Here is a 72089-nt window from a genome sequence, read left to right on the forward strand (position 1 = left end):
ACGATGTTAATGAACATATTAAGTCGCTGGTTAATATATTATCAATGTTGCACTTGTTAGAGAAAAAAAAGCGAAAATGTACCAGGTCACTTTATTTAGAACGGAAATGTCATCGCTGGAAGTGAATAAACGCGCTATATTTAGGAGCGGTAGAAACAGAATGGCGCAACGCAGGCAGAGCCAGCCTCTCGCTGAACTGCCCAGGAACGTGTGTAATGCATTCAGTCTATGTTCACAGACTAGGCAGTGCAGCTGGGAAACATGAGCGACGCTGTTTATTCAGGTTCCGGGGCTGGGTTGTCATCAGGGTAAATAGAAGAGAGGCGAGCGTGGTTCGTGCGGTTTCAGATCAGCCTGACTGACAGCGATGTGAAATGGGAATGCTAGTTCACACAGGAGCTGGATTACTTCTCATTCTTGCCGCTTTACTGCACTGACCAGATCCTTCGATCTAAAGGCAGGTAAAGTTTCTGCTTTCCGCTAGTGTTAGGAGAGTAAATATTCATGACACCGTCTGTAGTCAACTTAGTATTCTTGTCCTCTGTAGAGTACGATGGGGGTTTTCGATGGCTCTTCTGCAACATGTTGTGTTTTACAAAATTAATCAGAAGCAGGAAAAGAGCGGAGATGGGTGGTAGATGCTTGTGGTAATGGAGGAAGCGAAAGGAAGGGGTTGGCAAATTGTTGGCTAGATCACTGATCAGGAGACAGTTCACCCGAAATTCTCGGACCGGCCAGTGGACTCGCCTTCGGGTTAAGGACTGATAGGCGTAGACCGCTCAAAATCACACGGAAAGAATAGCCTTTAGACTAGGTACGTACACTACATTTTGCAGGGCACCGGCTATCCCCCACAGTCACTCGGTTCACTGTGTTTGATGTGTCTTGTCCATTCAACCACCATTCTGAAGAGAGGAATTAGCTTACTACACAGAACCCAGATGAAACGGGGTATGTGTAGCTACGGGGGGGGGGGGCGGTTTAGGTAAAATGCAGACTGTGAAACAACGGGACCATTATCTGATCTTCAAGGAGGCAGACACGTGTCGGGTCTTCCCTCACTGTCTAGAGGCTAATCCTGCAGGCTCTCTGAGAGGGATAGAATTTACTGGCTACACTGGCGGACGATGCAAAACACTCCTCGTCCCCGTAAACTCGGTGGCCGATGCACTTTGTGTGTGATATTCCTCGGTTTCATCCAGATGTTCTTATCTAACCATCTGTTCTGAATGGAAGCTCTGTCTGAATCAGCCTCGCATTCCCTTCTAACACAAACGTAAGAAACATTAACCATTAGAAGTATTTCTGTTCCTATGTCTACAAGGCACGCGTTGTCCTTAAAGCCGGACAGCGGCAGATGTGCGGGAACCAAAATGTTTACTTCAAACTCTTGGACTTCTACCTGTTTTTCTTTCAAAATCCAGTTCTTACCACCTTGTTTATCTTTTGCGGCTAAGAGAAAAAAAAGTGCGGAGTAAATCTTTCTCAAAATTGTTGTTTTAACAAGTTGCTTTAGTTAACTCGACACACGCGTTTACTTTTATGCTGAATTTGACCTATTCCGACGTTGCCTCCCAGTCCGCCTTTGGGCTGGTAATAACTGTTTCAATTGTTCCAATTTGTCTGGGATAAAAGTATGATCTGAGCCTGTGGAATTCAGCGGGCACCTGGTAAACCGTTTTATCTGTACATTTATGTTCGCTTTGCGAATAACGCCTACATGAAGCTTGTAAACAAGGTGGTGTAGGGACACAAACTATCAGGGCAAACCAATAACAAGGCCATTCTAGCCCTGGCACCCGGCCGTCCCCTCCCTTTGTTCACAGAATGTCATTTCGCCTTCATTTACCTGCCCATTTGAGCCCTTTTATTTTTACAGTAATCTACGATATTTTAAAAATACTTTTTTTTTGCCTTCAGTGAAACAGGATCCGTCTTCCATCCGTTATCCGGAATAGACGGTGGCCCCGGAGCGCGTTTAAAGATGAACACTATCGTTCTTAATAAGTTTGCCAATCAAGTTATTTTCGAAGAAAAGGCAAACGAGGTCGAGAGGAACAGCAGAACGTATATCGAAGTTATGGAAGAGCAGCACCGGGAGCTAATGATGCCGGACAGTCCGTCGAGCAGAAGCCAACGGGGTCTGCGACACAGGAGGTCAGGGTATGACCATTGTTTAAAAATGTAAGGTTTATATTAAATGACCGATTTTAATGAGGTCCACAAATGTTAGACGGAAGGAACAGCAACTGAACAAAAGTAAAGGACACACTTGTAAATGTGTTTGGATAGATTGACAACGGCGGAGTTTGTGTTTTGGTGGAAAGTTCGGCTTCGGTTTAAGTGTTTCCCCTTCCCCGAACGAAGGAACAATGCGTGTGTTGCGTAGGGAAGAAATAGTAAACAGTACGCACTATCTGGCCGTCCTGTTGCGTATTTAGATAACAGTGTAAATGCAATGTTAAATTTTAATTATTTTTCAAACTTATTACTTCAGTATGTTTGAAAATTATCCGAAATAGTGTACTTGGAAATGTGTTTCCGAGTTCCTCATTAGGCTAGTAATAACAATTTTAACAAAAACAGTTGTAATATGTAATAATAATTTAATAATGTAAACTGTTATAATTAGTTGTTTTCTAAATAATTCAGTCTACATAGCAACCACGTTTTACCCTCCATTTAAAACCTCGCGGAAGTGGACATGTAAAATCGTGTTCACGACTCATTGCATAAAACACACAAAGATACAAAATGGAAAAGTTCACCCAGGCGTGACATTTTAACGCCTCGATTTTTTTATATAGCTCGTTTAGATCTTTCACAATGGTTGGCAACGAAACATCTTTCCCTACGAGGTCTTTAAACAATTCAGGCGCAATGAGATACTGTATATAAATACAAATCCTGAAAATCGACTCTATATTATGTTATACGACGCTATATTTTTTTCAATTCCAACGAAAATGCAAATCAAACCCAAATGTCCATTGTCAATCAAAAGAATAATTGACTAAGATAACTTGTAATTTGTTTTTATAGTATAAATCATCTTGTTTTAACTTTAATGTCAACATCAGATAGAATTCCACTACTCCACGTTACTTTTGCAATGGTGAGAACGTGTAAGGTTATAGAGCTATTTCATGACAGCTGCTTTGGGTCACTGTGTGCAGTGCGGAAGTTTAGTTAACGACTGAGTTCAAAGGAATGCGTTCCATCAGATCAACGAACATCACCGGGTCAGATCACAAGGACCAGCAGCAACTGGACATCCAGCCTACAGATTTACAGCGACATCTACAGGTTTCAACCCGAATGCAGCTTCACATTGCCTCCAGCCTCTTCATGCTTCCCACATCTCCCTATTGATCACAAACATGTACTCATGTGCATAGTAAAGCAAGACCGTGCCCACTAATGACCTTATCCCCAACCAGCAATATACGAAAACATGTGTTTATAATCACATTGCTATGGCTTCCGCAGTGCCTTCGTCGCAAGAAAGATTATATTTTAATATACTTAAACAGCAATTATTTTAAGACGTGGTTAAGGTGTGAATGATGCCGTTTATGCTACACAATATGCAAAGAACAATCGCCACACTGAAACAGCTGTTCTGTTACGAAAGTCATTGCTTGACTCATTTACCAAGGCTTATTACCTCAACGCGAATCTCCTCAAACACGTGAAAACACCTCAATTACTTTATCATCATAAATCGCAACCACAAAACCCACGATATTTAGAGACACTAATATCAGCGACCCTAAAACAAATATTAATTGAATATTGATTGATTGAACGCTGATTGAATGTTGATTGTTTCTCTCTCTCTCCCCCCCCCCCCCCCCCCCCGCACATGCTGCCCGATTTGATGAGTATTTGCAGCTTTTCCTGTTTTTATTTTGGACACTGGGCATCTGCAGATTTTCTTCAATTTCATTAAACATTATTTCGCTTTTAGAGAAAACCAATTCAGTGAAATATATATATATATTAGAACGAAAACTTTCGAAAAATACTAAACGCCCTCACGTCTTTGATTCACGTCTATTTTGTAGATTAAAGTGAAAATATATGGTGGCGATGATCTGGATTTTTACTGTTAAATCTACCTACCACGTACCTTCCTCGGGGAATTTGGTTCACGTTTGACGTAAAAAGAGAGAGTTTAGTTAGTATTTTGCTTCAGATATAAAAGTGCTTGGATGGGGCGGCAGATTTTCAGTTTGCTATTTACAGCGTTTGACCCAGTGCCTCATTTTGACAAACAGTGATTGATAGAAGTGCAAACGCTGAAGCTCTGATGCAGATCCGAAGATACTTCAGTAACTCAGCAGGCCACGCTCCTAGGAATTCTGCGGATGATTTCATTAAAAAAAAATGGAGACACGAAACTGCACAGCAGTCTGGAGCAAAAACAAAAGCGATCTGCTAGAAAACTCAGCCGGTCAGGCAGCATCTGTGGGGGGAAATGGAAAGATAGTCGCCGTTTGGGGCAGAGACCCTTCATCTGGATTCATGTGGAAATGACCCGACGGAAGCTGGTCGGCCTTAAGTGTTAACTCTGTTTCTCCCCTTCGGGTACTGCCTGAGCTGCTGATGAGGATTTTAACAGATTCTATTACTCTCACGTGTCGAGCAATTTCTGAAATGTATAGGTTCTTGTGCATAATAATTTGATGGTGTGCAAAACACACGCATAGTGCACTAGACTACAAAGTGTGCTTCTAATTTGCAGCGTTCCAGGTATGTGAATACTGCCCTGGACATAGCGCGGGCATACTCTTAAATGATCTTTGATTTTTGTGTAACAGTTAACTGTGTCCATTTTCAGCGGAGTCATTGCTTTAGTTGCTGTCAGCAGGCTTCTGCTTCTGTTTGATTAACGGTGAATGACCATACCTGACTTGTGTTCTGCATTTGCCTGCAGCTCTCGGCAGAGCGGTGGCAAAGTGAGGCACAAACGACAGGCCCTCCAGGACATGGCTCGACCCCTGAAACAGTGGCTCTACAAGCACCGGGACAACCCCTATCCGACTAAAACGGAGAAAATTCTGCTGGCTCTCGGATCCCAGATGACCCTGGTACAAGTAAGATCATTTTTATTTTCACTGACCGAACACAAGTTCTCTCCGAGTTTTTTTTTTGCCATCTCCTAATATTTCCCCAAGTCACCCATTTTTTCTGCAGAAGAAACACGTTCAAGTTGGCTGCCTTGGTAAGTCTGAATTTACCATGTGCAAACTATATTCCAATAGCCTCAACCCGCCTCCCATTACGCCCTCGTATAGGTAAAAGACAAAGAAGGTTGTAGGTGCTTTGAAAATGGAGTTGTGGGGACGGAGTACAAGCTGCACTGCAGGAAGTGTGAAATACCCAAACTCTTTTCACTCTGTGGCCGTTAACTGTTACACTGCCGTTAGTTTAGGCAGGTATGTTAGGCGGGAGGTGTGGCGATACTTGTGGGCCGCCCCCAGCGCATTGTTTGTTAACGCAGACGACGCCCTTCACTGTATGCTCCGATGTACTTGTGATAAATCCAAGTCGCAATCAAATCGCCCAGTTTAGAGATTCCCATGCTATCCCGTCTAACCAGTGTTATTCTAACCAAGTCATAACGAGCAGAGACAAACAAGAGAAAATCTGCAGGTGCTGGAAATCCAAGCAACACACTCACACACGTACTCACACACTCACACACACAATGCTGGGGGAACTTGGCGACCAGGCAGCATCTATGAAAAAGAGTGCAGTCCAAGTTTCGGGAGGAGATCCTTCCACCCGAAAAGTCGACTGTACTCTTTTCCATCGATGCTGCCTGGCCTGCTGAAGACCAGAGACAACCGGGGTGTTTCCAACATCAGAAGTAATTGTATGATCTTCCACATCAGTTTCACACAAAACGGTAAAGTGAAAAGCTGTGGCTCAGTACATAAAACAGTTCCAACTCCTCAGTAACTCAAGTGGATAAGCAGCTTTAACCTTCTTTGAAAAAGTCCTTGTACTGACGACTCTGAGAAGTTGTTCTAATGCAACACGTACCGGTCAGTATGTATTTCTGCCTTCTGGTTCACGCATTCACAGTACATATTGATTCTTGTACAAAAATATGAATAGAAACTAGAGAGAAAAGTAAACTAACAGGATTTGTGCTCCAATCATTGTGATATGTATTGAATAACTTTTTAAGGACTTGCCTCGTGCTCCGCTATTTTCAAGCCTCCTGATCTGACAATCGCTGTTGTTTGTTGTGAGACAGTATTCAGTGGATAATACGATTTCTCTGCGTTTCATGTGATACCGAGTGAAATGTTTTTAGATCACTTTACCGTTCCGCTCCGTGATTAGATTTATTTTAATAGAGGACATCGTTCTGAAACGATCCCTCTGCAACTTCACAGTGGCCGCGGGGATTACAGCTGAACTGTACTCGCTGAGATAAGTCTTTTTAACGTGTGTTCCCTCAAGTGCGGTTCAGCTGCTGAATACTAGTGGCTACAATGTTGCACTGAAACTACAGTTGTGCCGAAACATTGCTCCAACGTCAAGACTTCGCGCAGACATTTAAAACAAACTCCCAGCAGCCGGTGGGATTTTTTTTCAGGCAACTGAATTAATCAGAATATGAACATTCCTACAAAGTCATGAAACAATACAACTATATAACACAACAAAGCAACAGTGGAATGGGCCACTCGGCCCTTCGCTCCTGTTCTAGCGAGTTCAACGTTGACCCTTTACCTTAGCGCTGTTTTCCTGCACCAACTCAATTTCCCAGTCCGGTTTTACACAAACATGAATCCGTGTTATGCTGCGGGCGTTTTTTTTAAATACCCGTGACTCTGCAACGCTTCATTACAGCAATGGCCAATTACTTTTAAAAGCGCATGTCTAAAACAGCTCTTCAGGAGAGTTAATATTGCTGGTTCAGTTTGGATTGACAATGGTAAGAACCAGTGTTCAGTAGTTTGGATTCCATTCACCCCCCTCTCCTTCAGTCAGCTGCCCCCCCCCATTATTCAAATTACAAGGCGTTGGGTTTCAAACCACATCTTGGGCAGTAATTACGGACCACTTGTCAATCATTTTTATTGTATCATTTGAACATGATTTGTAACCTGCTCTTACATCTCAATTACACCGCTGTGTTTCCCTCACTGACTTACAACTTGAGGCGACTGTTGGTAAGAAAGCGGCACCCGATATGATTAGTTTCTTCCTGATTTGTAGAGCCTTTCATCTCTGACATACCTTTGATGGAAATGCGGCTTCTCTCGAGGCATTTACACACTACAGAAGGTTAAGACAGCATCTCCACAAGGCGTTAGCAAATATTTTGCATCCAGGTTGCACAGCAAATAGCCAAACCTCATTCTTAATAGAATTCTGCATAGTTGTATTTCAGAAATCTATCTGTTACAGGGTCGATCGGATTATCTACCGGCTGACTCGTCTGATATCTTTCTATCCCTAAACAAAAGGCTGTACCTCGGTATGTTGTTCAGCTCATTTCCGTCTCATTCCTGTCATAGAATTACACCTGATACCCCACATCAGTAGTCTCTCACCTGTCTCCTCCTAGTTCACCGCAAATCCCCCCTCCCCCTCTCGCATGGGCCTGCATCTGTCGACTCGGCTGAGAATAAGGGATCGACTCATATATCAGTGTAGGTAAATCATCATAAACCAGAACCAGGCGCCCTAGGGTAAATTGGAAGAGGGTTGATGGTCATTACGTATTCCCGATCATCGACATTTTATTTATTATACAGCTCTGGAAGGGCTTGTAGCAATAAAAACAGTGAAGGCAAATTTCCTGTAACAGCAAGGAATCAAAACAGACAAAGATAAATACGGAAATGCTGTGGGTAATTCCTATAGCTGAAAAAAAGATCTTGGATGAAATCTAATGCTCAGCAATGAAAGACTTATTTAGTAACATTGTAACTGTCGCTCTGGATAGTTGTACCAATTTATCCAGCAATGTTTCACGCATTTCAATCTCTATAATTTGTTCTTTAAACGCTCGAGTTAGAGAATAAAGGAGCATTCTGTCAGAGCACAACTTCTTTGAAATTGGTGGTCTCGGATACTTTCACGCAGTGCTTCCACAATATGCCATTTGTTTTCCCCAATCGTCACCTCAGTTCACAAGCAAACCCGCGGCACACCCGAACAGCGGCTGAGGAGTCCAGCGAGAAACCAAAGTATTGAACCCGAACTAATTAAGACATCTGTTCTAAGCAACGTGTGTTGGTCTTCTAAAACGGGTTTCTCTGAGGGATAATAATCGCTGCCTCTCTTCTCCCCTGCTCTCCCCTCGTCGCTCCATTCTAGGTCTTTTGACAGCCAGTAATTAAAAATCCAAAAAAAAAATCATGATTACGTTTCTTTTAGCTTACTTAGATTTTCTCTGTTCCACTCAGACAGGATATTGCTTCAAATTTTTATTACTTTCAATAATTGTGAAGGCCCAGGATGGATTGCGTGGGTGCCATTTGGATGTATTTTGTTTCACCCCTCTTGGTAAAATCATCTGCCTCTAACTGTGATTAACACAGGTGTGTCTTGTATGAACATTTTTATTAGATTATTCACTTTGTTAGCTTTTTAACTATCAACTATATATTTTTGTTTCGATGCAACATCACTTTGGCTCCATGTTATGCAGTAAGAATTGACCAGGCTGCAATTTAATAAGAGTAAAACATTATGTCAGAAATATAGTTAGTAACTTAATATTTCAGTTTTAACTCAACCATAAAAGGCACCAGTAACTCTCTGATTGTCTTTAATTGTAGCAAATTAACCATTTTAATTTAAAAATTTTTGTTGTGTCCTGGTCCAATTATTTTCAATAAAATTTCAGGTTCTTGTAACTTGTAAAGAAACCTACAGAAACAAATTAATAACAGCTACAACCAAGTCCAGATTTGCTTGGATTTTTTGAGCTCAGAACTTCTTCCAGTTGGCAAGGCAGTACATATTGTTGGCTAGCTGAACTTGCTTGCTCCCCCAGTGACCACAATCAGCATGAAGACTTCCCTGCCACGTTCTACTGTATTATCTGCACAGAGCTCAAAGCAAACTCCGGGTGTAATGAGCAGCCAAGTTTTAAAAAAAAACCTCAGAGCACCAACATATGGTACCATGAAATCTTATCTGTTTCATTCCTCTTGCTTGTTTTAACTGTTTCATTCATGGAACAATAACGTCAAGTGTGGTACATATAAAGTTCCCACACCTAGAGGTCGAGAGGCTAAGAGGTCTTTGTGAAAATGGTTGTTGAGAAGAATGCTGACATTGCACCATACCATTACTGCAGCACAATGATTAATGGGTTGTTTTGTTGCATACGATCTGTTTCAGATGCAAAACTTGTGTTTTAATGAAGCTGCAGTCAAAATGATTGCATTTCTCTTTCTTAAAAATCCAGGAAACAAATTGAGTTAGTGGATGACATTTTTTTTAAACCAAGATTTTTGGAGGACTTGTTGTAAAATAGACATTTGTCTTTTTTAAAAAAGAAACATCCTTCCCTGATAGGTTTCAAACTGGTTTGCAAATGCCAGGCGCCGCCTGAAGAATACGGTTCGACAACCAGATTTGAGCTGGGCGTTACGAATAAAGTTATACAACAAGTACGTACAGGGCAACGCAGAACGACTCAGCATTAGCAGCGATGACACGTGTTCGGAAGGTATGGGAAATCAAAGTAGTCCTTTCAGTTCTATATTCTTTTGCAACATGTCTTGTTATTATTTGGCAATGCCGTATTACAGAATGTTCTGTTCTTTATGGATATAGGGATCAATCTGCAGTCCAACAAGTGCTGTGCACCCTGAAGGGAAACTAAAGAAAATGTGTGGCCAAAGTGCTACATCTCCAATTTAACGTGATGAGCAGTTGAACCCAAGTGAATTTGTAAAGGGGTCTGGGATATTTTTAGCTACTGATCCATCAGTTCCATTTTTTTGACATACAGTTTGTAATAAAAAGTGATATACATAGAAATATCTAAACCAGACTGTTTAATTCAAGGTATTGTATGTAATTAAAACCTTTTAAGAAATCATTTATGAGATCAGTTGCAAACCAAAACAAGTTGTAAGGCCCCAATTCATTTTCCTTTCCCTTATATATAGTGAGAAAGGAGCTGAGAAGAGGCTGCTAAGCAACCCCAGTTAAAAGTATAATAGACCTATGATCAGTATTTACAATTAGCAAAAAAAAATAAAAAAGCTTCCTAAGTCAATCAAAGGAAATAGTGATTTATTTTTCTGTGAAAACAGAAGTGAATATGAAAACTGATTACAGTCAGAATGGTAAGTTAATGATTGATACAGATGATAAGATTTCTAAATTTAAGAGCCACAGTTAAAAATCAGAAAGATGAATGCCTGTATGTAGTCCCATAATTAATATAATGTTTTTCTATGAGAATCCCAACTGCTTTTGGAGACATAATTAAAATCCTGGCAGCAACCTTGGCTTAATATCACTATAACTAGACCAACCCCATCTTGAGACAACTATGATTACACTGTTTTAGCTATTTAGTTACTGTGTTTGCTATCTGGAGCAGGACTCATTATTATGTTCCAAACACTGATATAATTATCAGATAGGGTTATATCATATGCATCTTATTTCCACCATCTCAAATCCTTTCATTTCATGTTAGGTAAGGCTAATTTTCCTCCCTTGCCTTGGTGACCTTTTTAACAATATATTGACTTTCAAAGTGTGAATTGACTGAGCACTTTACAAGTCTTATTAAGGCAGCTGCAGCTGTAATTTTATAACTACAACTTTTTCTCAGAGTAACTTTGCACTGAAAAGAACGGTTGTCAGGCGAGGTAGGTTGCTAGGTTTAGAACTGAATGATCAGATGTACCCAATGCGAAACCATGAAGGCTCCAGTCAGACTTTTGGATTAGAACTTCCACCGAAAGCTAAACGTCCCATGTCAGCAGGTATGCTCACGAGGGCCAACCAGTGCAGTATGTTGACTTTGGAATTGTAATAGCAGTTAATAGTCTGTTTATTCTGAAAGAAGCTGCACATTTTAGCCCATTATTAATAGGCTTTACCTAATCTGAATGGCAACAATAAATGCCTTATTGACTTTTGACGTTATTCTTGAGCCCAGCAGTTCTGGACTTCCACTAAGTGAGTCATTCTTCTATATAAATCTGATAAGGGAAAATGGGTACGTTCATGAATTGTGCAGAGCGTCATAGTGCCACAATCAGCCAGTGATGTGAAATTAGTTGCAATGGAGTGAAAGAGGTTTGGTGGTATTGGTTCAAGAGGATAGAAGGAGGGGCTTGCAGCCAAGATAAATTGGAAGCGTAAGGCAGTATATAGGATAGATTCCGGTGAATGATGACAGTTCAGCACTAAGTCAGCAGGCACTTGAATAGTGAAGGGGAGGAAAGAAAAAAAGCAATAGGGTAGCTGGGTTGACAAAAGAAGAGAAGATGACTTAAAGAAGACAACTTGTGGCAAAGTGGCAAAACTAGGTTATCTTTGCAATTCGAAATAATCTTTGGGTAATCATTATATTTCATTCTGGAAACCAGGGATGCTATAATGCCAGGCAGCAAAGACTAGTCTCGGAGTACATAGATGTCTTGTCAGACGAGAGATGAGGAGGAATTTCTTTAGCCAGAGGGGGTGGATCAGTGGAATCTATTACCACTGATTGCTGCAGAGGACAGGTTATTGTGTATATTTAAAACAGAGGTTGATAGGTTCTTGATTAGTAAGGGCGTCAAAGGTTTCAGGGAAACGGCAGGAGAAAGGGGTTGAGAGGGATAATAAATCAGCCATGATGTTCAGGTAGAGCAGACTTGATGGACTGAGTGGTCTATTTCTGCTCCTGTTACTTATGGTCTTATGATCTTAATTTTTCAGCAGGTTATTGAAATCTTTAATTACACAGAGATGAGATAGGATAGTCACAAAGGAGAAAGGCATCCCAGGTTAGACCAGGCTATCATTCCATTGTTCTAGTTGAAGTGAGGCTGCAAATGAGTGAAGTTCAGAGGGATCTAGGTGCTCTACTGTACAAATCACAATAAGCTAGTAGTCAAGTCAATTAGCCTTCATAGTGAAGAGACTTTACTACAGTTGTCCAAGATGTAGTTCAGGTGATATCTGGAATACCCTGCACATTGTGAGCCCTTACCTAATTTGTATCATCAGAGTCGGTCCCAAGGAAATGTACAAGAGGGCATAATTTTAAGTGTAAGGGGGATTTAAGAGTTAGTTTTTAGTATAGAGTGGTGGGTGTGTGGGATGCCTTGCCAGGGGTGGTGTTCAAGGCAGATACATTTGGAACATTGAAGAAACTCTTAGATAGGCACATGGATAATAGAAAAGTGGAGAGACATGTTGGAGGGAAGGGTTAGATTGACCTGAGATTAGGTTAAAAGGTCAGAGAATGTTGTGGGCCAAAGGGCCTGCACTGTGTTGTAATGTTCTATGTTCCATTTAATTCGTGGTGTGTGAGAGGATTGGTCAATCAAGAGAGACCAGAACACCATAGGATATAGAAACAGAATTAGGCTATCTGGCCCATTGAGTCTGCTCTGCCATTTCATCATGGCTGATCTAATTTTTCTCTCAGTCCCAATCTCCTGGTTTCTCCCCATATCCCTTCATGCCCTGACCAATCAAGAATCTATTAAGTTCTGCCTTAAATATGCATAGAGACTTGGCCTCTACAGCTGTCTGTGACAAAGAATTCCACAGATTCCCCACCATCTGACTGAAGAAATTCCTCCTTATCTTTTTCTAAAAGGACACACCTCTATTCTGAGGTTGTGTCCTCTGGTCTTAGACTCTCCCACCATTGGAAACATCCTCTCCACATCCACTCTATCAAGGCCTTTCACCATTTGATAGGTTTCAATGAGGTCACTCCTCTTTCTACTGAATTCTAGTGAATACAGGCCCAGATCCATCAGATGTTCTTTATATGACAAGCCATTCAGTCCTGGAATAATTTTCATGAACCTCCTTTGAACCCTCTCCAGTTTCAGCACATCCTTTCTAAGATAAGGGGCCCAAACCTGCTCACAATACTCCAAGCGAGGCCTCAGCAGTGCTTCATAAAGTCTCAACATTACATCCTTGCTTTATTTTCTAGTCCTCTTGAAATGAATGCTAACATCACATTTGCCTTCCTCACCACAGACTCAACCTGCAAATTAATCTTTAGGGAATCCTGCACAAGTCCCTTTGCATCTCAGTTTTTTATATTTTCACTCCATTTAGAAAATAGTCAAATAGAGGCTAGAGAGTTTAGGACTGTATTCCTTGGAATAGTGAGTGACCATTTTCAAACATAAGATCTTAAAGGGGCTTGAAATGGTAAGCGTTGAGATGTTTTCACGAGTGGAAGAGCCATGCAGAAGGCAAGAGTTTGAGATGAAGAAGAGAAGGATTCAAAGAAAGGGTCTGGTTATTTAAAACAGAGATGCACAGAAATTTCTTCATTCTGAGTGTAGGGAATCCCGGGAATTCTTTTGCTCAGAAGATGGTGGATGACAAATCATTAGATAAGGTGGAGATAAATAACTATTTTAAAGATCGAGGAAATGAAGTTTATGGGGAATTGGCACAGAAGAGGAGTGAGACCAGAATAGATCAAGCTTGATCATATTGAATGGTGCACCAGGCTTGAGGGACCCAGGGGCCTCAGAATTAGTCGGGTTTAATATCACTGGCATATGTCGTGAAGTTTGTTGTTTTGGGACAGCAGTACATTGCAATACATAATAATAAAAACCATAAATTACAATAAGAAGGACATATAAAACATGATTAAATGTGTAGTGCAAAAAAAGAGGAAAAATACTGAGGTAGTGTCCATGGGTTCATTGTGCATTCAAAGAGTCTGATACCCATTCTTGCTCCTATTTTCTTCTGTTCTTACACATGTTAATAAAGGAAGTCAAATTCAAAACTCTCACAGAAGGACAAATACAATCAATTTTTTCTTCTAATGTCTTTAACAAATACTTAAGTGGCTGCCAACAAATGTGATGCTATTAAATTTCTGCTAGTGATTCTGCATTTTGTAAAGTGTTAATTGACCTTTGGATGGAAACCCAGCAAAATTTGTGGCAGGAGTGGTTGATTTATGATGTGTTACCATCTATCGTTCAGTGAATGTTAATAACAACTTTGAGAAATGTTGATCAAAATCAGAAAGAATCCTGCAGCTGGCTTTGGACCCATGATATCAATAGATTGGATGAGGTAGCTTATTTTATGCCAAAGATTATTTTCTCCAATCACACTGAGGTGTGGCCAGGCTGTTAGTCAGTGTTTGTTGATTGAAACTGGAGAATAGGAGTTGGCAGAAACACAGATCGGCTGGAGCTCTACTTCTGTGTTTTATGTCGTCTACTCTATGAGTCTGTGTGTAACAGCAACAGTGAAGCTTAACTCTGCCATAAACAAGGCGCAATCAGAAATTAAAAATAGGGTACTTTTAGGATATACTTTATGGTTAATGCTAGATACTCATACCTCTGCTGTTCTTAGCCTCTCCCCACTATTACTGTCAATTGCATTGCATAGACAAGTTCATACACAGACCTGCCTACTTGAACAAGGGCTAGGAAGTGCAGTTTATATTATCTCTAAACATATTAATTCTTCTCTGCTTTATTGATCATTGACAATTTTATAAAATGCTTTCCTTAGTCACCTTTCCTTCCACCTATGTTAGCATTGATAAGCTAACAGTGTACAAAATAGAATTAAGGTGCAAAAGGTGCAAGGGGTGTCTAGAGTTATCAACTGGCATTCAGTACCGATATTACAATGGAGATGTCAAAACGCAAACACAGAATATTCAAAAGAAAATTAATATATTTTTATGATTGAAATTGGAATAAATACTTGACGTTGGTAAAATTGTTTCCTAATGGTAACAAAATGCCTATGAATATGTTTTCAACCTTAGCAATATGTTTTTGCTACATTTACCTTGGATGGAAATTAATGATGTCATTATATGTGCATAATTAATGCAAGTAACCTAACAGATACTAAAATATATCTGTTTCAGAATTGCATACAAGTATTTCACACAAAATATTATGGGAATTCTGAGTTAACAATATTTTTCTAGGTCTGGAGAAGAACTTTGCTGATGAGATGAAAGTGGGATCCTGATGGTTATGTTCAGTTTAGATACTGACAGCATAAGTAGAATTAGGAAAGAGAGTTTGCTAAGAGGGTTTGAAGATCAATGAGCAATGATAATAATCCCTCAATTATGCACAAATTAATTTGCACAGGAGATTAAAAGATGGCGGAAGGGATTTTATATCAATGAAGCATGAGTTTTGGGGAAATGTAAGGATAAAATAAAATAGTGTTACAAAACAGGTAAGGTAAAATTTGATCAGATTGAAGTAGGTAGGATGGGGTCAAGAATAAGAAAAGTACATAGAATTAGCTATTGGAATGATAGAGGGAAGTGATCTACCAGCTATATATAAAAACATAATGAACTAGTTGACTTTTAAACATTGAATTAAATGTTTGAATTAATATTCTGTAGTAAGTGACTTACAGAAGATATAGGAAAATTTGGAAAGCAGAGGAAGAGGAGGCTATTGTGATAAAGAATTGGATTAAAGCAACTGAATGGAGGAATTTTTGCTTGGAAAGTCACTTTGGGGAAAGCTAAGAAAGCACTAATGGAGTGAAATCTTTAGGCTCTCTCTGAATATTAGGAGAAAATATATTATGCAGACATGTAGCAGGTCTTTACACTTGCAATAGAGTAGGAAAACCAAATTTACTCTATCAGTTGTGAAGATGAATTTGTATCAAATATTCAATGTAGTTTCTCAAATAGTTATGCCAAGGAAGCCACAAAGGAACAGGGTATTTCAGGTGTAATATTGTGTGTTGAAATCTGATCAATTTGCAATCACGGAGGTTCTGCAGAAGTGCGATCATGAAATGACAGAATATTATATTTAGTTTGGAAGTGATTTAAGCACATCAAAAGCTAGCATTTTAAATCAGATCAAAACAAACTTAGTAGGTATTATTGAAGTTCAAGGTAGTGGAAAACAAGATAAAAAAAACAGAAGCAAAGATTGAAGGAATAATTCATAACTTGCAAAAAGTATCCATTTCCTCAGCAAATAAAACCCTACTAAGAAAGTGGTCTGTTCATAGCTAACAATAGATGTTAAAGACAGCTTGAAATAATAGGAATCCGCTTAGAATGCTGCCAAAGAAAGGGCTGACAGCATGAGAGTAAACTTGAAAGAGACATAAAAACAGATTTTAAAAACTTCCATGGATATTTTTAAAACAACTAGAGATTGGCCAACGTCAGCATTTGTACTTGAGAGCCAGAGACAGCAGAAATTACAATAAAGAGACTACAAATCATGAACGAACACTTTGTTTCTATGTATCTGTAGGAAGTACTGATAATATCTGGAGAAACCAAGGGTTGGTAAGAGAGAGAAATGGAAAGAATTTAATATTAATAAAGAAATACCCAGCAAATCATTTGGATCTGCTAGCCCACATCTGGGAGTTTTAAAAGATGTAGATACAGAACTTCAAAGATTCCCTCAACTTTATAATAGTCAGCACAGCTGGAAGGCAGCAATAATAACCACAAAGGAGAGAGAGAGAGAACGTGAAACTACAAACTATTTTGTCTCAAATCAGTAGAAGCAAGTAGAGTATATTATTTGAACATATTTATATTATTTGTTGCACAAAAGCAACAGATACTAACAAAAAGGAAATGGTATTTGACAAAGCTTTAGCAGCTTTTCAAGTTGTAACTAGAAATATAGATAAGTGAAAGCAATGAATGTGGTGTACTTGATATTTAGACCTATTCTAGTTTCTAAGCAACAAACTAGAAGTTCAGACACAAAATTAGAACTCACGGGATCAGGGGACATGTCAGCATGAGTTTGAGTTTTTGGTAATAAACAAAGATGGACAGTAGAAGTTGTAGTGGTGGGCAGTGACTGGGATGGAGGGGGACATGGGGGATGGTAATGCAAGGATTTATACCTGAGCCATAAACATTTCAGTCTGTCAGTGTATTAGATGAGGGACTGAGTGTTTTCACGTATTCTGAACATACAAAAATAACCAATCATATAATCTTGATAGATAAAACACAATTTTTTTTGTCTCTTCCCAAATGCATTTTAACTCTGATTACCAATGCTCTGCCAATAGAAATAGTTCTGTTTACTTTGTTAGTTATTCTTAATGATGAATCACTTCAGTAATTCTCTCCTTAATCTCCCAAACTCTGAAGAGAACAACTTTCACTTCACTTTGCAGTTTATTAATAAAGTTTCTTATGTTTCATATTAAGAAATGTCTAAAGTGTGTTCAAAGTCTGTGATTTATAAACATCTATAATAACTTCTTTGATTTTGTACTCGGTGGCAATGTTTCTAAAGCTGAGAATTCATACATGAAATGCATTTATTTCTCTTATAAACCCAACAACAGGATTTTTAATGTTGTTTTACACACTTTATCTTATAAATCTCAGATGCAGAACATCCACCAAGGAACCCGGCTGTCGGAGAATTCAACAAACCCGCTCAGGCAGTTGTTAAAAAAGAAAGTCCGATTCTGAAGGCAGTGGGGAGGGCAGGCACAATAATCAGTGAGGATTATGTGTCACCGCCAAAGTACAAGAGTAGCTTGTTACATCGCTATCTGAACGACTCATTGAGGCACGTCATGGCATCAAATGCAGCTATGAAAGCTACCGACAGGAAAAGAAATCATTCTGGATCATTCAGCTCCAATGAATACGAAGAAGAATTAGCATCACCTTCTTCATCTGAAGCAGATGGGAACTTTGTGTATCGCACTGGTAAGGGTTCTGTACTTTGAACATCAATGTTAAAAAAAGATTGTTATTTAAAGCTGGCAACTCTGCATTTGTTACTCGTGAGAAGTTAGTGGTGGTGGACCTTTCTGGAATGTAATCTTTGAATTTTTGTATCAGTTTAACATAAGTAAATCACTTGACACACTTCAGCAGAGGATAGTCATCATATGGCCTGCTCCTGCTCCTATTTCTTATGTTCTTATTCAGTCAACCAGTGTTCTGTCATATACAGGCCAAATTGATTAACAATGTTAAGTTTCCTTCAGAAGATTATATTTGGCAGCATTTTCAGTCTTTAGACAATCCAGATAGCTTCCAGTTACTTTTCTCAACAAGTTTTTATTTTCAAACTAATCTCCATGCACACATAATCCTCAATGGTTTTGTGCAAAGTTTCCAAGCTAACAATTTGAAACTAATTTTTCTCACTATAAAGTTCATGGAGGTTAGCAGTGACACAATCAAAACCAGCCCACTGACAAGCTTCACTGGAGCCTTTAGTCATAAGGAGACTGGCTCAGAGCTTTAATCAACATGACAAATGAAAGGCTCCCCAGCTGTCTTTCTAAAGTGACACTGAAGGATTTTGTGTTTGTCATGCAATGGCAACTGTATTGAGAGACCATCACACCCATGAAATGCATCCTAGTGAGGGTTAGAACTTTTGGACTAGATGTAAGAGAAAGTTGTGGGGTAGGGGTTGGAGGGAGTATTCAGCGTGTTTTTGTTTAATCCTCCATTTTAGCATGCAAAAGTGCACTCAGAGTGTCAGCTGAGACCCAAGGAAGAATACAATCATAGAATGACTGACAGGCCCACTACGGTGCTGTCATGGGTCCAATAACCTGACAAGGATCATTTGAAGAAGAGGTACATTGGCCATTTTGTCAGCTCAGTGATATAACAGTGAACAGAAACTTCCTGATGCAGCCACTCTCTTAACTGGACACATCACCATGAAAATAGAGTTATTCTGCATGATTATAAGACTCGTATTAATGTTGCTCCAGGCTGTCCTCTGCAATATTTGTATTGAAAATACTTTAGACATTCTTAGTAAGGAGCCTAAGTTAAGAACTGACATTTGTTTCATTTTCTAGTCAATGTTTAATTAGTCTGGAGTAAAAATGTAGTCCAGTAGTCAATAATGATAGACTAGAAAACCATGGAGGAAGTACTTGAAGAAGGAAGTTCCTGCCCACAGGAAATGTATGAGTTCCCTTTTAACAGAAGTGGAGTATCGGGCATATAAACGTTTTAATTCATGAACCCAGCCAGACATTATTTATGTTTCCAGGGTACTTATGCAATTTTTTTCCAAATGCTTGCATTCATCATAACTGTGGAATATTGAGGCAAATTACAGCTTAAAGTTTCCTTAAAATAAAAACAGAACCTGTTTATAGCTAAATGAATACAGTAGCTGGAAAATTATTTATTTCTGGTTAAAATACATGAGTGGTTGAAACCTCCATAAAAAGCCAGCACAGTACTGTTGCAACTGTTGACTTTGAGCAGGCTTGATTTATAAGACTGAATGTAATGAATGCCTTTAAATAGGGTTGTAAATACATTTTTAAATTACCATTCATCAAATCTCTATACAAGAAACCTTCATTGTACACTTAAGTAATTAAATGCTCAATGCAAGGCTTTTAGAAAGCACAGAAAACTATAATAAATTATACTTAACTGATGCATAATGTTGACAGAAACAAATATTTGAGCTTATGCCATGACATAAATTGCACCATGGACACAGTATCCAGCAGAGCAGACAACAGTAGTTTCCTTTTTTTCCCTATATCGATGAATGAAATAGCATTTCCTAAATGAATTCTGATTGTAAAATATACTGAACTGATAATCAAACATAGTGGCGGCCTTACTCATACATTTACTGCTTATTTTACTGTACATAGTATTTATTACAAATTACTATAATTTGCACATTGCACATTCGGATGGAGACATAACATTTTTAATCCTCACGTATGTGAAGGATGTAAGAAATAAAGTCAATTCAATTCAATGCACTCTGGTCCATTTTTATCCCCTTATTGAAGACTGCCTGACCATTGTCACGTAACTTGGTTGTGAGAGCTTTCTGTATGTTAACTGGCTGCTGTATGTTTCAACACTGGGATCCCCAGTCATAGTGGGACAACTTGGGGCCTCACAGCACTAGAGATCCAGCTCCAATCCTGACCTGTGTGGAATTTGCACTGGTCTGTCACTGGCTGCTCTGGTTTCCTCCACATCCATGCAGAGTGGCAGGTCAATTGGCTTTTGTAAAGAGTCTCTAATATATTGGTAGAATCTGTGGGGAGTTGAGGAAAATGGGGAGAAAATGAAAACTGGATGTAGAAAGATTGTTTGATTCAATTGTTTGCATTATTTGTGTTATTTTCTTTCTCTTGTGCATTGGGTGCTGGCCTATTTATTCTTTTCTTCAATTGGGTTCTTTCAGGTTTCTTGCTTTGTGGCTACCTATAAGCAAACAAATCTGGAGGTTGCACAATTTATTATTCTTTGATAATAAATGTACTTTGAGTCTTCGACTCTGTGATGATTGGCAAGGACATAGCAGGCCGAAGAGCCTGTCTCCTTGCTGCAGCTTTCCACAGCTCCATCATAACAGTAACTGCACTTCAAACACACTTTATTGGCTGTTAAATGCTTTGGGATGTCAAGAGTATTTTATAATTCTACAGGATACTTTCACTGGATTAAATCAGTACTGTTTTAAATTTGGCATAATACAAATTTAAATTCACCAATCCTTTGGAGAGATGTGCACTAAGGAGTGGGAGCTGGAGATAGAACTACCATACTGTCTCACATTCCTTCCTCTTTGGGTTTCTGCACCTACTCCATTTATGTTTGCCTGTTTTGACATCCGGAATCTTCTAGTGTGGAAATTCTGGGAATGATGGTGTTCACTGTTCTCGCATCGAGTAGTCGGACTCATCCCCAAAAGGCGGAGGGGGGGGGGGGGGAACAACCTTCAAAGCTCATATCTTCCATTAGGATTGAGCTTTCCATGTGTGTCATACATTTCATCTCAAGTGTCTCTACCTAAAATCACAATTACCACCTCAAGGGAGACAAGATACTTAGCCATTTGGGAAAAAATTAATCATTGATAAAGACCAAAATGGAACGTTTCTCTGTGGAGCATGCCAGGATATGATTTAAAGGCTATAAGGTCACTAGGGAGTCCAGGGAAAGCTGCAGGTTTCAGAGAGGTCATAGAGTCATACAGCACAGAAACAGGCCTGTCAGCTCATCCCTAGTCACATTGACCTGCTCCTGGACCGTAAATCTCCAAACCTTTCCCATCCATGTACTTACCCGAGCTTTTCTTAGATGTTCAAATCAAGCCTGCTGGCAGCTCATCCCACCTTTTCACCACCCTCTGAATGGAGAAGTTCCCCCTCATGTTCCCCTTAAACATTTCACCCTTCACCCTTAACCCGTGACCTCTACTTCTAGTCTCAGCGGAAAAAGCCTGCTTGCATTACCCTGTCTATACCCCTTGTTAGTGGTGCAAGTGAGTGCTGCCCCTTCAGCAGTTGCCATCTCAATGAGACATTAAACCAAGGTCTAATACTTCTTGGGTGAATGCAAAAGATCTCATAGCTTGATTTAAATAGAAGTTATGAGTTTTACTCTGTTTTCCAGACCATATTTATTCTTCAAACAACATTATTTAAAACGAAAAATCATTATCGCACTGATGTATGCGAATTGGCTCCTGCATTTTACATATTGGCATAAAGGCTACATCTCTGTAGGTACAACATTGACATAAAGCACATTGGAATGTCTTTTTGATTGAGAAAGATGCTATACATGTCTTTCGTAAATTCTCTATCGGGCAAGATGACAAGCTTTAATGGTTTCATTTGTGTGAAATAGTTTATGTGGTGGTTGTACTCAGCAAGATAACAGAACCAGATGTAGCTGGGGGTATCAACAATCATGATGCCCACTGTATTTAGTGATTCACACCTTTATTGATGCTAAAAGTTAAAATGTGGCTATTAAATAATTATGTGTGATTAATACCAGAAACAAGACAAAAAATATATCATGTATCACAACAGCTTGCAAGGGTAAACTAGTTAATGACATTCTGCAAGTGTCATAAACTTAGTGGCATGAAATTTGACAGTGGTCATGGAGTTCCAAATGCTGTCTGCAGCACAATGTGAGACAAATTGCATTGGATGCTATATTAATACGAAGCTGGCATGTCGATTTGTGGAGTAAGGAGATCATGGCTTTGGAATATTTGAAAAATATGTTGTACTTACTGATGTTAGAAAAAACATAGAAACATAGAAAACCTACAGCACTATACAGGCCCTTTGGCCCACAATGCTGTGCTGAACATGTACTTACTTTAGAAATTACCTAGGGTTACCCATAGCCCTCTATTTTTCTAAGCTCCATGTACCAATCCAGGAGTCTCTTAAAAGACCCTGTCGCATCTGCCTCCACCACTGTCACTGGCAGCCCATTCCACGCACTCACCACTCTCTGCAGAAAAAACTTACCCCTGACATCTCCTCTGTACTTACTTCCAAGCACCTTAAAACTGTGCCCTCTCGTGTTAGCCATTTCAGCCCTGGAGAAAAGCCTCTGACTATCCACATGATAAATGTCTCTCATCATCTTATACACCTCTATCAGGTTACCTCTCATTCTTCACCGCTCCAAGGAGAAAAGAATAGAATAGAATATTCAGTTTATTGTCATTTAGAAACCACAACTGCAATGCAGTTAAAAAGTGAAACAATGTTCCTCCAGAATGATATCACAAAAGCACACGACAAAACAGACCACACTGGAAAACCTACATAATGTTTGGTAATCCCCAAATCCAGAGTCTGGAGAGGCTGCTGCGTATTAATATTGTGCTGCCATCTTAGCGCGTTGCCTGGAAAGGAGCTCCAAACCCACCAGACAAAACAAGTCTACCAAGACACACCAAGTCAGGAGACCAACTCTACTACCCATGTAGCGTTCTCGCTCGGGTGTAACTGAAACGCCAAATTAAACGCCGAGATAAACCATAGTCAATGCGAACAAGGTCGCAGTAAGATTAACCATTTACTGTTCACTCTTCACATTAACATATGGTGAAAACTGTTGATAAAACAATACAAGATTGATACAGTATTTGTTCCCTTCTAGATATCACATTTACATTGCAAATACTTGTAAAAGTAACTATAATTACATTACGTTAAAGTGCAGAGTTTACCTACGCCATTGACTGCTTTAAATACACTTCAATGCAAACTATCCGCAACTCTTTAACTAACGAAAACATAAACATTATCGACCGTCGTTACTTTTAACAGGATCGGCGTTAACATTTTAATACAACATATCGATTATCTATTAACTTACAGCGTTGCTCTCACTGTGATTTCTAACGCTTGCAAACAACTTCTGCTCGGGTCTGCCTCGTGGGAGCCCCCCGCCTTCGCGTTGATCTCAAACCGGTATTTTCCCACAAGACGCGGCGAAACCGTATGTGACGTCATAGCATGCCGATATATTTTACAGGCAATGAATATACTTTAAGCACTTCTAATTCTAACTAGAAAATACTAACAAATGAATTATTAAGCGAAAATATTATAAACTAAATAACTGCCATAAAGGCAACACAACCCAACAAACCAAAAACTAAAGCTACAAGACCTAGACAAAACCACAAAGTTACAACAGTGCAAACAATAGCATAATTGATAAAAAAACAGACCATGGGCACAGTAAAAATAGTCCAAAGATGTTAAAAGACTATAAGTTCGAAAGGAACCACCACACAGTTTCCACAAGTCCCCAGGGTCCTGACAGACTCATCATCCCACGCAGGCAGCAGAAGGGAGTACCCCCGCTATGGACTTACATGGTGCCGCCCGACTCAGCCTCACAGACGCAGCACACACTGAAAGCACTGCTGGTCCCAGCCTCGCAGGTGCAGCACACAGTGAAAGTGCCCCGACCGCAGTGGACTCCGAGTCCGTCAAACCTCCAAGCCTCTGACCATCCCCTCCGGCACAGCCTCTCCAAGTACCATCCTCTGCCGAGCACGCTACGATGTCCCCACCGCTGGCCACCAGCAACGTGACCCCGAGGACTGGGTGCCTGTTCTTCTCAGCAGAGACCCGGACCTCACAACAGCAGCAGCAACGAAGAAGGCCATCCTGGAGATTTCCAGATGTTCCTCCATGCTCCCACATCCGTTTTTCATCAAATTAGGATTGTGCACAGCACCCCGCTTGACAAATAACAGATGTCAACTCCGGAGAGGCCGCTGCAAACTGCATCGCGCCGCCATGTTGAAGCACCAAGAAGGCCCAATTCACTCAACTTATTCTCATAAGGCATGGTCCCTGACCCAGGCAACATCCTTGTAAATCTTCTCTGCACTCTTTCTATAGTTTCCATGTCCTTCATTTAGTGAGGTGACCAGAACTGAGCACAGTACTCCAAGTGGGGTCTGACCAGAGTCCTATAAAGCTGTAACATTACCTCTCGGCTCTTAAACTCAATCCCACAGTTGATGAAGGCCAATGCACCATGTGCTTTCTTAACCACAGAGTCAACCTGTGCAGCAGCTTTGAGTGTCCTATGGACTCGGACCCCAAGATCCCTCTGATCCTCCACACTGCCAAGAGTCTTACCATTAATAATATATTCCGCAATCATATTTGACCTTCCAAAATGAACCACCTCACACTTATCTGGGTTGAATTCCATCTGCCACTTTTCAGCACAGTTTTGCATCCTATCGATGTCCCACTGTGATAGCCCTCCACACTCTCTACAACACCCCCAACCTTTATGTCATCAGCAAATTTACTAACCCATCCCTCCACTTCCTCATCCAGGTCATTTATAAAAATCATGAAGAGTAGAGGTCCCAGAACCAATCCCTGCATCACACCACTGGTCGCTGACCTCCATGCGGAATATGATCTGTCTACAACCAGTCTTTGCCTTCTGCGGGCAAGCCAGTTCTGGATCCACAAAGATGTTCTTCTGCTAAAGAAAATGACTTTGAATTTCATCACTGCTTTTCTGGATTCTTAGCCTATGCTCACAATCCCAGACACAAAGTACACTGCAGATGCTGGGGCCAAAGCAATGAGTACAGTGCTGGAGGAACTCAGCAGGTCGGGCAGCATCCGTGGAAATGAGCAGTCAATGTTTCGGGCTGAGACCCTTTGTTAGGACTAAAGAGGGATGGAGCAGGGGCCCTATAAAGAAGGTGGGGGGAGGGTGGGAAGGCGAAGGCTGGTAGGTGCCAGGTGAAAAACCAGTAACGGGAAAGATCAAGGGTTGGGGGAGGGGATAGGCAGGAAGGGTGAAGAAGGATTGTAAGGGGAAAGCACTATGTGTAGTAGAAGAAGGTGGAATCATGAGAGGGGTGATAGGCAGCTGGAAGAGGAGGAAGAGTGAAACTGGGATGGGGGAAGGGAGGGGGAGGGAATTACTGGAAGTTGGAGAATTCAATGATCAACATTCCCAGTACTGAAAATAAATATACTTGAAGAGGATGGGTGTCAACATGTCTGCCGGATCTATAAGCTGCTTACAGATTGTGATTCTTGTAACATATTTCTTGGAACTTTATCAGATCTTTTTGTTTTTTTTCTTTTTCATTCCCCCCACTTTTCTTCTATTCTGTTGACTTCTTGTCCCTCCTAGTGACTTTTATTCATATGATAGCCTAGACAGTTCTAGTAGATCAATAAATCATGTGACACCCAAGCCTATTTCTATCCTTATGCAAAATCCATTCAGGAAGGGGAAACTTTGACTGGTTTATCACTACCGTCCAAGTACCAGGAGTACTGTAAGGCTTTATCTTTGTTCAGCTAAAAATAGAATTATATTGACGTCAACTCTGGGAAATCACTATCTACATAATTTAAATATTCAACATTTTTAACAAACACATGTTTGGAGAAGGAAACTATTTCTGTTTTCTGCCCATGCTTCCTTGGAGAGGTTAATGCTTAAGCATTATATCACAGGACTACTCTAAATTCTAATTACTTTCGGCCCTTCTTACTTAATCAGATGTGTTATCTTAGACCTTGCATATTTTTTCATTCCAAGTTCTAATTTTAAGAGATGTACCCAAGTCTTGGCTGGAGCTCTAGTTTCCTGGAGGAGGGACAGACGAGGTGCCAACAGAATTTTGCATGCCCAACAGAATTCAATAAAAAAGAATTCAAGGGAGCTATTTTTTTCTTAGAATCTGCTTTTCATTTCAATGTTATAGAGCATTGCTGGACACTGGCTCCAAGGACGACAGCTTGTAGAAAGCTTTACTCAAAATACATAGAAATTCTTTTGATGCCGTGTTCCCTCTAATTTGCATAAAAATCTTGTGCTGTGCAATTTTTTTTGCCCAGTGACAACATGTGCACACTGAATAATTTCTTCAATAAAAACAGTATTAACAAGTCAGTTCTAAAATCTGCAGACAAATCATAGCAAACTCCATTTTGTCAGCACTGTCTGCATTAGAAACCAGAAAAGGAAAAGTGATTGTATACGATCATGAAATATACTTAACATGCCAGCGAGATAGAGGGTGACAACCTTTTGTGCGCTAGTAGCAAAAGATGTGTGTGTGCACGCACTCCTTAGAGGGAAGATTGGTTCTATGTTCTGATTTCATGAGACACGGAGCTCAACACTACTTCCACAAGGCACTTGTTCTTATCTGTTGCAATTGGCTTGTCTGTGTGTCTGTGAGTAGGCAAGTGGGTGGGATGGATTGAAAGGGGTTTGTTTTGCTGTTGTAGTTTTGTTTTATTGCTATTATTGTTGCTTGTGTTCTGTGGAACATTGTTTCGACATGCACATGACTAATAAATCTGACCCTGAATCTGAAGGTGATGGGTACTACCATCCTACAATAAGTAGAATTTATTCCACTAAGACAACCGACTTCTGTTGCTTAATCACACTCCTTTAATTCAACCTATCTGTAGACGTTGTCTGGGATGTAGCTGTTCTTGTTTGTTTGCTTGATTATCCTATACTTTTCCTTAAGCAAATCGTTTAACTGCTTGCAGAATGCAGGTATAGAGGCATGTAATTTTCCTGGACTTAAATGCAGTCTACAGTTTAATCAGTTTATATCCTTGCTGCTCAGAAGATGAGAGTGTGTAAATTCCAAACTTCATTTGGTCTGGTAATCTGCAATTTCAAGCTTTCTGCAATGAAATTCACAGCAAAACACTTGCAATTAAATCATTTATCTATCCAGCAGTCTAATACACCTGGGCTGACAAAGGAAACTGGACAAAGTAGAACAAGAAGTGAAGAACAATATAAAATTTGTAGTGTCTGATTGTGATTCTTGTGAAGCCTTGTTCTGTGTGCGTATTGTTAGGAAGAAGCCCCGACTTTCAGGGTTTTGATGAAATTGAGGCTACGCATGCCTACCTTTTTGAAGGAACAATATTGAAGCCACATCACTCCGATATAAAAAGCAAAATTTTAGGAGAAACAAAACTGAAAATGTTGGTGAAGGTGGGGACAGGGGAGTAGGTCACCAAGTGGAACCAGCTGATAAATTGAGTAAAATGGAATGAATGGTACATAAGACAATGAAAACTATAAAAGGAATTATTATCCCATTAACTTTGGTCTCAGAAAAAATACGTTGCAGAACATTGCTTTGAAGAAGCAAGATCCATACTGCATCTAATGAATAGTTTAGAAATGTGTTCAAATATTAAACTGAGCTGCCACATGATGAGCACAACAGACATGCTGCTTATTGCAAAATGGTCCATTGAAAATTCTGGTACCTAGTAATCTTTACACAATCGAAGTTTTCTTCCTTTGATGTCAATGTAAAACCAGTTTTCTACTGGTTAATCCCCACAATACATTAATTAAATATATTGTTTCTGACTATTACTAAATTTCTTCATTAGTTATTAAAAATGCACGCCAGGTATTCTGACTTTTTACAAGCCCTTCTGAAGTCCATCCATAGTTATTATCAGATTATTTTAGCTGAGCCCAAATTTAGGCACATTATTCAAATGATTATTCACCATTGTATTTTAAAATAACCTATTAACATTTTTTTGCCTGAGTAAGTTCTTTCTTAAAGACATCTATATCTTATTCCTTCTCTTAAAATATGCTGGAGGCCTTTAAGAGATCTCCCTTTTTTTAAACTCCATGAGAAGGCTTTATCCTTGAATATTGATCTTGGATTGTCGACTATCCTTTTCAATCACCCGAATGCTATGGTAGGAATCAATTGCATTGCTTGTTTAATTTTAATAAGAGATAAAAGAGGGGCTGAGGCTAAGCTAAGGTCTTCTTTAGTGTATCCTCCATGGTGATCAAGGTGCACCCCATGGAATCTTCTTCACCAATATTGTGAGCCATCACTTTACTGCCTATGTAATATTTCTCTCTCAACTTTACAGTTAAAAGTTCAATTTAAACATACTCTCAGTGAGGTTCATGTTCTTTGATCTCACTTGAATTTTTCTTACACACTTTTCCTCAGCCTCGCTCTGTCAAAGTCAAAATATAGATGCCTGGCAACATCATCTTTTATCTCCTACTACTGGAGAGAGCAATTCCTCTCACACAGTCCTGACATAATACGCAACCTATAAAGGTAAGAGTTGAATTTATTGAACCTTGACAATGCTGACAAAGCTATTGGCTCATTAAAATATTCATCACTAATGAAATTTATTGAATATCAGAAAAGCACCAAGTCTTTTATTTGTACAGAAGATCAATGTCAATGGTTTAAACAATATTACATCCAGCTAGGACACATGATCTCTCTAAATTTCTTTCACTAATGATAATGATCAAACTGATAGCTGTGCTAAAGATATTGGAGAATCATACTTGGGGCACTGAATTTAAACTGCTTTCTGCCTAGCTAACTACAGCTCATCATGTGTATTAAAAAGATCATTCAGGTGATGTGGTGACTCTTGGTTAGTTGGCAAATGTAGTTTTTAATTGCCCAAAAAAGATTGGGTTGGAAGAAATCAGTGGCATTGCTTTTATACAATTGAAAGCAAACAACAAAACAATCATAATGGTGTTATGAACATGTCAGAACATGTTAAGATAGTATTTTTTGAATTGTTAGTTCAGATTTGTGGATTGCCCATACACTGAAGTAGTTGCTGTGCACCATTTCCACACACATTCTCTACTATTTCTGTTTTCAACCAATGCATTGGTTTTGCATTGGCTGAAAATGGCATTCCTAAGAATTTCCTACCAATTATAAAAAAATTAAAAATAAGATTTAGTAAGCTTGCATTAAAATTTTAGAAATTTATTTCACTCTGATTACATCTATACTGCTGCTGGTTTACATCCAGATGTTATGGGAGATGTGGTCTCAATATATTATAGTAAAACAGTGCTCTGGGAGAATTATTCCCTGTGAATTATTCTCTTCTCCCAGAGAAAATATTACCTTTGGCTTTCTTTTTCTGTTGTAATCCATAGTTCCACCTTATAATGAAGCACCTCTCCTGGCTCTGGTCGCTCATCAAGAACTATGTTCCTTAGGAGAAGTGTTTGGCCATATGGAGAATAAGGGCAAAATTTGATATTTCTCAGCAATTTAAAAATGGAAAACCAAAGATCTTTTGCGAGGGCCTGCATGAATTTCACTGGAATCCTGGACTGCAGAATTGCTCCAGTATTTTTTTTCTTAGCCAAATCATGCATTAATATATATTCTATGTTAGGAATTCCCCTACTAGGCAATTCAGTATCTATTTCGCTTATTTGTTAAATTTCCTCATTTTTGTACCCTTTGGCAGCTGTCCACATGAGCAAAAATCTAAGAACCATTCAGAGAAAAAGAGTAAAGTCAATATTTCTTACTATTCTTACAGGGTATTGCTATTATACTTGGCTTGTCAAGCCACACATGTTAATTTTTCAGATGCAAATCACAGGGAGAAGCTCTCCATTTCTAATTCCCATGGCTAAAAGAATTCTCTATGCACTAAAATTGTCCAAAAGTTTCTTCTTTTTCTGATTTCTACATGATTTCACACTACTTCTGTCAGTCAGTATTTCACTAACCAGCTGATTACTTATTCTGACACATTTAGCAGAGACTGTTAAAATTCACACAGTTAATTTTAAAATTTGCAAAACCTCGTAATTATAATTTCACTTGTCCAGTTAAGTAAAATTTAGTTTTTTTTTAAAAGAAAGGCATGGTTGGGAAATTAACTATCATGGATAGCTTACTCCTATTAATGCAAAAATTTGAAACAATTAAGTACAATTGACCTCACAAGGTTGTTTATCACTGAGGATTTGTTAAGGACTGAATTAAACATTTTATTTTTCTGTTGTTAGATTGTAATTTCTTGATTAGTCATTTTTTCCACTGACAAATGCAATCTGTATCTCATCAGGAGAGAGCACATTGGCAACAGATGTTCTCAGTAGGCAAAGTGCATATTTATTTATTGCTGATGCTAATTATTTATTAGCTAACAATTTTGTAACTCTACTGGACCCTAACTTCCTAAAATTTATAAATTAAAGTTGACATGGTGTAATAGGGTCTTGCTAACAACACATTCTTTCACTGCCAAGTAAATGGGAAGTCACAGTTTATTTACAATCCTGTAACAATGAATGGTCCACAATGAAAAGGAAGTCTTTCAGAGGCAGTCATCTGAACCAATGTGATTATGCCTGGGAAAATAACACATAGTGGGACATGGGGGGGTGGTTAGGGGAGGGGGTTTGTCCAGGACTGTGCCTGCACCTGGAATCCTTGCATGTGTTTTTTTTAACATTGAAGTGACACCTCAGTGGTGAGCATGCCTTAGGTGCTAAGTAGCTGAGGCCTCTGATCCCTGAGCACATCTGATAGGGACAAAAAAAGGAAAGTCTGAGGCAGAGTTCTACCATAGAAAGGCATCGGAAACACTGATGAAAATAATTAAAGAAATAATGAAAAGCAAACAACTTGCAGATCATTAAAATGTAAAATATAATCTGGAGGTTGAAGGCCCATATGTGTGTGTGGGGGGTGGGGGGGAAGAGTGTGTGGTGGGAAAGGAGTTTGTTATATTGTTCCTGCTTGTTTTATGTTGTTCTGAACATTGTGGTTATGCTACATTGGCACGTGAATGTATGGCAATACTTGCAGGCTGCCTCCAGCACAACCTCAGATCGTATTGGTTGTTAACACAAACGACACATTTCATTTGATGTACATGTGGTTAATAAGTAAATCTAAACCTAAAGTTTTGTTTTCAAAAATTATTTACTTATTGTTGTTGCCCATTCTGCAAATTGAGAATGGATGGGGAATCTACTCTTTGCCCTACTGTGATTTGACATACTATCAGAGAGGCCTTTCTTCCAGCCAGCCAAGATCATGTTGGTGGGCTCCACACGATGGACCATCATGATTTAATAAATCCAAGACTCGGACATAGATTTCTGTAAATCCTCTGTTTAGCTTAGTGCAAGTGACTGACCATTAGTAGTTTGCATATTGTCAGGAAGATGTAATCTAAGTATGGAGGCTATTTGCCAGAGGAGAAGATGTGCGCAGATGTATATGTGCATATGTAAATATGCAAAGGAAGCTTTGTGTCCACGTCAGTAACTTCATATCATCTGTGATGTTGTTGCTAGCACCCTGATTCTGAAATATATAATTCTGAAACCTAGTCATAACTCACTCCTGTGTTAAATTTAAATGTATCTGTCGAGCCTCAGTTTTCCCAACATTTTTGAGTGGGTTTGTTTAATGATGATCACATCTCACTACCAGGACTGGATTGGACCCTTTGATCAAAAACTGCCTGGACTTAATTATTGTACTATGTTGACTCAGGCTGTGTTTGGCTTTCATAGCTATTTTTTTTTAAATTGCTATCAATTAAACAGAGATGAAAGTGGTTGGTTGGAAAGTAAGTCTGCACCAGATGACCAATATGACAAACATCCATATTTGTTTGCTGGCAATTTTGAAATATTCATCTAATACAAAGAAGATGTGTCTGTTGAACAGTTTTGTTTGGTGTTGTTTGACAACCTCTGTGTGCTCAAGATTTTCCCCGCCATACTATTTGACATGAATGTGATCTGGATTTGAACTGTATGCAATCACTCATAATAATATATACTACCCTTTGAAAATTTATTGACCTCAAATGACTTATCAAGAGCTGTGGATTTCATTGATGTTTGGCTCCCAAATAAAATAATTGGGGGGGGGGGGGAAATAGCTATTAATTAGTACATTCTTAAAATATGATATTATCCAAGAACTAGCTTGGCTTGGTATGTTCAATTATGTCAAGTGCAAATTATCTAGAAGGAATTTTCCTTATTGTTCTATCCTACTCATTCTATTCTCAATCCTTGACCACTCCATTGTTGTTAAATGGAAAATTATTGCTAATAACTTATGCATAATAAACGCATAGAGTACATTTGATGTGTGTGTGTGTGTGTGTGTGTGTGTGTGTGTGTGTGTGTGTGTGTGTGTGTGTGTGTGTGTATGAGATGTCTATTAAAGTAGATAGCTAGAAAGAGTACAGTGGACCCAGCTGTGGAGATCAGAGCCAGACTGGAAAACATTTTTTTGATGCCAGTGCTGCCTGATCGGGCTAAACAGATAATGACTTTAAAATTGCTGTAATCTGGTTCCACTTATGCATTCTTCTTTTTGTGGTGTTATTAGAATACTGATTTTAAAGCTATTAAAAATAATGCATAAGTGTTCAAGGCCAAGAAGTTGCTTGCAATATTCTTTTTTGTAACTGTTACCAGAACACAGTTGTGGTTGAAGGGAATGTCAAGCACATTAGATATTTGCACATTGATATTCAACAGTTATTTCCAGGCTTTAAGTATTTCTAATTTCTAATATACCAATCAATAATTTGCTGAAAGGACAATTTCTACAGGACCTTTGATGTAAATGACACAACAAATGGATTGTTGTGAGGTGTAATGGCTTGGAACGTTGTTTTCCCCATCTGGAACTTGGTTTGAATTCAGTTCAGACCACTCTTCTCTCTCTCAGGACTGCTAATAACCCTAAGTGGAAAGGTAGCCATTAAACCAACTCCAGAGGATCTAATCTTAGAGCAGACAAACAGCCTTAGTTGGACTCCAGTAAGAATTAAGTTGTCAGTGACACTCAATGCATGGTTGATAGCTCATCTTGAAAACAGAATTAAAACACATTGTTCTGGCAATGTGGAAGGAGATTTATCAGATAGAGCACATCAAGAGTAGTTGATATTAAAATGAACAGAGTAGAGAGAATCAGTTTCTAACTATCATTATTTCTCTTTTGATTTAATTGATACCAAATTCATTAAACAGTAAAATCTCAGTGATTCATGATAATGGTTCACTGACAGTATTACTCATATTGAGTAATAGGAAGGAATTTTAGTTCAGTGTATGTTAGCACTTAGAACTTAAGCCAATTCAATAGCAGCTCATAATATTTTCATCATGGAAAAACTTGCATTATGACCTAAGATAATTAATATATTTGCATAAATGTTCTCTACTATGCTAATTATTTTCAAACAAGAACTATATTACTATTATATGAAAAGATAATACAATACAAAAAAACATATAATTCTAACATGAAATGTATAGCTGAAATCTAATAACGTTAAAAAGAGCAGATGCAACTTGCTCAAATCATATCTGCATTATTAGGAGAGATCACACAATACAGGGTTTATTCCCTAAAATTGATAAAGTTAAGGGGATAATTTGATCAATAGTTGCTTTAATTTCAAAGAATGTATACAGTATGCAACCTGAAATTCTTACTCTTCATAGGCATCCACAAAAACAGATGCGTGCCCCAAAGAAAGAGTGACAGTAAAAGAGTTAGAATCACAAAGCACCCCTACACCATTCTCCCACACACAAGCAGCAGCATAACAATGACCCTCTGCCTCCACTCTTACTTCAGCAAAAAAAATCAGCATCCTCCACCCATCAAGCAAGCAACAGCAAAGCCCCCAAGAAAGACCATGATCTGCAGTACAACAAAAGCAAATTGTTCAGCCCAACGGTTCGACATACCACAGGTTCTCTCTCTCAGAAAGGTGCAGAAAGGCGTCACTCTTACACTGCAAGACATAACATAGATAAACAACTCACTGATTTAGGGTGTTAAAAGTCTGCCGTGTCGAGAATTGGTGGCAAACTCTTCCCCACCCTCAAGAAAAAGAGAGAGAACACGCGATTCACCCAGTACAGAGCCCCTGAGAGGTGATCCGCTGTTCCCGATGTTGTGTTTTCTCTCGTGACGCTTCAGTTGGCCGCACTGGCATAGAATCAGTTCGTCCTCAGGGACGTAAAGCCTTGCAACCTTGAAGACGTGCTCGTCTCCTAGGCTGTATCCTTGGTATATCGAAAAACGGCTGGTCAATGAACTCCGGGAACAGGTTCCACCACCGCAAAGAACCAAAGATTGAGTGTAGCTCCAGGTCAGGTTCCTCGACAAAACCTTGGAAAGGAAAAAGAGACGTTAAAGATAGAAATTAAGCTGCTTCACAGATAAGCTCAAAGCAGTCACCATTGGGTGCCATTGTAACTCCATAGCTCTGTAATTCAAAATTTTATTGGGAACTGATAGAAATAAATAAAGAGAAAAATTTTCTGGTTGGAAAAGCTCAGGTTTAAATCTGAGATTCAAAGGTGTTATGGTATTTAGATTAAAATGGGTATATGGCATTAAATAACAGGACATATTCAAGAGGCTTATTCAATGAGTGAGCAGAGGTGCAAAGTATGGGTTTTACTATTTGCACATATCATGTGTAAATATGATTTAGCCACTAGAGATTGTGCAATAATCACTTTTGGAGAAATCCATTAAGAAATTGGCCTGGGCACTTGTGTAATGTACTGTGCCAGACCTTTTCTCATTGCTCGTTAGCACCTCATGATGTCCGAGATCACAAACCAAATTTTTTTGTCCAATACTTGGATAAAACTGGAGCTTTTGTGTAGCGAGCATCCTAACAGGCTGCATCACTGTGGCAAACAGGAAAGCCCTGCAAAGGGTAGTCAACGCTGCTTAACACATCACCAGCACTAGCCTACCTGCCATAATGGATGTATTTACGGAGAAGTAGCAGGAAAGGGCCAGTGACATCATGAAAGATCCCACCAAGCCTGCTCATGCTCTGTTTGTCCCATTCCCATCAGGGAGGAGGCTACAAAGCATGCATGCCCGGACCACCAGACTCAAAAACTGCTACTTTCCCCAAGCAGTAAGGCTGATCAACACCTTTGCCCACTAACCCACCCCTCCACCCTCCATCACCACTTCTTTATCATTTCCTGTCAGTCACCTTATGTACAGACACTAGTGTCATTTATGGATGTACAGTCAATCCATGTATGTAATCTAACATGTATTTGTATTTATTGTGTTCTTTATCTTATCGTGTTTTTTTTGTGCTGCATCCAATCCGGAGTAACATTTATTTCATTCTCTTTTACACTTGTGGAATTGCGTTAAACAATTTTGATCCTGAATTTTGAACTCACAACATTCTTTGAGCATTCATAAAGAAAACAAGATATTGCATTGAGATGTCCATAAAGTTTCACTTATGACATTATGACACTATTATGACACTAATGACTTATTCAAATCTATCAGTCACTATTTAAAAGGTCAGGATACCTGAAGCCTGATAACTGGTTGTTCCAGTGCTGATTTGCAGCCTTTTAAATTGGGGTGCCACAGTAGTGTAACAGTTAGTGCGATGCTATTATAGCTCGGTGTATCAGAGTTCAGAGTTCAATCCCAGCATCCTCTGTAAAGAGTCTCTGTGAGTCCACCCCGTGAAATACATGGGTTTTCTCCTGGTGCTCTGATATCCTCTCACAGTCCAAAGACATAGTAGGTTAGTAGGTTAATTGGGCAGTCTAAATTGTTCCTGGAATAGGTTAGGGTTAAATTGGGGGTTGACAAGGTTTGCTAGGTGGCAAGGTTTTGAATGGCTGGAATGGCCTATTCCATGCGTAAATAAAATACAGAACAAATTGGAACACTACCAATTGCATTACAGTACTATAAAACTGTGTATTAGTCCCTAATAGTTATTGATGGAGGAATTCATCCAGTGTACGCTACATTGACAGTAAACAAACAAAATCAGCACAGTGCTGATAGTGGACTGTCTTTAGATTATTGCATCCCCAAATTTTCATTTTCATTGTAACATTCAAAATGATTGTTGATACCTTCAAATTCTTCGTAGTTTCTAACTTGCTGAAGTAGTGGAATCATTTCATTCTCACTCCTGGTCGTTTCTGGCATTTCAAAGTCTGAATGCTTGAAACTGTAGTGAGCAAAACAGTCCTCAACTGTTTTCCTGCTTATTACTGGGCAACTCTCGGTGACAAAAATCATTGCTTTTTACACACAAACACGCAACTGATGCTATTTAAAAACTGTTTCCTCTAAGCATGGTGTGATATCTAAAGGCCAGACATGCATATTTCCTATCCCAATTAAGTGGCATAGTGTCCCAAAAAATGAAGCAAGTTTTGGCAATTTGCTCAATTAGTTTTGCTCTTTAAGATTTATCCAAAATAAGCAGCTGCCCTGATTAATCGATGGCCCACTGTGCTTGATCTGAATTGTCACACAGTATTTAACCTACACAGGCACATATTTACTAATGTATGTGCAAGCAATGCTAACTCTTATAATCTTTTGTGGTTGAATGATTGAAGAAGCTAATTCTGTTCCAGATGTTCCTGGGTTTCCTCTGGTTCTTTGACATCAATAACATTTAAGATTAAGTTTCTCTCTATAAGTTAAAGGCTAACTGAAGCCTCTGTTGCAATAAGAGTAATTATGGGATTTAATAAACATGGGATAGAAAGCTTTTTTTCTGAGGTTACTATATTTCATACTGAAATGACCCTCAGAGTGTTGACAAGTGTAATTACATGATACATTACACAAGATCAGACAACGTATTTCATTGGAATAGCAGGAAATATGCTCAGGGCAGTGTACAAATATAAAATCTTCTAGTATACATTTTTCATCAAGGTTCACTGGGTCCACATAGATCATCTTTCAGCGATAGAAAATGGAAGTGTAAATCCTATTTCATCTACTCCATAATGTATGGTTGCTTCAATTGATGTGGATTGGGTTTGGCAATATTTTTTGAGAAGTATGTGGTGTAATTCCTCCGAATCACCCATAACTAATTTAGTAAGCAATCTAAAGCTATTTTGCCTGTGCAAGCAGGAATCTGAAACTTTGCTTTCTATCATTGCAATTTAAAAAGTTATAGCATAAAGTGAACTTTAAGAAATTCACTTCAACTCAAACTAATTGCTTAGGAACTTTTCAAGCGCCATCACGCTAATGATATTAGTGTATTGGAATGTACTACTTGAAAGGATGATGGAAGACAAAGTAGCAGGAACTTGAATGTGAACTTCAAACTTGCAGAGTATTAACAACGATTGGGACTCATTGGAGAGCTCCTTTGAAGAGCCAGCAAAAGCATGATAAGCCAATTGGCCTTCCTATTGCATTCTGTGATTAATGTAAGCAGAAAGCTAATTGGGTCTTTGGCTTGGTAATGTTTTTGCTTAACTGGCTGAAATGCAGAGCTCTATTTTCCTATACAGGCAAAAATGAGTCAGGTTTGTTGGGCAGTATGTCGTCATATAGCAAGACTTCAGGGATCAATTGTTATAAGATTCACATTGTGTTTATGTCATGTTTATATTTAATGCAGGAATATCGCACTGCATTATGTATTATTATGGAGTCACGTTGATAAGTGTGTGCGAGCTATTTAAGTTTTTATAACTTTGTGACCAGTGACATCCCAATGAAAATATGCTTTGGAAAGAAGTGAGATCAGTCCTGGAAAGTCTAGTTCAAATCTCTGTAACTCTCAAAATCATTTGCCTTTAGCGCATTTTGTTTAGTGTAAAAATACCTTCACAAAGCACACCTACAAGGGGTGCTGCCCAAAAAAAAAGCAGGATCCATTATCAAGGACCCCCATCATCGTGGCCATGCTCTCTTCTTGCTGCTGCTATTAGGAAGGAGGTACAGGAGCCAAAACCACATTCAGGAACAGTTATTACCCTTCAACCTTCAGCTTCCTGAACCAGAGTGGATGACTTTACTCACCTCAACTCTGAACATCTATCTATCTATCTATCTATTTATCTATCTGTGTTTTACACGGTTTGGCTTCTTTTGCACGTTGCTTCTTTGTGTGTAGCTTTTCATTGATTCTATTGTATTTCTCTGTTCTACTACAAATGCCTGCAGGAAAATAAATCTCAAGGTAGTGCATGGAGATATATACAGACTTTACAGAATAAATACATTTATTTTGAACTTTGAATATTCTTCATGTGGCATGGACAAGCAGTGAAAATGATCCTATAGAAGAGAAGAATGGGAAGAACAGTCTTAAAATTCAATGTTACCCTTTGCTAGTTCTTTGGAGATTAACAAGGATAAAAGTAGCTTCTATTTGATTGTTTGTGAGGGAAGCACTGTAAGAGGAAGAGAATAACATTCTTCTCTTTCGTTCTCAGAGATGGTGGAACAGGGACTGAACCAATTAACCAGGTTAGTGAACTTCAGAAAATTCTACTTGTATAACTTAAAGCTGCTAATCTGCATACTAAACTTTATTTCTATTTTTCTTAAGTTATCCAAAGCAAAAGGAAGCTTCCAAAGATGAAACCTACTGGAAGGAAATTAACGCTGCCATGGCCTTAACAAATCTGGCACAGGCAAAAGGCAAAATACAAGGAACAACCAGCTGTATCATTCAAAAGTCCTCACATATTTCCGAAATAAAGACTTTGAAAATTACACCGGGTAAACCATTTTAAAAAAAAGTTTACGTGACTTAAGACATTTCAGAAGCAAAAGCATTCAATGTAAGTGTATTAATGAAAGTGCTGCAATCAAATGCTGACTCCTGGCTCTCGAGGCCAGTTTAGAATAAATCTTTTTTTTAATCTAATATTATGTGTATTAATATATGTAGGATTTTGCAGCAGTAAGTCTTTTGTAATTGCACACATTTCTGCTGTTGTTGACCAGCTTATTTTTTTTAAAACATGAACTGACTGTAAATTGTTAAAACAGTACAATTTCTATGAAAGTATTAACTTATTTTATATTACTCAAATTAATCTTTGACATCTCATGTTGATGCTGTCAACGTGAATATAAAGTAATATAAATAATATATCAATAAGCTACAAGTTGCACACTGAAAGCATTTCTATCACAGTGAAATTGTACTTTTGTATAACAAGATCAGTTCCATATTGTAAAGCTCATTTTTGACAAACAAAGCAAAAAGAAAGTCGACAACAGAGGAATGTACATTGTGGTCCTGAAAAAAACATTGGGATTGTAGTGGCATGTCACTTTATTTTGACTGTAACTCTGTTGACATTGCTTTGCCTCAGAGAACACATGTAAAAAGCACATGAGAACTGGGAAGTCATACAGATCTAAACTGTGATCTAATTAGAAGCAGCTACCTTTTGCACTCAGGATTCAGTTGTGCCAAATGATTAGCCAATATTAAGCTGGAATGTTCCATAATTACGATGTACTCAAACAATTGTTTTCCATGATGACAGTATTCCAATTTAAAATATGGAAGATCTAATGTAAGATCTAATGTAAGTTACAACTAGTGAAATGAAAAACTATTATGACCTTCTACATTAGAAACCTAAGCTTGATGAATATAACAACATAAAGAAGTAGAAAGCTGAACATTATAGGCTAACAAGCACAGAGAATTTAAAATACAATCTAATACATTGGATTGGAATTTTTCCAAGGAGATGGCTTGCATATTTACATCCAAATTTCTAGCTGATCTCATTAACTAAGGCTGCAAGGAGATGTGACTCAGAAGAGACCAGTAAAAATAATCAAAGCCCAATGACTGAGTTGAACTCACATCAAATATGTTTTTCAAGTATTAAAATCAGAGTTTCAAGCCAACTATTGGTCATGCACATGTGTAAGAACGTGCAATTGTGGAAGATTTTCAATTTTTAATGTAAATTATGCTGAATTAATTAAAATGCTTTCAAACAAACTGGAATAAAAATGTAATTCTCAGAGAACATAATTTTTTAATCTGATCAAAAAATAGGAATAAAATATTGGTTAAGCTTACTGTTGTGTTAGTCTGGATTTGAACCGCGGTGCAGTTTATTGGGATAAGTTTGTAATTCCTTTAAGGACAAGCAATAATTACATGTATAACTTACTTGTATCCCAATTACCTCAGCCATTTTTTGATTTTTCATGAACTTTTTGTTTTAAATTCCAAGTATGCCTGGGAACAAATGAAGGGGGAATTTGACCCCTCTCTTGGTTGCTACATTGGTCCTTGAAGCATGCCAGTATACTGCCTATTTTGTGGTCAGGTGGGCAGGGTTGTGAACTTGTTAGGGTACAAGATCTGACTTGAAGAAGTCATCTCACATCCCTTCAGCCTGCTTCAGGATATTGACAACTGGTGGAAAATGAAGAGGCTGCATGTGAATTTTTCAGGCTCACTTTCTAATTTAATTAGCAACAGGTCATCTTTCCGATTACATTCCTAGCACTACATTTTTTCTAATATCTGGGTACAAGCATCACCAATAATATCAAAGGAAATAATTTTATATAATATTTCTTAAAATTATTTCCTATTTTTGAAGTGTAAAAAAAATCCAATGTAATATTTTGGGGCCATCCAGTGTAACTTCATTCCAAGCATGCCCTTCTCTTTGTGCAATGAATAATGTATTTTGAGATGATATTTGTAAATATTTTTTTACCTTTTGTGCAAAATGTTAAAATTTGCAAATTGCAATATGCCCTTAAGTGTAAAACAGATAACTGACCTATTATTTTGGCCTGTATAAAAGAAAACAGCTTTAAAATAAAAGCTCTTTATGGTAGTGTCTTTTTTAATATATCACAGTCAACTAAAATATTAGTTTCAATTGTTTGTGTAGTTTCTGAATATATTTAATTGCTCTGTTGTGTTTAATAAGCAGTTTATTGCATATATTGTTATAATTATATAAATTATCAGAACAATAAACTAAATGCATGACAACTATGATTTTTGAATCAATACACTTACCAATTCATTGTATAACTACATATCATCGATGGGTTTAAAATCATTACTCTGCAAAAATTACTTAGTTCCCACAATCCATGATTAATATCAGCCTGTGAAGATTCCCACTCTCCCACTAGAGGTGGAGGGCAGGTAGTGTTGAGGAAGCAGGAAATCTGCAGAAGGACTTAGACAGATTAGGAGAATGGGCAAAGAAGTGGCAGAGGGAATATTGTGCAGGGAAGGGTATGGTCATGCACTTTGATAGAAGGAATAAAAACATCGACTATTTTCTAAACAGGGTAACAGTTCAGAAATCAAAGGTACAAAAGGACTTGGAGTCCTTGTTCAGGATTCACAAAAGGTTAACTTGCAGGTTGAGTGGGTGGCGAGGAAAGCAAATACAATATTAACATTCATTTTGATAGAACTAGAAGAATGCAATCCTGAAGTTTTATAAAGTTTTGGTCAGACTGCACTTACGAGTATTGTGAGCAGCTTTGGATCCTTTACCTAAGGTAAGATGTGCTGGCACTGGAGAGGGTCCAGTGGAAGTTGATGAGAATGATCCCACAAATGAAAGGGTTAACATATGAGGAGCCTTTGAATTTAGAAGAATGAGGGGGATCTCATCGAAACCTATTGAATATTGAAAGGTCTAGATAGAGCGGATATGGAGAGTGTGTTTCCCATAGGGATGGAGACCAGGACAAGAGGTTACAGACTCAGAATACAAGGACGTCCCTTTAGAATAGAAATGAAGAAGAATCTATTGAACTGATGGCCACAGACTGCTGTGGAGGTCAAGTCATTAAGCAGAGGTTAGTATGTTCTTGATTAGTCAGGGTGTCAAAGTTCATAGGGAGAAGGCAGGAGAATAGGGTTGAGAGGGATAATAAATCAGCCATGATGAAATGGTGGAGTGGACAATATGGGCCGAATGGCCCAATTCTGCCCCTATGACTTATTTTTCTATGATCTAAAATATCCTCAGAAAAATAGTTGTGATCTTTAGTCAAAGGAGGCAAATTCTCCATGAAGTTTACCTCCTCATAGGTTCTTAAAGATATAGAGCACTGAAACAGGCTTTTCAGCCCATCATAATAACCATCAAGTACCCATTTGTCTAAGATTACACAAATCTTACTCCAACCTGTTTTCCCATATTCCCTTCAATTTCCACCACACATCTACACACTAGGGGCAAGTTACTAGCAGGTAATTATCCTACCAACTCCCAAACATTTGGGATATGGCAGGAAAGCAGACAACCTGGACAAAATGCATGTGGTTGCAAACTCCACACAAGCTGTACCCAAGGTCCCAAATGAACTTGGGTCTCTGGAGTTGGGAGGCCAGCTGCACTCGTGTTCCTCTCTTTTCCATAATTTCATTCACAACTGCCAGAGTTTCTCTAAAGCCATTGATCAGTCTGAACATACTCCTACAACACCAACACAATATGTTGCTTGCTTCTAATTAACTTCACAATAACTTGCTTCTAATTAAATCGCATATCTGAGTATCATCGTTGAGATTTTGGATATCTGCACACATTGTTCTAATACCCAACAAATTCCCTGCAAAAAAACGATCATGAAATTACCTTTGGAAGAAAGTTATTGAGATTTTCATGCACAATCATGTGTGAAACCTATCCAGCTCCCACAGGACCAGCTTAAGTCTCGGCATCTTTGATAAGTTGCTTAGAATCATAGAAACATACACCACAGAAACAGGTCCTTTCAAGTCATCCAACATGTTCAGGGTGATTGTGATTAACGCTAATCCCATTTGCTGCCTTAAACCCTAATCACTGAATGCTTTTTGTACCAATACTTCTCCAAATGCCTTTTAAACACTGTAATTGTACCTGCCTTTACCACTTCCTTAGGCAGCTCTTTGAGAGGAGCTTCATCCCAAATCAGATGGCAGCTAAGCACTTTGATTTCCTTGGAGAGGAGAGAATCCGAAGATTTAGTAACCTGGCATTCCCATCAGTGAGAGCAAAGTCAGGAGAAAAGTCAATGTGTGTCAGGAGAACCTGGAGAACTGCCGAGATCACTGGTGGCCCATTGGTGGCTTGTCGGTGTGGCAATCCCCACTCACCCTTGCAATATTGAATGAAAAAAATCACATCTTCACAGATATATGTGGGTGAGATATCCACCATTGACATTTATTGTAAGGCCATTATAAAAATCTGAAGTGGAAAGTATCCAAGTGTCTTAGTTCATGATTGGCAGAAAACTAGAATCCAGCTAAAGAAAGTAGTAAGGACTGTTCAGTTATGCAGGACATTGGTGTGACCACGTCAGCAGCACCATGTATAGCATTAATCTCCTTATGTAAAGCAAGGTTATAATGCATTGGAAGCAGTTCAGAGAAGATTCACAAGATGATGAAGTGGTTGGGTTGGCTTATGATGAATCTATGGGCAGGCTAAGCTTGTATTTGCTGGAGTTTAAAAAAACATTTGATTGAAAACATTTATGCAAGATCACAAGGGATTTTGACAGGTTGTACATGAGAGAAAATGTTTCCTCCTGCGGAACAACTCATAACTAATAGCCACTATTTAAAAACAAAGAATCTCATATTAAAGACAAATATTTCAGGACCACAAGTGTTTGAAACTCTTCCTCAAGTAGAGTCTTTGACTATATTCAGTCAATCCATATGGATGAATAGATTGTTTCCAAGGAAGTGGGTGAAAGGTCACTGGAATGCAAATTTGTGGTTCCAGTCAGATCAACTACTATCCTGTTGAATGGCAGAGTATGTTTCTAGAAGTGACGAGCCAGTCTGCTCCTCATTCATATGTTCCTATGTATGAGTTAGCTGACTAAATGGGTCAAAATGTTATGGTCAATGCAGGTGACTGTGTGGAAGAGCATGTTAGGCTTGGCATCAGTACTCCTTCAGTGAATGTTGGTGTTAAGATATAGAGTGTGAAGATGGACTGTAAAGTTAGCAGACTGCTTAGGGAATATGAGTGAATCTGCAGATGCTGGAAATAAATAAAAAAACACAAAATGCTGGCAGAACTCAGCAGGCCAGACAGCATCTATGGGAGGAGGTAATAACGACTTTTCTAAAACGACGTATCTAAAATAATAGGTAGGGATGGGGGTAAGGGTGGGGGGCAGGGGTATCAACTCCTTCCTGCCGGCATGAACATCCAACTCACTGACCTCCGTTGATATCCCTGCCCCCCACCCTTACCCCCATCCCTATCTATTATTTTAGCCTGGTTCTCTTTCTCTCTCTTTTTCCCCCCTCACTATAATCTCTCCCCCCAGCCCTACCTTTCTTTCTCTTTTATTTCCCATAATTCTCCACCTTCCCCCTAGCCCATTTCCCTCCAGCCTATCACTTCCCAGCTCTCTACTTTATCCCTCCCCCCACTTCTTATCCCCCCTCGACCATCCCATGTTACTTCACTCCTGATGAAGGGTTTTGGCCCGAAACGTTGTTATTACCTCCTCCCATAGATGCTGTCTGGCCTGCTGAGTTCTGCCAGCATTTCGTGTGTTTTTTTTTGCTTAGGGAATATATTTCTTTACTGAGGAATCCTTAATAGCCTACATGTGAATGCTTCCCCCATCCCAAACTCTGATGGGAGATGATGCTTGTTGTGTTCAAATTCAGCTGCCCACAAAAATTCATCCCTATGTCTGCTTCATAGTGGCATCCTAGCATAGTGATCAGCACAATGCTTTACAGTACGGGTGACCAGGGTTCAGTGCAGGCGCTGCCTGTCAGGAGCTCCCCATAACTGCACGGGTTTCCTCCGGGTGCTCCCGGTTCCTCCCACAATTCAATGATGTACTGGTTGGTCATTGTAAATTGTTTCATGTGTAACACTGTGGTTCACATTTTTATTGTTTTGCTGTACTTATTTCATTTTGGCAGTTCTATAAGAGCAGTCTGTTCTGTTTCCATGCTTGTTTGGGTTACTGTTAAAGAGGAGGAATATGCACCATCCAATTCGGATGTCCAGATTAAGGGGAGGTTGCTCTGGTGAGAGACACTGAGGTTGGGCTTGGGGCTTTTGTTAGAAAGAAGAGAAGATGAAGAGAGAAGATGCTGGGGAGATCCGGTCGTAGTATACGATCCAGCGGGAGACCCGTCTGTTCGAGATAGATTGCGAATGGCGTTCGGAAGGTGGTGTGAGCTTTCACACAAACCGAGGGCCCAGCGCATGAGTGACAGACCAGTTCAAGACAAGCTCCAGCTTGTGCACGTTTGACGGTTTAATCAGAATAGGTCCTTTTATTTTTGTTATTCTTTACTGACCCTTTAGTTAAGATTCATAAATATAATTCCTTTAATCGTATTCAGTGTACTGTCTGATATTTTCTGGCATTAATTTAACAGGGTAGCAAATGACGCAGTATCCACACAAACTGGGGTTTGGGGTGGGATCGTCTGCACTGCAATCTGACAAGTTTGGCTGGGCCTGAGGTTGTTTTCCCTGGTCTTAAGCAAGGAAGCCAAGGAAACCAGGGTGGTTCATGTGATTAGGCTAAAACTAAATCCATGATTAGGAAGTTGCTGGGTGGCATGGTTCAAAGGGCTGGTAGGCCTTCTGCACACTGTATCTCAATGAACAACCAATAAATAAATAAATAGACAGGTCTACCAAAGAACCAGTCCCACCTCAAGATGACCAAGTCACTGCCCTGACACATTTCAATCATTCCTGTTGCAGTACTTCACCTCACTTGAAGGAAGCTTTCAGATGGAGGAGAGTTGAACTATGAGACCAATGGGAACCTAGCTACCCACATCCTCAGTGGTGGAGTTCCACTATGCAGACAATGTTTGCATGTGCCCATGTTTGCTGAACTCCAATTTGCTCAATGAAGCAAGGGAGAGGATGGGCCTTAACAACAGCAGATCAAGGGTTTGCTTTCAGTATGACACCAGTGTTCGAAGTCATCCTCAATTAATAAAGTTTTAGTGACACCTTGAAGACAGCTACCAGCAAAGGTAGACATCACTATATTTAGTTCTGTATTTAGTGAAAGGGTACTAGAAGATCAGGACTTCAAACCCAGTGCAGAATTCAGCTGTGATCACTGTACTTCTTTATGTCCGTGAGGCATGAAGCACCCTCAGCACCTACCCCAAAGCACTAGAGGAAAAGCACTTGCTCGTGGTTTACAAGGTCCTACAAATTCACTGGATGGATCAGAGAACCAATGCCTGAATCCTGTCTCAAGCCGACATCACAAACAAGAGAAAATCTGCAGATGCTGGAAATCTGAGAGACACACATAAAATGCTGGAGGAACTCAACAAGTCAGGCAGCATCTATGAAAAAAAGTATAGTCAACGTTTTGGGCTGACTTGTCTAATGCTTGACTAATCTATTGGAGTTTTTCGAGGATGTAACCAGGAAGTTAGACAAGGGAGAAACAGTGGATGTAGTGTACCTCAATTTTCAGAAGGCATTTGATAAGGTCCCACATAGGAGATTGGTGGGTAAAATCAGAGCTCATGGCATTGGGGGGAAGATATTGACATGGATAGAAAACTGGTTGGCAGATAGAAAGCAAAGGGTAGCGGTGAATGGGTGTTTCTCTGAATGGCAGCTGGTGACTAGTGGGGTGCCATAGGGCTTGGTATTGGCACCACAGCTGTTTACAATTTACATCAACGATTTAGATGAAGGCACTGAGAATAACATCAGTAAGTTTGCTGATGATACTAAACTGGGTGGCAGTGTGACGTGATGAAGATGTTAGGAGAATTCAGGGTGACTTGGATAGGCTGGGTGAGTAGGCAAATACTTAGCAGATGACATTTCATGTGAATAAGTGTGAGATTATTCACTTTGGGAGTAAGAACAGGAAGGCAGATTATTATCTGAACGGTGTAGGTAAGGGAGAAATACAAAGAGATCTAGGAGTCCTTGTTCATCAGTCACTGAAGGTGAATGAGCAAATGCAGCAGGCAGTGAAGAAGGCTAATGGAATGTTGGCCTTTATTACAAAGGGAATTGAGTACAAGAGCAAGGAAATCCTCTTGCATTTGTACAGGGCCCTGGTGAGATCACACCTGGAGTATAGTGTACAGTTTTGGTCTCCAGGGTTAAGGAAGGACATCCTGGCTGTAGAGGAAGTGCAGCGTAGATTCACAAGGTTAATTCCTGGGATGTCTGGACTGTCTTACGCAGAGAGGTTAGAGAGACTGGGCTTGTACATGCTGGAATTAAGGAGAATGAGAGGGGATCTGATTGAAACATATAAGACTATTTAGGGATTGGACAAGATAGAGGCAGGAAATATGTTCCAGATGCTGGGAGAGTCCAGTAACAGAGGGCATGGTTTGAGAATAAGAGGTAGGTCATTTAGGACAGAGTTAAGGAAAAACTTCTTCTCCCAGAGAGTTGTGGGGTTCTGGAATGCACTGCCTCGGAAGGTAGTGGAGGCCAATTCTCTGGATGCTTTCAAGAAGGAGCTAGATAGGTATCTTATGGATAGGGGAATCAAGGGATATGGGGGCAAGGCAGGAACCGGGTATTGATAGTAGATGATCAGCCATGATCTCAGAATGGCAGTGCAGGCTCGAAGGGCCGAACGGTCTACTTCTGCACCTATTGTCTATTGTCTATTGAAACCCTTCGGCAGGACTGGAGAGAAAAGCTGACATGTAGATTTGGAAGGTGGGGGAGGGGAGAGAGAAACACCAGGTGATAGGTGCAACTTGGAGGGGAGGGATAAAGCAAAGAGCTCGGAAGTTGATTGGCGAAAGAGACAGAAGGTCATGGAAAAAAGAAGAAAGGGAGGGGGAGGAGCACCAGAGGGAGGCAATGGGCGCGCGAGGAGATAACTTGAGAGAGGGACAAGGCGATGGGAAATGGTGAAAGGGGAAGGGTGGTGGGGGCATTACTGGAAGTTTGAGAAATCGATGATCATGCCATCAAGTCTGAGGCTACCCAAACGGAATATAAAGTGTTGTTCTTCCAACCTAAGTGTGGCCTTATCCTGACAGTGGAGGAGGCCATTGATGGACATAACGGAAAGGGAATGGGAAGTGGAATTAAAATGGGTGGCCACTGAGTTCAGTGCTCCCAGTGTAGCCTCTTGTATATTGGTGAGATCCAACGTAGATTGGGAGGCCACTTCACCCAGTATCTACGCTCCATCTGCCAGAACAAGCTGGATCTCCCAGTGGCCAACCATTTTAATTCCACTTCCCATTCCCATTCCAGTATGTCCACCCACCCCTTCTCCCTTCACCATTTCCCATGTCCCACTCTCAAGTTATCTCCTTGCCTGGCCGTTGCCTCCCTCTGGTGCTCCTCCCCCGTTTCTTCTTTCTTCCATGACCTTCTGTCTCTTTCACCAATCAACTTCCAAGGTCTTTGCTTCATCCCTCCCCCGCCAAGTTTCACCTGTTGCCTGGTGTTTCTCTCTCTCCTCCCCCCACCTCAGCTTCTCAGCTTTTTTTTTCTCTAGTCCAGCCCGAAACATCAACTGTACTTTTTTCCTTAGATGCTGCCCGACCTGCTGAGTTCCTGATGTATTTTGTATGTATTGCTCAAGCCAACATCATCTTGTTTTGAAGTTCTCATTACATTGATCCAACTCCATTGAGTAGGCTTTGGTATTTGCATTTCAACATTGAATTCCCGAAGCAGGCTCTCTATTACCAGCTCTATTATGAAAAGAGATTACCAGCCAAACAGACGCAGAGATTTAAGAAAGTGCTTAAAGCATTTTGAAAAAATTGAGGGGATTATAGCTAAAATGAATCCCAAAGACTGCCAAGAAGATGGATGCCACAATGCTTAGATTCATGTTAACTCTAATCCTCTGATTAGTTAATGACAGATCATTTGCCCTTGATTAAGTTCAACTTCTGTTCTTATTTCATAACTGAGAACTTAAACTATTCTACTTCACTGAGCTCAGCTTAATTTTTAAAAATGCACCCAAAATTTAAACATATGTAAAGTATCTTCAGAGTAATCTGCATATAGTTAGATTTTTTTGATTTTCAGTTTCATGCCCTACAGGTCTAGCTTGGCAATTGTTGCTAAAATTTTATCTTTGATGGATCCATTCAGTGCAGAGTAATTATTTTCATTCCTTTTAATGAACATTGTTTCATAGTTTGAATTTTCAATTTAATATGCGTTAGTTTACAATTACTGTTATTTAAACCCACATAAGGAGTATCTCATTTAGTTTTTCCAGTTTGTTACACTATTCATTAATGTACTGAATTTGAAATACAATTCCTTGCCTCAGATTACCTAGGTCATGCTTAAAATTAACAATTGACAACATCAGCTGCAGATGGCAGTTCTAAACTCCCACCATCCTTTGTAGATGTTTCACCTATCTTCAGACCTAAAAGGTCTGGCTCTAATTTTAGCCATTGCCAATGATATCCTTCTTTCTACCCTTTATATCTTGAAAACTTCGATCAATTCTCCTTTGATTTTTTTTTAAATTCCAGAGAACCCTAGTTAGCATTCAACTTGGTAATTTGCCTTTTGGAACCCTAGGTATCTTGGTAAAACTATGCTAAACTCCTTCAGAAGCCTAAGAAGCAAAACTGTTCTACATACTTTAGGAGTAACGTATCATTGGGGCATAACTTCTATTCACTTGTGTTCTAGCTTTGAAGGTTAATATCTAAACAGGCATTTTCAGTCTATAAGGGCAATTCATGAACTTGATTAAGTTTTTTGAAGAATTAATCGAGAAGGCTGATTAGGACAAGATGGTAGAAATGATCTATATGGATTTCAGTAAGGCCCTTGATAAATTTCCACATGGTGGGCTGCTCTGGGAAGTTAGATCATAGGGGATCCAGAGAGGGCTAGTTAATTGGAATGGCTTGTTGGTGGGAAGCAGAGTGTGATGGTGGAAGTTTACTTTTCATGCCCTCTGACCCTATGACTTTAAAAGGTCATGTACAATGTTCTCATTGACTTCCTAAAAGTTGTGGGGTGGAATTTGGGGTTTTACTCACGTTGTTGCTATTTTCTTTGTCATTGCCTTTACTTGCTTTGTAATTTTAATAAACTCCCATTCTTGATTCAATATTAGTATCCTTCAAGTGAGTAACATGGCACCTTCTTCATCTCCTGTGAATATTGCTGCAAAGTAATTAATCAGAATGGATACTATTTCCTTGTTGCATAAACAATACCACCTTTACCAGCTTTCAATTGATCAGCATTCAACTTAAATAATCTTTGCAAGTATCATTGTAGAAGAAAGATGTTAAATAAGAAATTCTTTGCAAATGTATTTCTACTTTTGGAATTCTATTAAAGTTGTTCCTTATACAGTATATAAGACTTCTTCAAGGCAGAGCAAAGAGAAGATAGTGCTGTGAGAAGGTGGTGCTGGGAGAGGGCATTGTAGGGAATTTGGGGGGCAGGAAGAAGTAAGTTCAGGGAAAGCTTGGTATGGAGAGAAGTTAATGCAGACAGGGAAAGGACATTACAGGGACAGGATGGTATGGGGATAGAGTTGAAGAAGGTGATGGTGGTACAGGGAGAGGATGGTAGAGGGAGAAGATAGGAGAGGGTAATAGTGGTAAAGGGAGAGGGTGGGACAGGGAGATGATGGTAGAGGGAGGAGGTGGTATGAGAGGATGGTAGAGGGAGAGGGTGGTACAGGGAGTGACAGAGGGAGAGGTTGGAAGAGGGAGAGGGTGGAACAGGGAGAGGGTGGTACAGAGGGAGGGTGCTATAGGGAGAGGGTGGTAGAGGGCCAGGCTGGGTCAGGGTAACAGTGGTACAGGGAGAGGGTGCTATAGGGAGAGGGTGGTAGAGGGCCAGGCTGGGTCAGGGTAGCAGTGGTACAGGGAGAGGGTGCTATAGGGAGAGGATGGTAGAGGGACAGGCTGGGACAGGGTAACAGTGTTACAAGGAGAGGGTGGTACCGGAGAGGGTGGTACTGGGAGAGGGTGGTAGAGGGAGAGGGTGGTATAAGGAGAGGGTGGTATAAGGAGAGGGTGTTATAGGGAGAGGATGGTAGAGGGGCAGGCTGGGACAGGGTAACAGTGGTACAGGGAGAGGATGGTATAGCAAGAGGGTGGGACAGGGTAACAGTGATACAGGGAGAGGGTGGTACAGGGTAACAGTGATACAGGGAGAGGGTGGTACTGGGAGAGGGTGGTACAGGGTAACAGTGATACTGGGAGAGGGTGGTACAGGGAGTGACAGAGGGAGAGGTTGCAAGAGGGAGAAGGTGGAACAGGGAGAGGGTGATAGAGGGAGAGGGTGGAACAGGGAGGGGGTGCTATAGGGAGAGGATGGTAGAGGGCCAGGCTGGGTCAGGGTAAGAGTGGTATAGGGAGAGGGTGGTATTGGGAGAGGGTGGTACAGGGAGAGGGTGGTCCAGGGAGAGGGTGCTATAGGGAGAGGGTGGTACAGGGAGGGGGTGCTATAGGGAGAGGGTGGTACAGGGTAACAGTGATACAGGAGATGGTGGTACTGGGAGAGGGTGGTACAGGGTAACAGTGATACAGGGAGAGGGTGGTACTGGGAGAGGGTGGTACAGGGTAACAGTGATACAGGGAGAGGGTGGTACTGGGAGAGGGTGGTACAGGGTAACAGTGATACAGGGAGAGGGTGGTACTGGGAGAGGGTGGTACTGGGAGAGGGTGGTACAGGGTAACAGTGATACAGGGAGAGGGTGGTACTGGGAGAGGGTGGTACAGGGAGAGGGTGGTACTTATGATGTTTAACATCATACGTCAGCAAATTGTTTGGCATGTCTCCCCTCTCACTGTGAAATGGGGATACCCTTTTTTCCCTTATTAGAGAGAGAGGGAGCCTGTGGTATATCGTATTATGGGGTGAACGAGTAGTCTTTGGGGTATTGCGAGTCTGTGTCTCTATTGAAGCTTCGCTTCATGCTTGAGTGCTCTGTGGAGGGTGCTGATGCATTTCTTGCTGGTGGAGAGGGAGAGGGTGCAGTACAGGGAGAGGGTGGTACAGGGTAACAGTGGTACAAGGAGAGGGTGGTACTGGGAGAGGGTGGTCCATGCTTGTGCATGGGAGGGAGGTGGGGGCGGGCTTTGCGGTTCTAATGTTTAACTGTCATTCATTCTTTGGGGCACTCCTCTATTTTTGTGGATGTTTGTGAAGAGGAAGAATTTCAGGATGTATATTGTAGACATTTCTCTGACATTAAATGTACCTATTGAAACTAATTGATAGAGAGGGTGGCACAGGGATCAGGTGCTATAGAGTGCACGGGGGACAGGGAAACGGTGGAACAGAGAGAAAGGTACAGCACCAGGGTGGTGTGGAGAGTCCTTGGTGAAGGCTGTGCTTGCTTTCAACTTAACTGTAAAGGCTGAAAGGATGAATAATTATTTGTTAATTTAAAAGTTCTAAAATTTCTGTAAGTTTGAAATAGTTGAAATTTTTTTTAGCTTTTATGAAACCTTCTGATTTAAGATAGCTTTCCTGTTTTGAATGTTTTTGAATATTACTGTAACATTCATCGACTGATGTGCCTGTTTTTTATGCCAACACAAACTGAAATTCACTTCCTTTAAAGCGATTGCAGCAAGTTCCAGCACAGGCCCCGGTCGGTGAACATCTAGACATGATTCACCTTGGTGTGAGTGATATTTCCTTGATGTCACTAACAGGCAGGATACATCTTCATTAATCATTGGGATCAGTAAACAAATGCAGAGCCTATATGTCCTGAATCTTACACTCTTGGTTCAACAAGTCGAAATACACTCACTAAACCGCTAACAACAAAGTTATAATATCCCTCACTGAAATCTTTTATTTTGCTTTCTTTCTATACCTGTCTAACTGGTCTTTCGCACTGGTGAGATGAAGGGGTAGATGGGTTCTGAGCCATGACACAATATAGAAATGTTTCCATCACCCAAGTTCCCCTTCTCTGTTTAGCAGCCTTCTGTACAGTAGTGGCTGCCAGGGAGAGATTACTTTAAATCTCTGACTCATTTTCCATGAACCCCAGCAGCAATGCCTGCAGAAATTGTGCAGGTTAAGATACAGTGAGATAGTAAAACAAATCCAGACTAATGATGTTTTTTAAAGACAAACTGTTCCAATTTAAAGTTTTGCACAATTGGCCAATAGGATTAAATGAAGCACTCATGCAACAGAATCAGGTAAAATCCAGTTTCAAAGCAACTGGTTTGATAGTTCCAGCTAATTTCTGCAGGGGTGTGTACTGTCAATTTTTTCCCCCCACTTTTGAGCAAGGCTTACTTTGGAGACGTGTTACTTCCTGAGCTGCTGTGAAATGCAAAACCTCCCCACAAAAGGTTAGACCTATTCCCCTGCACAAGGTCTTACTGGGGGATCAGATAATTTTGCATGTCTTTTCAGTGTCAGCAGGGAGTACAGTTGCTGAATGCAAATTCTACCCCATGATTCATCTCAGGGATGTAGACATCTCTACAAAAGCTGGTGTGTATATTCGATCCTTCCAACACTTGAGAAGAGAGTTGTGAGCTGTCAGCCTGAACCTGTGCAAAATGCATGTTGAAGACACTCCAGCGGTGTTGCTAAATCAGAACCCTGGAAATCACTCATAAAGGAATGTGATGAAAGAATGCATGTGCCGGAATTCACTGACACTGGATAGAATGAGAATCAGGATCAGAACCAGGTTTATTGTCACTGAGATGAGAAAATCTGCTGCTTCTAGAAATCCAAGCAACACCCATAAATTTCTGGAGGAGCTCTGCAAGCCACACAGCGTCAATGGAAAAGAGTAAACAGTTGATGGTTCAGGTGATGAAGGGTCTCGGCCCGAAACATTGACTGCTTCCTCTTTTCCACAGATGCTGCCTGGCCTGCTGAGCTCCTCCAGCAATATGCTGTTTCATCGGTCTTGAAATTTGTTGTTTTGTGACATCAGTCCAGGGCAAGACAACTAAAAACTATACTTTATAATAAATAAATAAACACATAGACAGATAAATAAACAAATAATACATAAATAAGTAAATAGACAAGTAAGTAAATAGATACAGTGACAGAGGTATAGCACGGTAGCATCCTTGGGTTCGTGGACTATTCAGAAATCTGATGGCAGAAGAGAAGAAACTGTTCCTAAATCACTGAATGTTGGTTTTCCTGTTCCTGAATCTCCTCTCTGATGGAAAAAAATCAGAAAGGGGCATGTCTGAGGTGGTGAGGGTCCTTAATGATGGACGCCAACTTCTTGAGACACCATCTTTTGAAGATGTCCTCAGTGGTGGGAGGGTTGTGCTGGTGATGGAGCTGGGTAGGTCTACAACCCTGCACAGCCTCTTTTGTTCTTGTGCATTGGAGCATCTGTACCTGGCTGTGATCCAACCTACATCTGTGGAAACCCATTAGAATCTTTGGTGACATACCGAATCTCCTCAGAGTAAAACTGGTAAAATTCCTCTGCCTATTACTGTTTTGCTATCAGCAACAATTCACTATTACAGAGCTTTGGTTATTGGAACTATGAATATTTTTCTACTGTGAAAAATGCCAGCAGTCCTATATGGAACTGGACTGAAACACGCTAAATGCTGTTCTGGGCATGGTGTTCTATGCTTCTACGTGCATCATGATGGTCATGGTAGATTGAAGGCAACCATGAGCCAAGAATGTGCTACCATCCGAGAGACTCACAGAGCCTCATGAACATCCAGTTTTGAGTCAGAAAATGTTTTCTGAATCTATTCCATTGAACACAGTAATAGGTCCATATGAGGAATGTCCTTTGACTTAAATTGTTGGCCCTTTCTTAACAAGTAAGAATGATTTAAAATCATAAGACTACAGATGCTAAAACTGAAATACAAACAGGAAAATCTGGGGACAGCCCAGCAGGGCAGTCAGAGACTGTGGAAGGTGAAGTCAAATTATTGTTTCAGATCAATGATCTTTCATCAAGAACTAGAAATGTGTGTAAAAACACACACACGCAGGCATATTTGAAGTTTTAGAGTGAGGGAAGTGTGAAAGATGAAAGGGATTGCCTGTGACAGAGTGAAGACCAGGGACGTCCAAGTGACACAATTGCTTTGTATGCTGTTTGATGGAAGGGGATGAATGAACCATTACTAATCTGTCTGGAGGAGTGTCAGTAGATCAAGTAAATAAAGAATGCTGGAACTGTGAAATATAAGCGTAATGGGAATTCTGAAATGAAAGGGAATGCTGGAAGTTACAGGAAGATGATTCTATATGTCAAGAGAAAAAACGGTGACACAAGCTGGGAAGGCGGATGATCTGAAATTTCTTTGGTTAATTTCAATCCCCAAGAACAGTAATGTGTTGAGAAGAAAGATGGGGTGCTGCTCCTTGAGCTTATCTTAGGGGCTGAACGTATGAAGCACAGAGCGCGAGCAGGCTGGAAGATAAGAGGGCAAACAACTGGAACCTTTCTGGATTGAATGGAAGTGTTCTGCAAACTGTCACCTAATCAGCATTTAGTCATAGTATCATTGAGTTGCACAGCATAGAAAAAGGCCCTACTACCTGTAGTTGTCCAAGCCCACTGAGACGTACATCTCATTTCCCAGCACTTGGCCCATATACCTCTAAACTCCTGTCATCCATCGTCTGTACATCTTCAGTGTATTTAATGTACATGCTTCAACCAATTCCTCCAGCACAGGGCTTCCCAACCTTTTTTACACCATGAACCCCTACCATTAACCAAGGGTCCAAAGACCCCAGGTTGGGGAATTCCTGCTCTAACAGCTAGCTTCATATTTTTACCACCCATTGTTTAAAAAATAGCAGCTCAGGTGCTTGAGAAGCCTTTCACCTCTAACCTTAAAACAATGTCCTCTAGTTTTCAATTCCCCAACCCTGAGGGAAAAAAAACAACCGCTCAGCCTACCTAAGCTGATCATGATTTTATATACCTCTGTGAGATCACACCTCAGTCTCCTATGCTCCAAGGAGTAAAGGCTCAGCCTGTCTAACCTTTCCCTATTACCCAGTCCCTCAAGTTGACAACATCATAGTGAAGCTTTTTCCACTATTTCCAATTTAATCATGGTTGCCAAAACCAAGCACAATACTCAAGTGCAGCCTCACCAACATCTTGTACAATCATAACATAACCTCCCAACCTCTATACTCAATGCCCTGGCCTATGAATGTCAATATGCAAAATACCCTCGTCACCACCCAGTCTACCTGTGACTCCACTTTAAGGGAGCATTGCACCTCTCCTTCAAGGTCCCTCTGTATATTCCAACAATAACCTGGGCCCTTCATTTAATATAAAAGTCCAATCTTGAATTGTCCTTCCAAAATGTAACACTTCCCAATAAATTCCATTTGACATTCCACCATCTACCTACCCAGCTGATCAAAACCCCACTACAGTTCTTGATACTCATCTTCGCTGCTTATGACACCACCTGTTTTAATGCATCTGCAAACTTGCTAAGTATTCCTTGTAGATTCTCATCCAAATTATTAAAATGCAGTTGATGACAGATAACACGAGCACGACGCTGACCCCTGGGGCACATCACTAAATCACAGACATCCCACCTGAGAAACATCCTTCAAACATCACCCCCTGCTTTCTTTCATCCAGCCAATTTTGTATCCAGTTTACTTGCTCTCCTAGGATTCCATGTGATCTGACCTCCTGAGGAGCCTATCATGCGGAAACTTGTCAAAAGCCTTTCTAAAATCTATTTATTTCCCTCTCCTCGTCTTTCCTCATCAATTTATTTAAAGACTCAATCAAATTCATACGACAAGATTTCCCACATATAAAGACATGCGGGCACTGTGTGGCTGTGTGGGTATGCAGCTGCACAGTAACTGAAATGCTCCCATGCACATAGCCTTTTTGCCACACAGCTGGGCTGGGATTTTCTTTTATATAATGTTTTATTAAAGTGGCGCACAGTATTCAGGCTTTGTAAAAATTTCCTGCTTGAAGCCATGGTCCATGCAGTTGTAAAAAAAATTAGAAACACAGAATTATAGAAAGCCTACAGCACAATACAGGTGCTTCGGCCCACAAATCTGTGCCGAACATAGAAAATATAGAAAACCTACATCACCATATAGTCCCTTCAGCCCAGAAAGTTGTGCCGAACATGTCCCTACCCTAGAAATCACTAAGTATGCCTATAGCCCTCTACTTTTTCAAGCTCCATGTACCTATCTACAAGTCTCTTAAACGACCCTATCGTATCTGCCTCCACCACCGTCGCCGGCAGCCCATTCCACACACTCACCTCTCTCTGCGTAAAAAACTTACCCCTGACATCTCCTCTGTACCTACTTCCAAGCACAGTAAAACTGTGCCGTCTTGTGTTAGAGGGAATGTTACATTGTGGCTGCCCCTAATCAACCTCAGCCTTTCCAAATGTAGGTATATTGTATCCCATTCCCAAGTCTTCACATCCTTCTCGGTGGTGAAAGCAGATGAGAAATAACCACAGAGAATTCTGTCCATCTCCAGCTGTATGGGAGGGGTGTGGGGCAGGTAGCAGGGAAGGAGTGCTGGGATGACAGGGGTGCAGGTGGCATGGATGCAGATACACACAGCCTTGTGACACAAGGCAAAGTAATTTGATTCCATACATGTGGTTAATTGATCACTATGGAATGTTTCTCTTGTGCTTCCCACACCCTCCCTCCTGGAAAAGAAGCTTCTTCTTGTCCTGCCTGTTTAATTTGCTTTCACTATCTTCTCTATCATTATCCTGTCTCTCATTTGCCTCACTCTAAGTAGAATTGTACCTCCTGTCAGCCTAGTATAAACTCTCTCTATAAGCACTGGCAATTGTCCCTGGAATGAAAATCAACCCCTCCAGTTTAAATGTAACCTTTCCCTCTTATACAGGTCGCACCAGCTCCGGAAGAGATTCCAATGACTCAAATATCCAAATCCCTAGCCCTGTACCAATTCTTCAGCCTCTGAGACAGTGATTGCAGGGTCACCAGATGCTGCAGGATTCACACAGGTGTAGCTTTATTCTTCCTTTCAAAGCTTGCATAAAAGATGTTGAGCTCATCTGGAGTGAGGCATCACAGCCACTTGTGATGTTAGCATTCTCTTTGTTGGAAGAGCAAACGCTGCCTGAGCTGACACACACCCAACTCCATCTCTAACTTCAATAGGAATTGTTTTTTGACCCTTAAAGTAGCCTTCCATAGGTCATATCGGGACTTATTGTATCGTTCTGGATCACAGATCTTGATGAAGACTATGACAACTGTGGCATATTCATTCAGATGAGTCCCTAAGTATTGTCCAGTTCACTGGCTGAGAGCAGTCCTGTAAGCACTCCTCTGCCTCACTTGACCATATGTTATTCGTCCTCATCATTGGTGCCATGGCTTTTAGCCTCTGTCTATACACCAGGAGGAGAAGCATAGCTAAGTGACTGGACTTTCCAAATTGTGGGTGTGGGATAGCATGGTAAGAGTTCTTGATGGTGGTATAACAGTGGTCAAGTGTGTTGGCTCCTTTGGTCCCACAGATGATATGTTGGTGGTACTAGTTCAGAGACTTCTTCAAGCTGGCCTGGTTGAAATCCTCCACAATGACAGGGAACACACGAGGGTGATTTGTGACTACAAATTATGGTGCTCAGCCCCTCCAACGCCTGCCTGACATTGGCCTGAGGTGAAATGTACTCTGCTACCAGGAAGATGGAAAACCGCTTTGGCAGATAAAGTGACAATACTTGAAAACTAGATGGTTGAAGTCCAGGATCAAATAGACAGTCAAAGAGATTGGGTCGAGTGAGCAGGACTGGGATCATTGACCTCCTATCTGAGTCAATTTAAGTCGTGTAACTGTCTATGGAGTGTTTATTCAGCAACAAAAGTGCCACTTAAATGCAAATCACTGACCTAGTCACTATGGTTTATGTAGTTATTAGAGTAATGTTGTTATGCTGTTCACAGCTTATATGTGTTGACTATCATTTCCAGGGTAATTAGCACTTGGTTTTAGAATACTTGTCAATTTATGATGTTCAGGTGCAGGTATGTTGTTCATAGAGCATGCAGAAATATTAACAATATTTCATGGGATCCTCTTATTGGAATGGGAATGGGAAATTGAATTAAAATGGGTGACCACTGGGAAATCCTGTCTTTATGTGGCAGACGCAGCAAAGGTGCTGATGAAGCAGTTTTTAGAACAAACTGTATTCCCTCCCACCTTCATACAATAGCAAGTTCTGCCTGGTTTCCCCTTGAATCCTTCTCTGGGATAACCAAGCAAAACATTAAAATATTTCTTCAATCAGTATTTATATTACTTAATCCCAGCCAGGTGAATTCCTTTGGTCTCACAGCACGGGAGCCCTCCGGTACCAGGGCTCTTGGTATTATATGGCTAGTTAGAGTGCATGTACAACATACGAAGTCTTATGCAGCATTATCTTACTGTTCTAACTGCAGTTTTTAAATATGTAAGGCATTCTTTTCCATACCAGTTGTCTTTCCTATCAAACTCCATGATCTATTCCAGGGATGCTCTTCCACAGACTCCAGTCACTCTCACTTCATTGGAGAATCTGTTTATTAAATCTAACCTTTCTGAAAAGTTCTTACTTGGCTGTGAAAAGTTGTGAGATGTCAAGGCCGTGAGAGGTGCAAAGTACTATAAATGCAAGCCCTTTTGCTTCTTACTGGAGTGAGAGTTGGCTGGCTGTTTCACAATCACAGCCAAGCCCAATGCTCACATGGGATCCAAACACACATTTCCAGTAGAGGCCATTGGATAATGATCAGTAACCAGGACCAAGATTTCCCCTTTAGTCCAGACATGCTGAATCAGTTTGTTGAGCCCCATTGGTGCCCATCTTGGAATCACAGAGTTCAGCATAATCCTAGAATAAAGCTTGGAGCATTCTTTATTGGTACCAGAACCTATTGCACTCATCCACTGAAATGCTTTGTGGAGCCTCATTTCATTCCCACACAGGCTTCAATATGTTGGTGGTCAGATCGTCTTTATGCTTCAAATGAAACAAAAGCAATTTTTAAATGGCTCCCAGTGTTTCTGCTTTAGTATCATGCATTTTCTTTTCCACCACATTAAATTGAGGTAATGAGCTGTCATTTCTGCTAAATCAAATGCCTATTTACATTTTGGGTGCAGACCAGAAATGTGGACATAATTCTGCCATAAGTTGGAAATATATTAGGAACAGCAAAATGAAATGAAAGCTGTCTTATGGTTTAATAGCATTGATAAACTTTACATTTAAGTCACAACTCTGCCTCTAGCATAATTTCGCTGCAGTGGCACAAAAATCTTTTGGTTTTATGTTTTCCAAAATGTCATTGTAGGTGTTTTCAATTCAGCTATTTTCTGTGGAATTAACAAAGAGGTGACCTCATATTTTCAGTTTAGCTGTTCCTCTTCCATGCTTATCAGCTCACGTATCGTACACAAGGCCGAGATGAACTGGTTTCAGCTAGCTTTCCCCAGGCATGCCACTCATGAATCCTGCCCACCCACATCTGACAACGAGGGCCGATTGAACTTACCAAATGAGTGCCAATCTGCAGCAAGGCCTCAGTGCTGAGTAGATCTTAGGTGACATTTTGCTACATGCACCCTTGTGTAAAGATCAAGTCAAGTCAAGTCAAATCACTTTTATTGTCATTTCGACCATAACTGCTGGTACAGTGCATAGTAAAAATGAGACAACGTTTTTCAGGACCATGGTGTTACATGACACAGTACAAAAAACTAGACTGAACTACATAATAAAAAAACAACACAGAGAAAGCTACACTAGATTACATACCTACACAGGACTGCATAAAGTGCAGGCATTTACAATAAATAATAAACAGGACAGTAGGGCAAGGTGTCAGTCCAGGCTTTGGGTATTGAGAAGTCTGATAGCTTGGGGGAAAAAACTGTTACATAGTCTGGTCGTGAGAGCCCAGATTCTTTGGAGCCTTTTCCCAGACGGCAGGAGGGAGAAGAAATTGTATGAGGGGTGCATGGGGTCCTTCATAAAGCTGTTTCCTTTGCGGATGCAGCGTGTAATGTAAATGTCCATGATGGCTGGAAGAGAGAACCCGATGATCTTCTTAGCTGACCTCACTATCCGCTGCAGAGTCTTGTGATCCAAGATGGTGCAATTTCCGAACCAGGCAGTGATGCAGCTGCTCAGGATGCTCTCAATACAACCCCTGTAGAATGTGATGAGGATGGGGGGGGGCGGTGGGAGATGGACTTTCCTCAACCTTTGCAGAAAGTAGAGATGCTGCTGGGCTTTCTTTGCTATGGAGATAGTGTTGAGGGACCAGGTGAGATTCTCTGTCAGGTGAACACCAAGAAGCCTTTTGTTAAAACTGTGAAGGATATGTACTGTTCAAATATTAAAGATTCGCATTTGCTTTCTTTTCTTCATTGCCCATTCACAATCTGAATGTTGCAAAGCCAAAGGTCTATATCCATTTGAACAAGTAACAAATCAACATTGAGAAAGGTAAAAAAAAAGCCACAGTTTGATTAACAGTGAAAATGACATCGTACCAACTGATAATGTTTCAACATGTGATAAAGAAAATAAAATAAACTGCTGACCTTACAAGTTAGAGGTAACTAAAGAGCTTTAGAGGGGTTCAGCCAGGAACCAAGCCCTTTGACCCAATGAATCTGCATTGACTATCAAACATTAGTATAATATTCTCATCAACTTTCCAAGATCCTTGTAATCAATTAAACAAGAGGGGAAATGTACAGTGAGTAACTAACCCACCTATGCCATGCTTTTGGAATGTTTGAGGAACCCAGAGCATTCAGGCATTCAGAGGAAGCCTGCACTGCTGCAGGGTGAACAAGAAAACTCCACATAGACAGCACCTGATGTTAAGAATGACAGTGATTCTCTTGGATTCAGAATTCAAGATTCAAGGTTATTTATCATCAGGCACTGACTGTTCCCTATTTTAAATAGATATTCTTGTACCACAGGTGCTTGCCTTCACTTGACAAATTGCTATCTTTTCTGTCACATAAGTAGCAAAGGGAAGCATTCCTGTTCGTAACTTTTCCAAGTTACCATCAAAGGCTTCCGTTGAAGTATCAAGGCGAATGCTGAAGTTTGGTGATCGTTTAGGTGCTTCACTAGCCTGCAGTCTCCAAGAGCATTCTGGGAGGCAGAGACAGTGTGTGGAGCGCTGGCTGCGGGATAGGGCCCAAGCCAATGCTTGACTCCATTTTGCTGACTGTAGCTTCCATTGTGCACTGATTAAAGCGAAGTGGGAGATTGAAGGAAGTGCAGAGGGTGGGTGCTGGCTGGCTGCCTTATGATTGTTCTGCAAGGGCAGAGCCTGCTGCTGTGTCCGGAGAATGTTGCCCAGATCTTCTGCATTTTGGATTTGGACTGGTCAAAGAACACTGAGGCTGTCTACAAGAAGGGTCAGAGCCATCTCTATTTCCTGAGGAGACTGAGGTCCTTTAACGTCTGCTGGATGATGTTGAGGGTGTTCTACGAGGCTGTGGTGGCCAGTGCTATCATGTTTGCTATTATGTGCTGGGGCAGCAGGCTGAGGGTAGCAGACACCAACAGAATCAACAAACTCATTCGTAAGGCCAGTGATGTTGTGGGGGTGGAACTGGACTCTCTGACAGTGGTGTCTGAAAAGAGGATGCTGTCCAAGTTGCATGCCATCTTGGACAATGACTCCCATCCACTCCATAATGTACTGGTTAGGCACAGGAGTACATTCAGCCAGAGACTCATTCCACCAAGATGCAACACTGAGCGTCATAGGAAGTCATTCCTGCCTGTGGCCATCAAACTTTACAACTCCTCCCTCAGAGTGTCAGACACCCTGAGCCAATAGGCTGGTCCTGGACTTATTTCCACTTGGCATGATTAACTTATTATTATTTAATTATTTATGGTTTTATATTGCTATATTTCTACACTATTCTTGGTTGGTGTGACTGTAATTGTCCTGTTTATTATTTATTGTAATGGCCTGCATTTTTTTTGTGCACTTTATGCAGTCCAGTGTAGGTCTGTAGTCTAGTGTAGCTTTCTCTGTGTTGTTTTTTTTTATTACGTAGTTCAGTCTAGTTTTTTGTACTGTGTCATGTAAACCATGGTCCTGAAAAATGTTGTCTCATTTTTACTATGCACCATACCAGCAGTTATGGTCGAAATGACAATAAAAGTGACTTGACTTGGTTATTAATAGTGAAGGAATAACGGTATTTGGCCATTTGCCACTTGCAGACAAGATGGCGCCAGTGAACGCTTCCTCTGCAACATCTTCTAGATAATCAATTATTTCAGTTTTTCTATGTCTTCTACTTATTCTTTTTATCTTAATTTTGTTTTTGAAACTGTTGGAACCTGTGACTTACAATCCGTAGTTCAATGGAGTGAGCTCGCACTCTGCTGTCCCAAGAAAACTCCAGGAGAGAAATGTGACCATGAGCTACCACAAGGAGAAGCTTAGAGACGAGACGAGGGGCCATGCTCAGCTCCATTTCTTGCTGATTAAAGCACTGAGAAAGATTGAAACATTGAGGTAAATGCAGAGGAGAGCAAGCAGTTCTTGGAGAGGCCACTGATTCAAGTCTCTTCCTTCAGAGAGGCTGTATGTTCAAGTCAATGCTTTTGGAGATGTTTTCAAAATCCTGAGATTTATGGATTGGACTGTAGTTCATACTGGTCTCTTTCAGTTCTACGTTCTTTATCGTGTTCTTGTCTATTCTTTCTTGTTGCTGATTGGTGGGTTGGGGGTTTGGGGTTTGATGCTCTTGTTGTTGTTTCTCCATGTGAGTGATCTGTTAGTTTTCTTGGATGAGGAAGGGGTGGAAGAGGTTTTGAGATTGCAAGTTCTTGTTTATTTTTCTTTTCATGCAGAAGATTGACGTCTTTCATTCAACTACCATGGATTTCGGTACTTTATGGCTATCTGAAGAAGACAAATCTCAGAGTTGTATTCTGCATGCATACTTTGAAAATTAAATAAAGCTTTGAATGCTTGATCTTTTTATTGAAAGCCAAGCTGCAATCAACAAACTGCAGCCAGATGTATATTTTGCTGGGTGCTCCAAAGCAGAGTGGACAGCCAGTGAGATAGTGTCCACTGTAGACCAATTGTAGTGGTAGGTGAATTGTAGCAGGTCTAGGTCCTTGCTCAGGCAGGAGTTAATTCCAGCAATAACCAACCTCTCAAAGTACTTCATTATAATAGATGTGAGAGCTACTGGTCATTAGTGTTTGAGGCAGCTCACCCTGCTCTTCTTGGGCACCAGTGTGATTGAAGCAGGTGAGAATCTAGACCACAGCAGGGAGAGGCTGTTCGTAATTATACATCCGTTACAGGATATCTGCAAAAATGCTGCAAGTAACTATCAATGTTTTGGTGCCTCCTGGCATTAACAGATCTTCTCTCCTGCCTTATGTTGTCTGATAAACAGTAGGCACAACTAGGAGAGAGGAGAATGGCTGAAGTGAACTTGGCCATCTACACTAATTCAGCCACATGGAATAAAATGAAAGATCATTAACCTAAAACATTTGTTTCCCTCTCAGCGGATGCTGACTAACTTACTGTCTCCAGAATTCTCTGTTATTATTTCACATTGCTTTACAGATCAACCATGAAACAGTCAGCAGAATTTAGATTTCTCAGTAAAACCTTCAGCCAAAAAATTAAATTAGTTGTTTTGGAGAAGTGGTAGGCCACATGCATTTCATGCTGAGTACCTCAAGAGATTGACATAATTAAGTTCAAGCACACCAGACACACAATAACCTTCCCTCCCCTCCCCAATGGCAAATTCTTGTTCAGTGTATCCTGGAATGATCCACAAAAGCCAACAATTTTGAAATGAAGCAGTATGAGGTTTCAGGACATCAGTGAATTCAGATCTTAGGAAAGCTTTTGCTGTAAAGGTGTAACAGAAAAAAAGATTTATATTGAAGTGGCACTTTCGTAGCTTTAGGATATCCCAAAGTGTTTTTTCAAGGGAAATTGCTGATGCATAGTATCATAGCAGGGCCTGCAAATAGCAATGGCCTAAATAAATACAAACAAGTGCAACTGGAGCAGGAATAAGTCTTTCAGCCCATTGAATCTGTCCTATTATTTGACAAAAGCATGTTTCATTTTCTGTGTCAGCGTTAATCATCCAGTTCTCTCAGCAAATCCACTGGTTTCTCTAAATCCAAGAATGTTTATATTGAACACAATCAATGCCTGAACCTTCACAATCCTCGGTGACAAGAGAACTTCAATGATTCATCATCCTCTGAAAGGAGAGTTTTATCTTCCTTGTTCCAGATTCCTTGGCAGGGAAAATTCTGACCCACATCTGCGTTGTCAAGGTCAGTTTGCGATACACAATTAAGTAATTTGTTTCACTGAGGTCCAATAACAACAAATGCACAAAACTTTGTTGGTTTCCTGTACCTAGAGATCTTTCATGTCTGGGCCACTGATTAAATATCTCATCCGAAAAATGTATCTGCAGTGATGCAGCGTTCTTTCAGCACACCATTGAAAAGTAATGTGAGACTTTGCGCTGTTGTACGGCATGGAACTTGGACCTGAAAATGGCTCAGTTGCTGAACCAGAACTGTCACTGCTTCATATTATTGTTTTAAAAGTTATTTGAACTATGTCCTTTAAGATCCTCCAGCTGAATTGTTGACTGTCCACTTCCCTCCACATGTACTGAATTCCTCCAGCCTTTGTGTGCTGCTCTGGATTTCAGCATCCAGATCAGTAATGCAGAATAGTGGGTTCTTCTCTATTACGCACAAGATGTTCTTTGAGATAATAGACTCTTAACCACTATCATAAATCTACTTGGAGAGCTAGAAGCTGCTGTGAGTATGTGCCAACTTTAACTTCAGAATCAGAATCAGGTTTAATATCACCCACATATGTCATGAAAATCGCTAACTTTATGGCAGTAGTACAATGAAATACGTGATGAGGTAGTGTTCATGGGTTCGATGTCTATTTAGAAATCAGATGGCAGAGGGGAAGAAGCCAAATTTTCATGCTCTCCATGGTACATTTGTAGAAATTTTTCAGTGCTCTCTTCAAAGGTGTGACTGAAACCAGTCCTTCACACTTTCACCTATGACTGTTCCCCTGCCTATACCACCAAATCCATCATCAAGCTTGCAGATGACATCGCAGCGATTGGATTAATTACAAAAAGGAGGTGCAGAAGCTGTCTGAGTGACTATAACCTTTCACTCAACATAAAAAAAAAACAAAGAAATGATTATTGACTCCAGGAAATCAATGTGGTATGAACAAGCTTCACTACTCATAAACAGTGAAACATAGAAAGGGTCTCCAGCTTTAAGTTCTTGGGAGTGGACATCATGGAGGAACTCTCTTGGACCATCAACACCTCCTTGATAGTAGGAAAGTCTCAGAAGTGCCTATACTATCTTAAGACTTTAAAGAGAACAAATCTGCCCCAAAAGCTGGGGGTAAATCTTCATTGATGTGTAATTGAGAGCATACTGATCTACAACACGACAGTATGGTACACTAGCTGCAAGACGATTGACCAGAGAGCACATCAGTGGGTGATCAGGACTGTACAGAATGCCATTGGGACATGACTACCAGATAAAGAGGCCATCTACAAATCACACTTCTTATGACGGGCATACAACATTGTGAAGGACTCATCCCACCCCATAATTAGCTCTTCAACCTCCATCCATTTGGCAGGTGATACAGAAACATCTCTGCATGGACATCCAAACTGAAAAGCAACCTTGTTCCTCACGACTGTCATGCAACTGAAAATTGCTCCCCCCTTGCCATCCACCCATAGTCCATAGGTATTATGGGCAATCTCTTTAGAGCAATACATGGGCGTGTGCAATATTTGGGCAGATAACTTCCTCTTAGTTCAGAGCTCTTTGTTTTTATTTAAATTTCAGTTTTAATTCTTGATGCTATTTTATATTTAATCATTGTATTTTATAACATGGACATGTACAATACTTAAATGGGAAGCCACATTTTTTTTAAATTTTAGAGTTGTTTGCTTTTAATTTAGTTGTAACTTAGATGTCAGTCTAAATAAATTCAGAAGTTATTTCAAAATTAGTGATTGTATTTTTAGTACGCTGTTTTGCACTGAATGGCGTAGCATTGCAATCTTGTCCTCAGCAACGACAACAAAGCTCGAAGTAAGCAAGTAAGTAAAATCTATTGGTCACTTATTTTCATGTTAACTTGCTGTTGCATCATGATTCTTTAAAACAAGAATTATTTATATAATTATATTTTATATTTATAATACATTAATTTAATATTAATATAACAATATTTTCAATTACACAAAGAATTTTGAAAGACAAGCCAAGAAAAACAGGGCTGTCTAATGCATTGCACAGATAAATTGGAACACCTGCCTCTACCATTGGTACAAGTCTCAGGCAAAAAGGAACCACCCAGTGATTTAAACTAGATGGAGAATTTTTATTGAAATCCTGTGGAAAAGAGCAATGTATTATAGGTTTCAGGTTATTTAATATTAATGTTTATATGTCAGAGCCTTGTGTCATTACGCAGATAGTAAGGAAGATGAAAAATGAGTAGCCAGGCAAGACATCAACCAACTGACCAGTGTCCAGTTTTGATCTCTGAAGATGTGGGTTTAATTTGATTAGCTAAGAGATACCTTCTCTTTCCAACTGTCCCTGAACTCCTCGATTTCAACCATCTTCAGACAGAATATTTTCAACATGAGAAAGTCTGAGATGCTCGAAATCCAGAGCAACACACACAAAACACTGGAGGAACTCATTCTCGAATTAAAAAAAATTTTGGCCCCAAATATTTGCTTTGTTAATTAATGACCTAAATGATTCAGTTGAAAATAACATCCAATTTCACCAATTACACAAAGATACATAGCACTGCAGGCACACGATACAGAAAGATATAAACTGATTATTGTCTGGGACCATGAAAGGTTGTGTGTGAGAAGTGCACTCCCAAGAGTTTGAAACTGCTTGCAGTTTCCACTGCTCTACTGTCGATGTGAAGAGGGGTGTGAGTGATACAAGTTCGCTTAAAACTTCTTCAATGCCACTGTTATATAATGTAACAACTCAACAAAATAAAACCACGGAGCCAAGAATAATGTGTCTAACTTCGTTTTTTGATTAAAGCGAGGTGGATGTATGACATGGTGGCGCAATAATGTAAGTAATTAACATAATTATACATATCATTAGTAATGAATTATTTAAACAACAAAGAATGTTTAATGGAACAACGTATTTACATTATTACTGAAATATAAATACACGACAGCAAGGAGGACTGGGAAACTGTGGAGGTTGTGTTATGGGTGGGTCATCCTTTGCAACTTTCCCCTACAATAGCTCAGCATGCTGGTGTGGAATGGGGATGGTACATGCACATGACCATCGACTATAGGCAGTTGAATAAGTACCCACCACCCCTCACAGTGGCTGTCCTGGATGGAGTGCCCCTTATTAAGGACATAGGGGGTAGGGACTGGTAGCACTAGTGTGCAGTTGCAGATTTGGCCAATACATTCCTCTCTATTCTCCTAAGCCAGAATCACAGGGCCAGTTCAATTTTATCCAGGAGGATAGACAGTACATCACTTGCTCCCTCCCACAGTGGTGTGTCTACAGTTCCATCTTGGTCTAAGGCATGATTGCCTGAGACCTGAAGGAGATTGCAGTTAGACCCCACCCTCTCTCAAGGCCAGAAACCAGAGTGGGCCAAGCACAAAACTTTGTGTGCTCTGGTCCTTACCTCCTAAGAGGGGACACAGCATTTTATGGAGCTCCTGGGGTATTGGCATCAGCATATCCTCCACCTGATGATGATGCTGTGTCTCCTGGAAAAAGAATGCCTTCCAATGGGGTCCTCTTAGCCCCTAGACAGAGTGGGGTGACATTCGAACTGCAGGTTTCAGCTACCCCAAGGGTGGTTATGTGGAGCCATTTGCAGCTGATGAAGGGGTGTTGTGTTCCCTTGGGATTTTGGATGAATCCCTTTCTCAGACAGTGACCCAATATACCCACTTCAAGAGGCAGCTGTTGGCCTGCTACTGGGCTCTCTTGGCCACAGAACATTAGACATCCTCTGAGTCAGTTGTGCTGCAACCACACCTCCCTAATGAGCAGCGGGTAAAGTCTGACAATGTAACCCACGCTATGAGGACCATGTTCGGCAGTCTTCCATTGTTCAGTGACAGACAGACAGACATACTTTATTGATTCTGAGGGAAACTAGGTTTCATTACAGTCGCACCAACCAAGAATAGTGTAGAAATATAGCAATATAAAACCTCATAAATAATTAAATAATAATAAGTAAATAATGCCAAGTGGAAATTAGTCCAGGACCAACCTATTGGCCAAGAGTGTCTGACACTCCGAGGGAGGAGTTGTAAAGTTTGATGGCCACAGGCAGGAATGACTTCCTATGACGCTCAGTGTTACATCTCGGTGGAATGAGTCTCTGGCTGAACGTACTCCTGTGCCTAACCAGTACATTATGGAGTGGATGGAAGACATTGTCCAAGATGGCATGCTACTTGGACAGCATCCTCTTTTCAGACACCACCGTCAGAGAGTCCAGTTCCACCCCCACAACATCACTGGCCTTACGAATGAGTTTGTTGATACTGTTGGTGTCTCCATTGCAGACCAGGCAGAGAAGGGTTGCAATGGGGTGAGCCACCACCATGAGCAGGTCCTGACTCTCCCTGATAACGACCACTACACTCCCAATGAGGTTCCTCTATCAATCCCTCACCTATACCATAGGGTAAACCCTATGATGATCTGACCTCTGAGTAGAAGCAGCAAGACTGGTTTATCATTGGCTCCAGCCATTGGCAGAGCAGTAACCAGTGACACAAAGCTGCTCAACCCTGTGTCAGGAAGGTCATTACCCAGGAGTGCAGGGGCTGGGGTGGAGGAATCTAGCCAATTAACTGAGCCCGTGGTCTGTGAGGATCTGCACCAACTCCTGGGCAGTAGCTAGCAGCATGGCACTGTGGATGCCTCACTGGCATGGGCAGACCTGAGAGGTGCACGGGCAGCCCCTCTGGAGCACAAATGGAGCATCCATATCAATGCCCAATCACAGTTTACCATGTAGATGCTTGCATCTCTGGGGACACTGAGGTGGCCATAATGCTACTGTTGATTGATTGACTTGTGCAGATTATGACGGTCGCAGCATTTTCCAAGGAGGATCACGGCAGCCTGGCAGTATGGGCAAGAGCAGGCATCTAGAGGGTAAGGAGCATGGAAAAGGGTGGTAGCTCCAGGGGTGGTGCTAGCATCTTGATGAGGCCAGGGCAGTGATCTGCAATCTGCCAGCAGGTTAAGCCCAGGGGCTGGCTAGTGGGACCCTCGGGATGCATCTATAGGGGCATGGAAGCTGGTCAGGTAATGTGAGTTGATTATGTGGGACTGCTGTCGCTATAGAACAAGAAGCAGTATATGCTCACAAAGATGGACATAAATTCCAAGGTCCTGGTAGGGTTGCTATGCAGGCACACTGACTAGAAAAACACAAGAAAAGGTTTGTGGCACTTGTCATCTGTTTATGGGATCCCCTAGGAGATCCATCTCAGACAAAGGCTCACGCTTTGCAGAAGCCAAAGTCCGGGAGTGGGCTGCAGAGTCCATCACTTGTGAGTGAATTACATCCCATACTACCCTCAGGCAGCGTGGCTGACTGACCGTATGGACAGCAAATTAAGTTATTGTCCCAATCTGCACCTTTCAGGGCTGAACTCACGGCTGGCAGGCCCAGGTGGGTGTCCGATGTCCTGGCATTGGGCCAGGTCGGACCCAGCAAAGGTGGATGAGATGGAGTTGGAGGAGGAATTGGGGAATCAGAATCAGAACTAACATCACTGGCATATGATGTGAAATTTGTCAACTTTTCCGAAGTTTCCAGGGCACAAGCCTGGGCAAGGTTTTTTTTTTACGGAAGACCGGCAGTTGCCCATGTTGCAAGTCTCCCCTCTCCACGCCACCGATGTTGTCCAAGGAAAGGGCACTAGGCTGATACCACTTGGCACCAGTGTCATCACAGAGCAATGTGTGGTTAAATGCCTTGCTCAAGGACACACACGTAGCCTCAGCCAGGGCTTGAACTAGCGACCTTCAGATCACTAGACCAACGGCTTAACCACTTGGCCACGCGCCAACTCTTAAATTCAATAAGCGGTGCAAAAATGGAAATAAAAAATTACTGAGGTAGTGTCCATCGATTCAACGTCCTTTCAGAAATCGGATGGCAGAGGGGACAAAGCTGTTCCTGAATCACTGAGTGTGTGCCTTCACACTTCTGTACCTCCTTCCTGATGGTAGCAATCCAGGGGATGGGGATCTTCAATAAAGGATGTCACCTTTTTGAGGCTTGGGTGTAGCACTCACAGGAGCTACAAGAGCAGGAGACTGTGGTTCGCAGACTGGAGAGTACACAACGGGTGGCGTCGCGGGGGTAACAGGGGAAATAATCTGTCTAGAAACCCAGAGGCTAACCAGGAAGGAGTGATTTTGTGTCTCCTTACATTACAAAATGGCAAAGTGGTGGCCATGATGATAATCAGCGTGAGATCCTACAACACATTCCTATGCATGGCGTATGAGTGTACAAATCACACCGGCGCTTCAGACTGTTGGATCTACTTGAGAGGGCCAACACACTCTGCAAAAGGGGTGCTACTGATATCGATCCCCTTTAATGAAGAAAAACAGGACTGTTAGAGGAGCTTATCCAGCTTCTCCAGCTCTGGGGGAAGCCAGAGGGAGTGGAGTAGTTCATTTCTTGCTGCATCGTATGGGAATGGCCTTAAAGAACTTGAGTCTCAGTAACCCCCAGTGGAGGAAGTGTTTTAAAGGCTGGTACTTCTTTACTTATGATTTGTCTCATCCCAAGGTCCTGC

General features: G+C 40.6%; 1 protein-coding gene across 1 annotated transcript; it reads left to right on the forward strand.

Moving 5' to 3' along the window:
- The first annotated feature begins 322 nt into the window (after positions 1-322).
- Positions 323-40977, forward strand: mkxa (mohawk homeobox a). The gene is made up of 7 exons (XM_059971324.1): positions 323-457; positions 1921-2157; positions 4940-5099; positions 9556-9709; positions 17585-17914; positions 38600-38633; positions 38716-40977. Exons 2-7 carry the CDS (start codon positions 1985-1987, stop codon positions 38900-38902), a joined length of 1038 nt encoding a protein of 345 aa, XP_059827307.1. The 5' UTR covers positions 323-457; positions 1921-1984; the 3' UTR covers positions 38903-40977.
- The last annotated feature ends 31112 nt before the right edge of the window (positions 40978-72089 follow it).

The sequence above is a fragment of the Hypanus sabinus genome, chromosome 6 (genome assembly GCF_030144855.1).
Source record: "Hypanus sabinus isolate sHypSab1 chromosome 6, sHypSab1.hap1, whole genome shotgun sequence".
Taxonomy (NCBI): domain Eukaryota; kingdom Metazoa; phylum Chordata; class Chondrichthyes; order Myliobatiformes; family Dasyatidae; genus Hypanus; species Hypanus sabinus.

What these genes read in the sequence shown, in the direction of transcription:
- mkxa (XM_059971324.1), top strand. Translation starts at nt 1,985, where the DNA reads ATGAACACTATCGTTCTTAATAAGTTTGCCAATCAAGTTATTTTCGAA. An exon ending in CCCAGATGACCCTGGTACAA is followed by an intron (nt 5,100 to 9,555) that starts GTAAGATCATTT and finishes CTTCCCTGATAG; the next exon opens with GTTTCAAACTGGTTTGCAAA. An exon ending in CGATGACACGTGTTCGGAAG is followed by an intron (nt 9,710 to 17,584) that starts GTATGGGAAATC and finishes TATAAATCTCAG; the next exon opens with ATGCAGAACATCCACCAAGG.